We start from the raw sequence: 60,948 nt of genomic DNA, 5'->3' as shown, positions 1-60,948 counted from the left end.
GGAGCCGCTTTTGGGAACCACAGAGCAACTGATTTTGGAGAGAGCAACCTCAGCAAAGTCCCTGCAGCAGGAAAGACACATACTGGGGGAGGAAACAGGGAGAACAGCCCCTACTGGTGGGAGTGGGTTTCTGCAAATCAGTAATTCCAAGCAGGTCAGCTGGGGTGCAACACAGGTGGCTTGAGGGGAAACGGTGGTCACTCAGAGCAGAGGTGGCACAGCAGGAGGGCAAAGGGAAGGTAACTACTATTCTAACCGCGAGGTAATTTGAAGGAAATGTGGGAATGCGGAAGACTTGTTGAGACTGGGATTTGGCTGGGACACTTATGTTCATGCCCTGATTTTTGTATGAAAGGAGTTAAAAGCCACACAATATCTTTGAACATCCCACATAGCTGCACAGCATCTTAGTTTTATGTCTCATCTGTCAACACAGACATATTTTTGAGGTGTATAATTGCGATCCAGTTTTGTTGTGTTTTGAACAAGCCACAATTCCCACCCCAAAGCTGGCCAGGTGCAGGAGTGGACATGATGCTGAGCTCCTCACTGAGCAGTAGCTTCCTCCTCAGCACTTTTGAATGACTCCCATTGTAAGGAAAAAGCTTATGAATGTGATGGAGAGGTAGAAACATCTGAGGATAGCTAGCTAGCAGTGTATTCTGAACTCTGGTGAGTTATAAACTGCATTCTTTCTGCTGTTTATAAAAAAGAGCGCAAGCATATTCTCAAAATATGTGAATTAATATATTAGTCATTTGCAGGAAGCCTCCAGATTTCTGGACCTTCAGCATTAACAGATATATCTGTTGATGGAAGAGGGCAGAGGTAGTACAGGTTGTAGGCTCCAAAATGGCTGAGCTGAGCTCTCAGGCCAATGCAATAAGGTGGCTCACAGCAATGCCTTCTCAATGGCGGCTGACAGGAAAGATGGCACATCCAAAGCCCTACTTATACTGACAGGCCTGGGAGTGAGGGTATGAAGTGATGTGGGGGTTATGCATGTAAAGTCCCTGATAATTGTAGAGACACCTGAGGTCAGGCCTGAATGGAAAAAAACCATCAATAAAGGTTGTAAACAGTTTAAGAAAGACAGACATGAAAAACGGATTGAAAAAAGGGCCAAGCATCATGCCAACTCTTCAGTGGGAGCCTTTACATTCCTATGTGACATCTGTTCGTGACCTTGCTCCCTACAGATCAGACTATACAGTCATAAGAGAACACATGAGATGCCATGATGGCATAGTTGGATATAATGGAGCCACACCATGTGCAGTGAGGTGAAAGTCTTGGGAGAACAAGAGCACTGCTTTCGTTCTGAGTTTAGTTTCAGAAAGGCAGAATGAAGACAGGAGAAGAGATTAGCCATGATTGATAAGTTGATTATATGTCATCCCCTTTACTGGGTAATATGAGCAACTGGGATGTGATACTGTTCCATGGCTGGTCTCTGCAATGCAACTCACTACAGATTGACACTTAAAAAATGAGGAACAATATGTGGAATTAAAAATAAAGTTGCCGTCACCCTTCAGTGTGTTTGCAAGTGGCTCCCAAATACAGCTGGGCAAAATGTTTTTTTTTGGGGGGGGGGGGGTTGGGAGAGGCACAAAAATGCAGCTTCTTTGATACCAAACATTTTGTGATTTCATGTTGATTTTGCTGAATTGTTTTGGTCAAAAGAAACCCTTAAAAATCAGAAATGTTTCAATTTGACGTTTTCTAAACAAAAGGTTTAAATTTTTGGTTTCAAAATGTTCTTAAATAGTATTTTGAAAAATTAAAAAATGTTTAAGAAGCTCAAAATCCACACAAAACATTCTTATTATTATTATTATTTAAGTATCTGTTTGCGACACTAGGCATGTACTTGGGTGGCTAGCCCTTCCCGCCGCTTGGCCACCACAGCTACAGCTAACCACTGCTCTGATTAGTGCTGATTAGCCGAGCTAGTGTGGGTATATTGCCTGGAGCTGGAATGGAATTTGTAGCTCCAGCTCAAAGTGTAGATATACTATTTGTCATTTCCAGGATCAGGACTATTCCAAATCTCTCTCTGTTTGCTTTATTGCAGGATTTCCCAGACCACAGTTGCCAAAAGTCTTTATAATAATAATAATAATAATAATTAATAATGATTAAAGCATTTAATCTCTACCAAGCTGTATGACACAGAAATCTAAAATGTCACATAGAAGTCAGTGCCCAGCCAGAACTAGAAGTCAGCAGTTCCAACAGTGCCCTGCTCTAACTACTACAGAGCACTTCCTCTTCAAATTCCCAGTCATAATATTTATAGGAGATTTATTCACATAGCTGGTAAGACAGCAAATATTTCTATATATATCCACGTCTTATATGAATGACAATTATGCTCTGAGTCAAGTTTGCCAAACAATACTTTGCCAAAAATGCCTTGACCTAAGAAAGAGGAGGAGGCTGTTACATGTGCAGATAAGACCCTATAAAAATGCCCCTAGGATGAATCTGCCTTGTCCGTGCACAGAAAGCTTCAAGGTAAGCGTATGGGGGGATCTGGGCTTGCAGAGAGGAGAAAGTACCCCTGCATTACACACATCCCACTGCATTCCTGCTTCTGCTAGCACTCATTTCCAGGAGGGATTGTTTCTGTCATCAGGGCTTTTAAATGCACTTTTTGAGTCATCTATACATTTTCAATCTCCAGTTTATCACTGGAGTTTCATGCAGCAATAAGAAAGGAATTTCTATTTCTATTTTAGAATATTGACCAGCTTCCAGCCTGCATACTATCCATCTGGTATCACGAAAGAGGTAAGATCCTGATTTGCTAATTCCCAGGGGATGGTGAGTACCCTCTTGGGTGGGATATATATAGCTCAATAGGCAGTCATTGTATCCCCTAATATCTATGCCCATTGTGTAAATGCACTGTATATTGTGCTTGGGCTCTGTTGCCTGTGACAGGCAGGTCTCCAAAGTGGCTGGACTTGAAGCCACTGACCACTAATGCTGGGCCAGCAAGTGCCCTCTCTGAGATACCTCTCCTGAATACACACATCACAACATAATTGTACACAGTGATCTCCTACACGCCAGCTCATAGGTCCCTAATAAACCAGGACAGAGTGGCCCAACAGAGGAGACCCACCAGGGGACAGAATCTAATTACTTGTCCAGAGAATAAATCTATTCTTTTAATGAGCATTTATCCAGAATTTGCTTTTCCCCCACACCCCAAACATCACTGACAATAATTGTACCCCAGCTGAAAGAGAGACACATTTCTCTGGTAAATGCTAATCAAGTTTTCATCTCTTACTGTGCAGAGTAGCTTAGTGAGTGGCACTTAGATGCTATATGTGTGAAAATGCCTTCAGAAGAGGGTTTCAGGTAGTGTTTAAAGCAGTTGGTGGCCCTTTCACAGTGACTCCTTGACCAGTCTGACAGTGCCACTAATGCACTGGATAGTTCTTATATAATTAAGTAAGGAAACTATAAAAGGAGTAATGGCAAATAAAGGCATATTGATAATATTTGGCTAACTGGAGTGGGAGAGACAGACAGACTGAGCTTAAATTACATGAGAACCCAGTTTTTTATTAACTAATACCGGAAAATTCTTTATCAAAAGCACTGACAATGGTAGCCTCCCCTTTGCACCTCTCCTAATATCCACCCTCCTGCTCCCTTTCCCCCACTGCCCTTCCATTGTAAGCACACCACACAGTCTAAAATGTAGCCAGAAGAGAGAATGTAAGAGGGCTTTCATAATTCCTAGTATGTTTTTGGCTCTTCCTGGTCCCTCATGTAGGGATCTGCTTATGCTATTCCTACCAACAAATGCGGTGGAAAATGGACTTCATCCCAATGGAACTGCATGCCCCCTAGTTATAGCGATCTGAACAGGCAAGATGAAAAAGGGATGAGAATGAAAAGTGTGATAAAGTGAAGCCCCAAATGAGTGTCTGGGTCTAAAGTGAGTGAGAGAGCCTATCACCCAGCTCTGGGGTTTCTTTCATTCCAGGTCCTGAGTCAAAAATGTAACATATTTTCTCCCCATCAGAGCTCACTGCTGAGCTGCCCTAGATAAACTGCAGCCATGTCGTCGGATGCTGAGATGGCCGTCTATGGGGTGGCAGCGCCTTTCCTCCGAAAGACAGAGAAGGAGAGAATTGAGGACCAGAACAAGCCTTTCGATGCTAAGACATCGGTCTTTGTGGTGCATTCCAAGGAATCCTTTGTGAAAAGCGTAATCCAGAGCAGGGAAGGAGGGAAGGTCACAGTCAAGACTGACAAAGGAGAAGTGAGTAAAAACAAGGAGTAAGGAACAGCATTTTGTTCCTCCTCTGTTCTTAGCTGATAGAAATGGGTCTCTTCTTTCCTTCCAGTCTTTGACTGTTAAGGAAGATCAAGTCTTCCCCATGAACCCTCCCAAATATGATAAAATCGAGGACATGGCAATGATGACCCATCTCCATGAACCTGCCGTCCTGTATAACCTCAAAGAGCGTTATGCAGCCTGGATGATCTATGTAAGTACAGGCCGAAGTCTTTCCTGGTCTTCCAAACTAACAGCTACACTAAATCATGTGGAACCAATCACATTATCTCCCTTTCTTTCAGACCTACTCTGGTCTCTTCTGTGTCACTGTCAACCCCTACAAGTGGCTGCCAGTGTACAACCCAGAAGTTGTGAATGCCTACAGGGGCAAAAAGCGTCAAGAGGCCCCTCCCCACATCTTCTCCATCTCTGACAACGCCTATCAGTTCATGTTAACCGGTGAGTAGCTCAACTCCTGAAAAGTGATTATAGAGTGAAAATTTCATATGAGGAATCACAAGCTTGTTTCCGGGAAATATGACATGCAGCTAAAGACACCAAAAACATTGAAAACTAGCAATGTGCAAACACGAATTCGTCCAAAGACAAACTGAACCTGACCCAAACATTAGCCCAGTTCTCAGAGAACCCAAAGCAAACCTTTTTGGAAGTTCATAAGTGTGTGGTTAATGGAAAAAGTACAGAATGTCCATATCTGCTTCTGCACATTCTGGCTCTAGCTGGGCCCAAAGAAGAACTGTCAAAAATCATGACACTCTGTTCTCAGGAAGCCTGATTCTTCCTGACTTTGCATCGTGTGTGTCATTTACACTTTTGCAAAGTGGTGCATCAGAATTCTCCACTCCCCTACACTTGTGTGGTAATTCACACACACTTTGCACTCTTTTTTCACTGGTGCTATGCAGATGGTTATAAATTGAGGATCAGGTCATTATTCTGAATAACCCTTTGCTGTCCAGAGATATAAATAGCTTCATCAGATTTCTGTAAGAGGGAATTCTGTGAAAGGGAAGTGAGTATAAGTATCCTGTGATGGCTCTATTGATCTGCATGAGCTTATATTTATTATTTATTCCTGTGGACTTTTAGTTAGTTGCCTGATGCCCTGAGGCCCCTTTACAAATCCCAGCACTTATTTGTTTCACTCAGTTTTCAGTTTTCAGAGTTTTAGCCGTGTTAGTCTGTATCAGCAAAAAGAACGAGGAGTACTTTTGGCACCTTAGAGACTAACAAATTTATTTGAGCATAAGCTTTTGTTGGCTAAAACCCTCTTCATCGGATGCATGCAGTGGAAAATACAGTAGGAAGATATATATACACAGAGGACATGAAAAAATGGGTGTTGCCGTACTAACTATAACGAGAGTAATCAATTAAGGTGGGCTATTATCAGCAGGAGAAAAAAAACGTTTGTAGTGATAATCAGGATGGCCCATTTCCAACAGTTGACAAGAAGGTGTGAGTAACAGTAGGGGGAAAAATTAGCATGGGGAAATAGTTTTTACTTTGTGTAATGACCCATCCACTCCCAGTCTTTATTCAAGCCTAATTTAATGGTGCAAATTAAAAGTTTGCAAATTAATTCCAATTCTGCAGTTTCTCGTTGGAGTCTTTTTTTAAAGTTTTTTGTTGGAGTATTGCGACTTTGAGGTCTGTAATTGAGTGACGAGGGAGACTGAAGTGTTCTCCGACTAGTTTTTGAATGTTATAATTCTTGACGTCTGATTTGTGTCCATTTATTCTTTTGCGTAGAGACTGTCTGGTTTGGCCAATGTACATGGCAGAGGGGCATTGCTGGCACATGATGGCATATATCACATTGGTAGATGTGCAGGTGAATGAGCCTCTCATAGTGTGGCTGATGTGATTAGGTCCTATGATGGTGTCCCCTGAATAGATATGTGGAAAGAGTTGGCAACGGTCAACTTCAGCCCCCAACTAAAACCTCTCCAGCGCATCATCAAGGATCTACAACCTATCCTGAAGGACGATCCCTCACTCTCACAGATCTTGGGAGACAGGCCAGTCCTCACTTCCAGACAGCCTCCCAACCTGAAGCAAATTTCTCATCAGCAACCACACACCACACAACAAAAACACTAATCCAGGAACCTATCCTTGCAACAAAGCCCTTTGCCAACTCTGTATTTTCCACTGCATGCATCCGATGAAGTGGGTTTTAGCCCATGAAAGCTTATGCTCAAATAAATTTGTTAGTCTCTAAGGTGCCACAAGTACTCCTCATTCTTTCAGTTTTCAGTGAGTTCAATGTTACTTAGTAACTCTTTTAAAAGTCTCTTTGATTCTGTCTCTTTCACAGATCGGGAGAATCAGTCGATCCTCATCACGTATGTATAATTCCCTGCCCTGGTTTTTGTTGGCTTTGCACTGTAGGAAGAAACTCTTTGGTTATGTGTTCTCTGCTTCTCTGTTTGATTTGACAGCGGAGAATCCGGTGCTGGAAAGACTGTGAACACAAAGCGTGTCATCCAGTACTTTGCAACAATTGCAGTTTCTGGGGAGAAGAAGAAGGAAGAGCCAGGCAAAATGCATGTGAGTTGGTCACTAGAGACGGGATTAAATGTTCTGTTCTGAAACTGCCACGTGGTTTAAAACAACCTTAATTTGACAATAATTGTTACTTTGTAGGGGACCCTTGAAGATCAAATCATCAGTGCCAATCCCCTGCTGGAGGCCTTTGGGAATGCCAAGACCGTGAGGAACGACAACTCCTCTCGTTTTGTAAGTTTTTTTTTTTGACAAAATTGCTCCTAGTCTCAAGTGCAATGACGGGCCATATATGTTCCTATCATTAGACTGATAATATAAATCTTGGCTGAGTTTTCAAACCTGCTAAAGGGACCCCCAGGGCAGCTTTGCAAATCCCACTTCTGGAGTCTGCCTCTGAGGGTTTTAAATGAAATGACTTTTTTCCTTTAAAGGGTAAATTCATCAGAATCCACTTTGGTACCACAGGGAAACTGGCTTCAGCTGACATTGAAACATGTAAGGGACCTCCCTTTAAGGGTCACAATTCTCTGTCTCTCTTTCTTTCTCATTGTGTTTTCTTGTGGCTAATTGTACTTTACCTACCTTGCCAGATCTGCTGGAGAAATCTAGAGTCACTTTCCAGCTCAAGGCGGAAAGAAGCTACCACATATTTTATCAGATCATGTCCAACAAGAAGCCAGAATTAATTGGTAAGAAACGTTTTAACTCTTTTGGTGGAACTGGTCACTGATGAACTCAGTAACATGGTCAATTAAATTATACCCAGGTATATCCTATGCTTGTTTTCAGAGATGCTTCTGATTACCACCAACCCATATGACTTCCCCTTTGTGAGTCAAGGTGAGATCACTGTAGCCAGCATAGATGACCAGGAAGAGCTGATTGCCACAGATGTAAGTAACACACGAGAATTATTATGTGGAGTACTAACTTTACTAGAGAAGATATTTACATTACTGATTCTTTTGACAGAGCGCCATTGACATATTGGGTTTCAGTGCTGAGGAAAAAACAGCCATTTACAAGCTGACAGGGGCAGTCATGCATTATGGGAACCTGAAATTCAAGCAGAAGCAACGTGAAGAGCAGGCAGAACCAGATGGCACAGAAGGTATTAGCAAAATCTGTATCTAAACTCTCAAGCACTAACTCAGGACCAGATTTACAGATATGTTCTGGATGTTTCATGCAGCTCTGGCATTGCAAATCCAACATTAATTTTGCTTAAGCAGATAATTCAGTTGAGTTCTGACCTGCTTTGCATCACTGCAACAGCACATAACAGCCAGAGTTTGCTAGTGAATCTGTCCCTATGGCTGCTACTATATTAGACACTGATTTGCCACTCCGTCATCAGTTTTACATTAATGTAAGTCCACTAATGTCAATGGTGTTGCACTGGTGTAAAGCTAAAGTAATGCAGTGAAGAATCTTCCAAAGTCTCCTCCAACAGTGATGAAGAAACAGAGAAGCAAAGGGCCTAATTTTACATGGCCTGGCACCTAGTCCCTCACTTAGTGAGGGGGGATTTGATAGCAGCTTTCAACTACCTGAAGGGGGCTTCCAAAGAGGATGGAGCTAGGCTGTTCTCAGTGGTGGCAGATGAAAGAACAAGGAGCAATGGTCTCAAGTTGCAGTGGGAGAGGTCTAGCTTGGCTATTAGGAAACATTATTTCACTAGGAGGGTGGAGAAGCACTGGAATGGGTTACCTAGGGAGATGGTGGAGTCTCCGTCCTTAGAGGTTTTTAAGGTGCGGCTTGACAAAGCCCTGGCTGGGATGATTTAGTTGGGGATGGTCCTGCTTTAAGCAGGGGGTTGGACTAGATGACCTCCTGAGGTCTCTTCCAACCCTAATCTTCTATGATTCTATGATTCTATGATTATGCCTTGCAAAGTGTGTATAAAATGTTGCTTCCAGGATATGTGAGCAGATAGTTCTGAACTAGCAGGGTATCACATCCAATTTCCATTCACTTTGTATGAGGTGGCAGGCAGTGGAGAATGAGGCCCTTAGGCACAGACTCTGAGCTTCATTTGGGCTGAGCCTGACAGATCTCAGGAAGGGCAAGGGTGGCAGTGCACAACCTCTGCAGTCCCTGGGATTCTGCAGCTTGCTGACTAACATAAGCTGGTATGGCCAGAGAGCTGCTGTAATGTATGCTCAACTATACCAGCCCCCAAGGGCTGTTTTTTCAGCGGAGAATATCTACAATCCTGCAGCAGTCCTGCCATAATCCCTTTGTCGGGACCACTGCTGGGACGCCCCATAGCTGATGGGCTGCAAGAGGAGCACTGAAGAGCTGTTCCAGCTGCTTTACACCTTCCAAGGAAGTCCCTTATGCTGAGGATGTTTCCCAGTGCTTGAAACTGTCTGGTTTATGGCATTTTATTTCAGTAGAGGTGGTGTAAAGGCACAGCAGCTGAGGCCAGAATTGGGGCCCTAGAGTTTGAGATCCTTCCGTTAGATAAAAAGTGAGAGGTCTGTGCTCTGCCCAAGATTCTGATCTTCCTCTCTCTAGGATGTATGTCTCTGGAAGGGAATGTAGGAGTGGTTCTATAAATAGACATTATTTCAAGGTCAGTTGACCACTTTGTCAAAAACTAACTGCTCTTTACAGAGTGAAAACGCTTCACTTTCTTGAGAGGATTAGGATCTAAGGGCAAATGCAAACAGAACTAAAGAAAACAGCTGTAAGGAAACATGACCATTATAGACCTGATCATGATATATTCAATAATGGCATTACATGCTGTTATTAATAATAAAATCATTTAAGTAATTTCAGCCAATGCTGGAGGCCGTAGGAGCTGTGGGAGCTGAAGTCAACGGAATTGCACAGGTTTAGGTCAGGACAGTGTTTGGCCAGTAGCCTGTTTGCTTCTGATCATTCAGAAATCAAAATCCCTAGACAAGCTGCACAGTAAAGTGGCAAAGAAAGAACTTCAAAGCCATCTTTTCATTCTGTCTGTTCATCTGCTTCTTTCTCCTTAAAAATTGTTTTTATTTGGCCCTTATGCGGGATTTGTGAACAAATTCTTACAATCACTTGATGTACAGACCCTCTCAATCAAATGCAAAACAATTAATCAAGAAATAAAGGAAGCTCTAAACTCCATAATTACTGGAGTTAGTAATAGATGTGGTAGCTGGTAAAACAAAAACAGATCTCATTACTCTTTTCTAGTCATTATAAAAGACACCAAAGCCTATCTTTGAGCTACTAATTTATTCCTCTCCTTGTTTAGTGGCTGACAAAGCTGCCTACCTGATGAATCTGAACTCAGCTGACCTGCTCAAAGCCTTGTGTTACCCCCGAGTCAAGGTTGGGAATGAATATGTGACCAAAGGTCAAACCGTGCAGCAGGTAACAATTGGTGATCTAGAACTCCTGGTTTGAATTAACACACCCGGGTTTCTTCCTCTGCTTTGTATGGTAACTCCAGTCCCTCTCCCACTGGTTAGGTCCACAATTCGGTGGGTGCTCTGGCAAAGGCGGTCTATGAGAAGATGTTCCTGTGGATGGTTGTTCGTATCAACCAGCAGCTGGATACCAAGCAGCCCAGACAGTACTTCATTGGTGTCCTGGACATTGCTGGCTTTGAGATCTTTGATGTAAGGAGCAGGGATTTGACAGCAGGTTCCTGGAAGGGACACTCAGGGGTTCTGAGAACTTTGAGGGGGTTTTTAACATTATATATTTTGTATTTAAATAATTTCCTGGAAAAGCCTGACTTTTCTGCAGAAACAGGTGTCTCTTGATCTTCCACTAAGGCAGCATGAGCCTCTAATGAGTCCATTTTTGGATAGATTTGTGTGGTGCATGTAGAAATGACAACTGCATTGAAAGTGCCTTCAAATTGTTAACAGGTGGTGCCTAATAGAACAGAAATGATTGTGTACCTAACACAAATTATTGTAGGTGTTTATGGCACCTAGTGGGCAGCTCGCTAACTCCCAGGCAGGCTTGGGGCTGAGGGTTTGGAAATGTCTGGGTAGGCCAGAGGGCTGAGAGCTCAGAAGGAGTTGGCCAGGCTCAGACCCAAATGCCGGTCAAGGATCAGGGACAAGAGCTGAGAAATGCCTGAGTAGGCTTGGGTCCCAGAGCACAGAAATACCTGGACAAGCCTGGGCCTGACACTGCAGAAATGTCTTGGCAGAGCTGAGAATAGAACTCCCAAAACATCTGGCTGGCTCTAGGGATAAGAATTCAGAAAGTCTCCCAGGATTTGCTGCACAATAGAAGCATTGTTCTTCAAACTTTAGCTTTTTCACATATACATTGAAAGTAATCAGTTTCTTTGCATTTTTATAGTACAACAGCCTGGAGCAGCTGTGCATCAACTTCACTAATGAGAAACTGCAACAGTTTTTCAACCACCACATGTTCGTGTTGGAGCAGGAGGAGTACAAGAAGGAAGGAATCGAATGGGAGTTCATTGACTTTGGGATGGACCTGGCTGCCTGCATTGAGCTCATTGAGAAGGTATCTTTTCAATTCAAATGCCTTATATGTTCAAGAATTCTTTAATTATTGTGGGTTGCATTGAATTTTAGATGGATTTTCCATGCTCAGGGCCATAAATATCTTGACCCATAATGTTCTAATTTTTTGCTCTGAAACATTAAGAAGACCACACATAGCTTTATGACAACAGTCCTGCACCCTCTTCTTTCCAAGAGTGGAAAGATGGCATTGTTTACCTTTAGCAGGATTCTTTTCAGAATCCTGGACACAGATTTAATTTTAAAGCATACCAGAAAGCCCCACTATCACAACTCAAAGAGATAGTATCCTGGAAGTTAAGTTCTACTTTTTATCAATAGTATACATCATTCTTCTCAGGAAAAACAGAAGTAATTCTTGAAAAAGATGTAAATTTTTCTGTCTTGATGTGATTATTGTACACATAGCAGGAACTTTATGCCAATGTTATGTGATTAAAGGTCTGCGTGTTGTTGTCAATAGGACAGCTAACCTGCTGGGAACTCAATTTTCACACTGAAATAGATAATGATTATTTTGTGGTCTTTCTTCATGGATACTGTAACCATTTTTGACAAGCTAAATGTTTGTAATGCACATGAATTATTAATCATTATTATTATTTGTAGTGCAGGAGCTCCCAGGTCACTAACTGGGATCCTATTGTGTTAGGTACCGTATACCTTATATATATAAGGTGACAATCAGTCTGGGCCAATATAGATGCTCTTTCATTTCTATGGCCTCTTTGAATCATAGAATGTTAGGGTTGGAAGGGACCTCAGGAGGTCATCTAGTCTAACCCCCTGGTCAGAGCAGGACCAATCCCCAGACAGATTTTTACCCCAGTTCCCTAAATGGCCCCCTCAAGGATTGAACTCACAACTCTGGGTTTAGCAGGCCAATGCTCAAACCACTGAGCTATCCCTCCCCCTCCTCCTTTGGATGTGAACATGAGGATTTTGTTCGTGTTTCCACTTTTTTGTAGAATTCCTTTTGATTTTCAGGTTGTTAAAGAACCATATTAACCTCTTACTATTCTTCCTGTCTTTCCTTTGCATTGGGATAGTTTACAGTTGTGCCTTTACGTTGTCTCCTTGAGAAACTGCCAGCTCTCCTGAACTCCTTTATCCCTTAGATTTTCTTCCCATGGGACCTCCCCTGCCACTTCTCTGAGTCTCTTAAAGTCTGTTTTGCTGAAGTCCATTGTCCTTATTCTGCTGCTTTCACTCCTTCCTTTCCTTAGAATCATGAAATATGTCATCTCATGATCACTGTTATCCAAATGGCCTTCCACCTTCAGATTCACTACCAATTCTTCCCTGTTGGCCAGAATCAAGTCTAAAATGGCTGTCCCTGTGGTTACTTCCTCCACTTTCTAGAAGCAAAAGTTGTACGCAGCACATTCCTAGAACTTACTGGACATTTTATGTTTTGCAGTATTACTTTCCTAACAGATGGCTGGGGAGTTAAAATCTCCCATTACTACCAGATCTTGTGTTTTGGTTATTTCTGTTTTTTTGTTCTAGAAATGTCTCGTTCATCTAATCTTCCTGATTGAGTGGTCTATAGTAGACCCCATACCATGACATCATCCCTATTTTTACCCCTTTTGTTTTTACCAGACACTCTCAATTGGTCTGCCTCCCACCTACTTCTGGACCTCAGGACAAATGGATATCTTCTTGTCAGCACCTTCTCCCTTTTCCCCCTGCCTGTCCTTCCTGAACAAGCTGTACCCCTCTGTACCAATATTCCAGTCAGGAGATTTATCTCTCCAAGCCTCTGTGATTCCAATTCAGTCATAATTTAGTTATTTTATTTTTCACATCCTTTCTAGCATAAATAAAATTAATTTTCATGCGCCATTAATGTATCTAGGGTTGATTGAAAAATATCAAATGAATAATTTATTTAGCAAATGTTCATTTTTCAAACGAATCATTTGATGATTTTTAAAAACATTCTTCACTCAGTTCTATAGCTTACATGCAAAGCTGAAAATATGTCAGTATTCAGTTGGTTTAATTTTGCTTTGTCCATGGCAGTTTAATTGAATTAAAGTTCATAGATTCCAAGGCCAGAAGGGAGCATTGTGATGATCTAGTCTGACCTCCTGTATAACACAGGCCAGAGACCTGCCCCCAAATGATTCCTAGAGCATATTGTTTAGAAAAATATCCAATCTTGATTTAAAAATTATCCATGCTGGAGAATTCACCACGACCCATGGTAAATTGTTCCAATGGTTAATTACCCTCACTCTTAAAAAATTACACCTTATTTCCACTCTGAATTTGTCTAGCTTCAAATTCCAGCCATTTCATAGTGTTACACCTTTCTTTGCTAGATTGAAGAGCCCGTTCTTAAATATTTGTTTCTGATGTGGATACCTATAGACTGTAATCACATCACTCCTCACCTTCTCATTGTTAAGTAGATTGACCTCCTTGAGTCTATCACTATAAGGCAGGTTTTCTAATCCTTTAATCATTCTCATGGCTCTTCTCTGAACCCTCTCCAATTCATCAACATCCTTCTTGAATTGTGGGCACCAGAACTGGGTGCAGTATTCCAGCAGTGGTTCTAAGCAATCTCAGTGCCGTTCTGCCAAATTCAGAGGTAAAATAACCTCTACTACTACTCAAGATTCCCCTGTTTATGCATCCCAGGATCGCATTAGCTCTTTTGGCCACAGCACTGCACTGGGAGCTCATGTTCAACTGATTATCCACCATAGCCCCCAAATCTTTTTCAGAGTAGCTGCTTCCCGGGATAGAGTCCTCCATCCAGTTAGTGTGGCCCACATTCTTTGTTCCTAGATGGATACATTTACATTTAGCCATATTAAAATGCATAGTGTTTGCTTGAGCACAGCTTACCAAGTGATCCAGATCACTCCGTGTCAGTGACCTGTCATCTTCATTATATACCATTCCCTCAATTTTTGTGTCACCTGCAAACTTTATCAGTGATGACTTTATGGTTTCTTTCGGGTCATTGATAAAAATGTTAAATAGTGTTGGGCCAAGAACCAATCCCTGTGGGTTCCCATTAGAAACACACCCATTCAATGATGATTCTCCATGTACATTTAGATTTTGAGACTTATCAGGTTAGCCAGCTTTTAATCCACTTAATGTGTGCCATTTTAATTTTATATCTTTCTAGTTTTGTAATCAAAATGTCGTGAGTACAAAACCAAATGCCTTACAGAAATGTAAGTATATTACATCAACACTATTACTTGACCTCTACAGCACTAGTAATATCCTCTTTTTAACTAGACCAAGAGATGGTCACATTGTTGCATCCAAAAAATCCTCATGTAATCTCTCTCTCTCTTCTCCTATCCCCCTTCTTATCTATTGCTGTGTCTTTCAGCCAATGGGTATTTTCTCCATCCTGGAAGAGGAGTGCATGTTCCCCAAGGCGACTGATGCATCTTTCAAGAACAAGCTCTATGACCAGCATCTTGGCAAGTCCAACAACTTCCAGAAGCCCAAGCCTGCCAAAGGAAAGGCTGAGGCCCACTTCGCCCTGGTGCACTATGCTGGCACTGTGGACTACAACATCACTGGCTGGCTCGAGAAGAACAAGGATCCTCTGAATGAAACTGTCATTGGGTTGTACCAGAAATCGTCAATGAAAACACTGGCTTTGCTCTTTGCCGCGTATGGTGGAGATGCAGGTAATTTCTGTAAAATCCGTATTTTAATTGATTCACAATAAACTGATTCCTCTAGAATCCCTACCAATTCTAATCTAGCGGCACACTGTAGAGAGTGAAAAGTCATCTTCTGCCTGTGGCTTGGTCTTATTAAAAAGGAAATAAAAAATCTGATCAAGTGTAGCTCAAACCTCCTCCTTAGTATTGTCAAGATTGTGCGTTGCACACCCTAGTTCCTCTTTCTCCAAACAGTCATGCCTGCCTCCCTTACATATGGGTGTGATAGTAGGGCTGTCAAGCAATTAAAAAAATTAATCATGATTAATCGTGCAATTAATCACACTGCTAAACAATAATGGAATACCATTTATTTAAATATTTTGGATGTTTTCTACATTTTCAAATACAGTGGTTTCAATTACAACACAGAATACAAAGTGTACAGTGCTCACTTTATATTTATTTTTGAGTGCTGTAGCTATCTTTAGAAATCTGACATTAGTACCTGCTTTGTGTTTTGTCAAATCTGTAGTGAAAGTGTTCTTAAAATGATCAATATGTGCTGCGTCATCATCCAAGACTGCCATAACATGAAATATATGGCAGAATGTGGGTAAAACAGAGCAGAGGACATACAATTCTCCCCCAAGGAGTTCAGTCACAAATTTAATTAACACATTATTTTTTTAATGAGTATCATCAGCATGGAAACATGTCCTCTGGAATGGTGGCCCAATCATGAAGAGGCATATGATCATTTAGCATATCTGGCACATAAATACCTTGCAATGCCAGCTACAAAAGTGCCATGCAAATGCCTGTTCTCACTTTCTGGTGACATTGTAAATAAGAAGCAGACAGCATTATATCCTGTAAATGTAAACAAACTTGTTTGTCTTAGCGATTGGCTGAACAAGAAGTAGGACTGAGTGGACTTGTAGGCGCTGAAGTTTTACATTGTTTTATTTCTGAGTGAAGTTATCTAACAAAAAAATCTACATTTGTAAGTTGCACTTTCATGACAAAGAAATTGCACAACAGTACTTGTATGAGGTGAATTGAAAAACACTATTTCTTTTGCTTATCATTTTTACAGTGCAAATATTTTTAATCAAAAATAATATGCACTGATTTCAATTACAACACAGAATACAATATATGTGAAAATGTAGAAAAACATCCAAAATATTTAATAAATGTCAGTTGGTATTCTATTGTTTAACACTGCGATTAAAGCTGCAATTAATCGTGATTAATTTTTTAAATTGCGATGAATTTTTTGAGTTAATTGCGTGAGTTAACTGCGATTAATCAACAGCCCTAATAATGAGCTGTCTGCTGTAGCAGAAACCATTAGCCTTTTCTCTGCATGACCAATGGTTATTAACAGGGTTGGCTGTTACAGGCAAACACCACCAGCCTGTGAGTGTAACCGTTCAAACCCCAAAGTGCATCCTTTTAATTTTGTCTTTTTTGTGTGTGATTCAGAGGGTGGTGGCAAGAAGGGAGGCAAGAAGAAGGGTTCTTCTTTCCAGACCGTCTCTGCTCTTTTCAGGGTACAGTACATTGTTCCTTATTGCGTTCTCTGTGATGGTGGGTTGGAAATTCCCTTTACATTTAAAAAGTCTATTTTCCCAGTGGTCTCGGTTGTGAACTTTTTAAGTCAAAAAGCCTCTTTCAGTTGCTCTTAAAGGGCCTGATCCAAAGCCCATTGAAATCAGTGGAAAGACACCCAGCTTTGGATGATGTCTAAAGTACTTGGGCCAGATTCTGTTCTCATTTACACAGGATTAAACCAATTTTGCCCCCTACTGTGGCCACTATGTACTAGTATTAGTGGGTCTGTCTGCCCGCCTTACGCTGGCTGCCTGCCGAGCATGGGGGAATGTGCAGAAGGAGTAGGGCCAGCACAGTGGGTCCAAGACCACCTGCTTTCCAGCAACTGGCACAGGGGATATGGCGGAGGGAGCGGCATGGTCCAGCTAATGTCTGGAAGCCAGAACAGGCTGGTGGTGTTCTGGGCAGTAGGCACATCTTAGAACTGCCCAGGGATTGCTTAGAACTGTGTCTCAGGGCAACCTTTATAGCTAACAATGCAGCCTCCCTCCTGATTTGTGCCAAGTGCAGCAGCGTCAGATCTGAGGAGGTCTCTCATAGTAACTCCATTTCTATTCCGTGGCAGAGTTCCTCTGAATATACCTAGGTGTAACGGAAAGCAGAGTCTGTCCTTTTGTCTCCTCTCCCAGGATGAAGATGTCAGAAACAATTATGTCAAACCAAATTAGTCTTAAGAGACCCTCCCCCCCCCAGAGATGCTGTTATAGGATTTAATATTCCCCTTCCTGATTCCTTCGCTTTCAGTGGAAATTGTTACAGGGTCATGTGCAGCCTTCCACTCAGCTCTGGATTTCAGGGATGTTAATGGCCCATACTGCCTACATTTCAAACACCTGAAAAAACGGAAGTGTGTCCTTTGTTAGCCTCTTCTGCCACTGCATCTGCTCCCTTCCTCTCTCATCCCCTCTGCATTTTCCAATATAATCAACAGAAAGAAATATCTTGTTCAGAAGGATGGCCTGATGTTGCAGATAATCATCTTTCTTTGAAAATGTCCTCCTTTGGCTTCCATAACAGCCCTTGTGGCCATTTCCCATTAGTTTCTGGTCCTGTCTTGTTAGCCTTTTCCAGCTTGCTCAAGTAGAGCTACTTTCAGAGTTTTATATCTCACTTTAATGATCGTGTTCAAGATCCAAAGAAAGAGGGCACCTTAGGTTAGAATGAACCCAGCTGGGAAGTTTTGCAAGCTAGTTTGTCTACATGGTTATAGGTTTACTGCATCTATCAGTGCAGATACAGATGCAACTTTGGTTAACGTAAACCTTTGCTTATGGTCTCACAGGAGAATTTAAACAAGCTGATGAGCAATCTGAGAAGCACTCATCCTCACTTTGTGCGATGCCTCATTCCCAATGAAACGAAGACACCCGGTAAGAAGCGCCAGTGTACAGAGCTCTTAGTGAGATGCAGCCATTCCCTCTGGGCTACACAAGGAGGTACTAATTCATGCTGTGATTTGTTAAGGTGCCATGGAACATGATCTCGTACTGCACCAGCTAAGGTGTAACGGCGTGCTGGAAGGGATCCGAATTTGCAGGAAAGGATTCCCCAGCAGAGTCATTTACGCAGACTTTAAACAGAGGTCAGACTCTCCCAGTCCCTGTTCCATTCTCTCTCTGTGGAGTAGCTTGCATTTTCTAACTACTTTAACTATCGTAGTCACTGCAGCACCCAGCACATGCTATGTGTATAGAAGAAATTTAGGACCAAACTGGTGTAGTCCAAAAAGCAGCAAAAATGCCACACTTTTCCTGTGTGGGGGGAGGGGAATGGGCTGGGTGGGCAGTGGAGTGGCCATGCTAGGTGACTATGTAGCCCTTTAAATACCATAAAGCTGAATTTCATGATGGGTCCGTCTGTGGGAACTCAGAATAGGGGCTTCATGGGAGGACAAAGGCAGTGACAGAGACATGGCCAATGTGGCCAAGAATTCTATGGCCCACTGAGTCACAGCTGTTGATAGTGTAGGTGCAGTGGGACATGGCTACTGCTAATTCTCATGGGCTGTATTAGCAGCCAGATTGCACTGATGCACTGTTTCCTGTCTCAGGTTTGGTTTCTCTCCACATACATGCTTGCATAGTTCCCCGCACACAAGGTTCTTTACTTGGGGATGACACTGTTACCCTTGGAGATGGTGAAACATATCAGACTGACATCCCTGGAGACCAATCTCCTCTATGCATTGAGACTAGTTAATATAAATACACTGCAAGCAGTCATAGTGCAAGCTTTTTCACTTTAGCCTGAAAATGTGTTTCCTTCTGACCTGGAATGTCATCTCAAAGCATGAGAAGGAAATTCATTCTTCACAGCTCCATTCATTCCTTGATTCTACTGTGGAGAATCCTAACAATGGGGCCCGTTAGTGCCACATGTGATTATGGTTTCAACAATGTAAGTATCTTCATAGTCCATTTTCTCCCACAGATACAGGATTTTAAATGCAAGCGCCGTTCCAGAAGGACAATTTATGGACAGCAAGAAGGCTTCTGAGAAACTACTTGGGTCCATTGATATTGATCAGACCCAGTATAAATTTGGTCACACCAAGGTACAAACACTTTTTGATTCAAACACCATCTATTTGTATAATGTACAGAATGAAAGTGATTGTCTGTAACATTCTCTTCCTCAAGGTGTTCTTCAAAGCAGGACTTCTGGGTCTTCTAGAGGAGATGAGAGATGATAAACTGGCACAGCTTATCACCCGCACACAAGCCATGTGTCGTGGCTTCCTGATGAGAGTGGAGTTCCAGAAAATGATGCAAAGAAGGTAGAAATGTACAGTACTGCATTTGGTCTGTTGGGTTTATGTCACCCCACAGAGGTGAACAGAATTGGAGGGGTGGATTCAGTCTGACTTAGATCTCATTAATCCACTATATCAATGTGTGAGCACTTGGGAGTAGAGCTGGGTGAAAATTTTCAGACAAATAGTTCATTTGCTGAAAAATGCAGTTTCAGGTTGACCTAAACTAGTCACAAAATTGCTGATAGTTTAGTCCCAAAAACTGGGGCTAGAGTCACAAGGAAACTTAAATGCTATATATAAATAAGCAGAGGAGAAGGCAGAGACATAGCACCACATCCACCTTCCCCTCTGGTCTGGGGAATCTAGCCCTTCTTTTCCTTTGCTTTTATTAAATGAAAGTTTAAAAAGTCTGAACTCAAAACAAAAGGTTTTATTCAATCTTAAATGAAATTTTCCGCCTTTTTCAATTCACTGAAAATTCAGAAAAACGTTAGTTTTGGTTCAATCCAAACTGAATTTTTTTAAATTTTATTTTTCGGAACTGCCAGTGAACCAACAAATCAATTATTTGCACAGCTCCATCTGGGAGTGTAAATCAGTATAACTGGTATACCAAGGAGCAAGAAGAAGGTGTAATAAAGTGTGCGTTAGACTAGGGGTGGCCAACTTTAACTTACACCTTCCAATTGGGTACTTTTGTGCTAAATTCTCTTTGGCTCCTCAGCATGTGAGTTACACCAGTTCAGAGTCCCTTAGACTCCAAAACACTCATCAGAGGGAGTGGGTCAGTTACAGATGTGTTGTGTAAAGAGGGAGCGAAAGTTCATCCCGGTTTGTGAGCGTGAGTCAACAGAGAACAGACATTAATTCAACATGCACATTGAGGAGACCGACAGTGGAGTTTTACTTCCCCTAGACTTTCTAAGACTCAAGCAGGTCCAGAGTCTGTAACCCTTAGAGTAGTATTTTTTCATGTGAGTGGCCCCATTTGAACTCAAATGAGGCTACTTGGCTGAATAAATGCTACTCACAATTAGTAGAATTGCAGTATCTGGCCTTTCGACTCACCTCTGATTTGGCCCATAACATTGACCTTATATTCTGATGACATTATAGAGAGTCCATCTTCTGTATCCAATACAACGTTCGCTCGTTCATGAATGTCAAGCACTGGCCCTGGATGAAGCTGTACTTCAAGATCAAGCCCTTGCTGAAGAGTGCTGAATCTGAGAAGGAGATGGCCAACATGAAGGAAGAGTTTGAGAAAACGAAAGAGGAGCTTGCTAAGTCTGAGGCAAAAAGGAAAGAACTGGAGGAAAAAATGGTGACCCTGCTGCAAGAGAAAAATGACCTGCAGCTCCAAGTACAGTCTGTGAGTATCACCAGTGCATTCTACTGTGCAATTGCACAGTAGAAAGGTCCAAGCTGAAAGTTCCAAATGCAATTTTCCCATGAAGCATCCCATTAACAGCACTGGGATCAGTGTTCGGCCAAGATAAAATATTCCCCGTGTTTAAAATATTAAGTATCAAAAAAGAAGTATATGCATATAAATAAATAAATAACAATACTCCCCAGCCACGTATGACAGGTCATGCCCTAAAACAAGGTGAGAGCAAGCAAATTCGGCGAAGCAAAGTTATGCTCTTTAAATACTCCTGCTTCATCCATGGCACCTTAGGCTACATCTACAGTACAAACTATGGCTGGTGGCCTGTAGGGTACATGTGGCTACCCACGGCAGTGAAAAGCAGGCTACGGCCACATAGCAGTGTGCAGCTACATGTGTTGTGTAAGGCTCTGGCAGAGAGTAGACAGCAGGAAAAGGTTTCAGCTGCCTCTCCCCTGCCAGAGCCTTTCCCTGCTGGTGGAGTCTTTCCATGTGGGGAAAGCAGAGGACAGCAGAGTAGGCAGGGAGGCCCGGCTTGGGCAAGTAGAGAGCAGTGTATGTGCGTGAGTACATACCCATACCCTTCAGGCATGTCTGTACTCTACTTGCCTAAGCCTGGCCTCACCATCTACACTGCTATTTGTTACCCATGCCAGGGGCTACCTGGATGTGTGCACTACACAGAACCAAAAGAAGTGTCAGTGGAGACATACACTTACTGTGACAATCCCAATGTATTCACATGCCATGATGAATTCACACATCTGCTATACTATTTATATTTATTGTGCCACTGATGTTACCAGTTGGGGGCCCTACACAGACCATGATATGGAGCCTTCTGTGGCTCCACCCCTACAGCCGCACCCCATAATGTGGTCTCCCCACACAAACACACTTAGAGTGGCAGCGGCAGGGAGGCAGGGTCTCTATTGCCCACCAGAGCAGCAGGTCTTCGAGCTCACACCCCATAGAGAGGAATGGGGCAATTCTGCCCTCTCAGACTTTTGTTTTAGGCTGTCTGCAAACTCATGCAGTTGACACTGCATCAGATAAACTTGGGTCACATTTTCAACCTGTTCTTCATAACCATGAGGGCTAGAAACTTACTCTATTTTCCTAACTGTGTGCTGAGATTTTCCTGTAATCACATGACAGAGTAGAGGCCCTATACATGAGTTTATAGTGTTTATGCCTTAATCTGTCTCAGTTACCACCCTGTGAAAACAATGAACTGTAGAAAAAGTTTTGAAACATAAGCCACAGGATGGGCATAAAACGTTAAGGAAAGTAGATGAGTGCATGCTCAGTAGATGATTTTTGCATTGGCTGTAACCCTTTTATTTTCCAGGCAAGTTCTTTGAAGGATTAGTCCTTAGTTTTAACATTATGTAGATGTAAAAGCTAGACCCTGCAAATGGATCTGCCCCCAGGAAGCTTCATTGACTTCAGTGGAGCTCTGCGTGGGTGCAGAGTCCACCCATGTGGACTCCTATAAAGTCATGGGTTTCATGAGAGTAGATCCATTTGCAGGATCTAGCCTCAAATTTGATCTTCAAAGTAAAGCCACACTTGAGGCACTAAAAATATTTGCCAAATATGTCAACTGGTAAGATATGCTTCATTTATGGTGAGATATTTGAAAAATATTCATTTTTCATTTCTAAATTGTGTTGAAGACATAGAACTTTTAGGCCAAATGGTTGTTTTTTTTTAAAGAATATTATGAGTCATTGATAGTATGAGTTAAAAATAGAAGTGTCATCCCAACAGATGTGATAAAAATCATAATGATACAAACACCGGTAAAAAAGAAAAAGAAAAAACCTTTTAGAAAAGATCCTAATAATGGATTCACTGTAGGAATCTGATGGCTTGGCTGATGCTGAGGAAAGATGTGACCAGCTGATCAAAACCAAAATTCAACTTGAAGCTAAAATTAAGGAGGTGACTGAAAGAGCAGAGGATGAGGAGGAGATGAATGCTGAGCTGACAGCCAAAAAGAGGAAACTGGAGGACGAGTGTTCAGANAAGCGCGTAATGCAGAAGAGAAGGCCAAGAAGGCAATCACTGATGTGAGTTGAAGGCACTTTTCTTTGGAGAATATGGCTGTGTTTGCACCTGAAATGGCTGGTTTTCTGGACCGGTTTCCTTTCTTCACTCACTAGGCAGCCATGATGGCGGAGGAGCTGAAGAAGGAGCAGGACACCAGCGCCCACCTTGAGAGGATGAAGAAGAACCTGGACCAGACGGTGAAGGATCTGCAGCTCCGTCTGGATGAGGCAGAGCAGCTGGCACTGAAGGGTGGCAAGAAGCATATCCAAAAATTGGAGGCCAGAGTGTGTATTCCCCATATTTGTGCATTTAGGAGCATTTCCTATGTCCTGTCACAGTGAAACTCAATGATCCATTTCTCATTTCAGGTGCGTGAGCTGGAAGGTGAGGTTGACAATGAGCAGAAACGCAGCGCTGATGCTATCAAGGGTATGCGCAAGTATGAGAGAAGAGTAAAGGAACTGTCCTATCAGGTAAGGAGGGAGGCTCTTTGTGCTGTCACATCCTTCTCCTGGGAGCATGAATTATTTGCATGTGATCCTGCAGGGCAGAATTTTTATTGCCATTTTCAAACAGTAAGACAGTGAACAGTAATACTATGGAAAAACAAAGAGTTCACCAGGAAATCATTTAAAAGACTATTAAAATATCCATGTTATAATCTTTATTATCCTACTTACCAAAATGTTTTATATGGAACATTGCTTTCACTTTATAATATGAAGGAAATAGACAAATAATTAGGAAATGAATTGACTCTCTTCCATTACGAACTCTTTTTAGACTGAGGAAGATCGCAAGAATGTTTTCAGGCTCCAGGATCTGGTAGACAAACTACAACTGAAAGTGAAAGCTTACAAGAGACAAGCTGAGGAGGCTGTAAGTATCATTCTGAGGCAGGTGAATATTCATCCTCTTATGGGATAGAAATTCTGCTACTTTGAGGAGAATGATATTAAGTTGTTTTCCACTAATTGTCTGTCTGTATGTCTGCCTATCTAAGCCCCTGGAATTTGTTTGATGTCTTGTGGTTGTTTTTTGCATAACAGCTCCAGTACACAGAGAATTAGTTTATATTGGCCATTGTAACATCCCTTGTGGACACCTGGACGGGTTCAGAGCAACATCGTTGGGAGAGGACTTCCCACAACTCAGTGCCAACCCAGAACAATGGATCTGGGAGGCTGCAGTAAACACAATTTCATTCAGATATAAATAATACCTTTCAGTTTCAATTTCGCCAGAGCCAGAAAATGCTGTCACCTTATCAAAGAACGTTTCTTCCCCTGGGGCAATGGCTGAGGTACTTCGGTCTTGGAACAAATCAGGACTTGTGTACATCATAGCAGAACTTGCACATCCTTTGGCCTGTACCTGTTCGGTTTACCATTCTTGTACATTCTGTAGCATGGTGTTATCAGTCTGGTGGAATATTTACACTCCTCTTGTTTTTTAGGGGTGCTTGTACATTTCTTGAAAAGAATTTGTCACAGAAAGTTATGAGCAACTGAGAAAGGGGTTAGAATGGAAGCTATCTGAACTACAGTATACACTACCCACTCAAATTTTAAGTACATACAGTAAATACCATTAAAGTCTTTTTAATATAAAACTCCCTCTTATCTTGTCCCAGAATGTAAATCACCTGTCCAGTAGCTCTTCTAATTATTTAAATCCCCACTATCTATCAGAATACTTTTGATTTCCCTGCAACAATACACAAAAAATAAGGAGCCACTCCGTGTGTGTATGTGTGTGTATGTGTGTGTGTGTGTGTGTGTTTCACACAGATAGATTTGCACTAGGGAACTAAAACTTTTTTAATTTTTTTGTGACAGGCTTATAGTGCTTTTGATATAACACAACTGATCTGTTCCTTTCATTCAGTTCTGTCTTCCTCTTCCTTGTAAGATGCATCTCACTAGAAAGTACCAATTGCCCTTTTCTTGCAAAAGCATGAGCACACATTCTAATTGTATGAAAGGTAATTTTTGGGGAATCTAATACAAAATCTAGCAAATAGGAGATTTTTAGACTGCTCATCTAAAGTGTTCCCCTTAAAATGCTTATGAGCTAGAATGGTGTGGCATCTGTCATTTGGATTTCTTCACTGTCCCATCCACCGTAGGATAAACTTTTAGTAACAATCATATGTTTACTGTCATTTTGCAAATGCAAAAGACTCCAGCATTATCAGTGAACATACACAGCTAAAGATACATAACTCTTAAATGTTTGCAAAAGTATTTCAATTAGTTTTAAATAAATTTTCTAAATTAGAAAATGATGAGGTAAGAAGTGGTCAGTGGGTGACAGAGTTTGGGCCTTCCCCTCGGCAAACAGTTGCATCCAATCAAGTCCCAAATGTGGGAGAAGGGGAACTGTTAGCCTTTTGGTTTTCACAACACTTTCTCCATCCTCAGGAGGAACTATCCAATGTCAACCTCACCAAGTTCCGCAAGATCCAGCATGAGCTGGAAGAGGCTGAGGAGCGGGCTGACATTGCGGAGTCCCAGGTCAATAAGCTCCGGGTGAAGAGCCGCGAGGTTCATAAGAAAATTGAAGGAGAAGAGTGAGGATGTCTCCATGCTGCAAAGTGACTGAGAAATGCACAAAATGTGAAAATCTCTGTCACTTCGCTTTGTAATTATTGTTTATTCTGTCCTCAGTGTCTAGGAAATAAAGATTGTAGAGCGCTTTGCATACAAAGAACCAAAAGTGGCTTTTGTGTTGTACTTGTTAGCTCTAGAGTCTTATTAAGGTTTGTGCACTTATATTTTTCTAACTAAACATACACAAAATATTTGTAAACTGTCATCCCTACATTTTTAAAGAATTTGAGCCACCATTAAGATAATCCAATTTGACCTCATGCAAATACACCTCTACTACCCGATATAACGCTGTCCTCGGGAACCAAAATATCTTACTGCGTTATAGGTGAAACCGCGCTATATTGAACTTGCTTTGATCCGCTGGAGCGCACAGCCCCACCCCCCCGGAGCGCTGCTTTACTGCGTAATATCTGAATTTGTGTTATATCGGGTCGTGTTATATTGGGGTAGAAGTGTACAAGGCCACAGAATTCACCCAGGAATTCCTGGAGTAGAGGAAATTATTCTTCTGTATGATGTAAGTGAATGCTGTCAACCCATCCAGTCTTGATTCAAAGCCACCAAGCAATGAGGAAGTTACCAAAACTCTTGGTAATCTGTTCCACTGGTTAATTACTCACACTGTTAACAAGTTGTATCTTATTTCCAATTTGAATTTTTCTAAATTCAACTTCCTGGGAGTTGTGTTACATGAAATTGACCCCACAAATCAGATCTGCTCCCTGTGTAATGTGGCAAATGGCCGGTGCTATTATGATGGGTTCCATGCTTTCCCTTCCTGTGATGAGTCAGGGCGCTGCCTGTTGCCCCTATTCTTGGGCATTGAGGGATCCGCTAGTGCCCTGGTAGGAGAGAGAAGGGGAGCTGGGAAGGGACCCAGGCCTGTCCTCTACTCCAGGTCCCAGCCGCTTCAGCTTCATGGGCTTCCTGCCCTCTCCCCCCTTGGGCAGGGTTTCTCTCAGTCCTGTGTGCCTGGGGAGTCCCTCTGCTTTGCTTGAGCAGGGTTTCCCTTCCCTTGGTACTCTGATCCTCTGATTAACAAGAGTACTCCTCGAAACTACAGTCATCTCTCCTTCCCCCTCCCTGTCTGACTGAAGCAGGGGGTTTTATTAGGTCTCTGGCAGGGCCTTAATTGTCTCCAGGTGCTCTAATTAACCTGTAGTAGCCTCTCCTTGGTCCACAGGGAATAAGGCTCTGATCATCCTGTGGCTTATGTATCTCCCATCTATCACTCTCCTGCTTCCCTCTGGCCCTGCTGTATCACATATTTTCCCTCCCGCCCCCACCCCCCCACTCAATGCTACAGGGTTGGGCTACATGGGATGAGAGGCAATACTGTCGTGACAGGCCATCAGCATTGCCGTGTTGGTTTTCGGCCATATGCTGTACCTGGAAATGGAAGGGTTGCAGGGATAGGAACCATCTAGTGACTCTCACATTCTTCTCCTTGTTTCTGTGCATCCACTGGAGTGGAGCATGGTCTGTCACAAGGGTGAACTGCCACCTCAGTAAATAGTATCGGAGAGTCTCTGTGCCCATTTTAACCGCCAGACATTCCTTTTCAACGGCACTGTACCATTGCTCCCTGGGGAGCAGTTTCCAGCACAGGTACAGGATTGGGTGCTCCTCCTCCCCCACATCTGCAAAAGGATGGCCCCTAGCCCTACCTCCGAGGCATTTGTATGTAGGATGAATTTCTTTTTGAAGACTGGGGCTATGAGCACTGGATGACTGCAAAGGGCCATCCATAAATCTGTAAATGCATCTCCGTCTTCTGCCACATTGGTCCACTTTACTATATTTGGGCCCCGAGCTTTTATCAGGTCCGTCAACAGCCATGTCCTCATGGCGAAGTGAGGGATGAATCTATGATAGTACCCCAGTATCGGTAGGAATGCTCTGACTTGATTTTTGTGGACCAGTCGGGGCCAAACCTGTATTGCCTCTGCCTTTTACCATTGAGGTTTCACCAACCCCCTTCCTACTACATACCCGAGGTATCTGTCCACGGCAAGCCTGACCACACACTTGGGAGGGCTGGCGGTGAGACCGGCCTGTCTAAGGGTGTCTAGCACCTCTTCTACTTTTCTAGGTGCATCTCCTATTCAAAGCTATGGATGACTACGTCATCTAAATAGGCAGCAGCATACTTGGCATGGGATCATAGTAATTTGTCCATTAGATGTTGGAATGTTGTATGGGCCCCATGGAGTCCAAAAGGGAGGATGGTGTATTGGAAGAGGCTGGCTGGTGTAGAGAAAGTGGTCTTCTCCTTGGTGTCCTTGGCCAGGGGGGATTTGCCAATAGCCTTTGGTCAAGTCCAGAGTGGTCAATCGGGCCTTGCCTAACTGATCAACTAGCTCACCGATGTGTGGTATTGGGTAGACATCAAAATGGGATATTTTGTTCAACTTCTGTAAATCGTTAAAAAAACTCAGGGTGCCATCAGGCTTGGGGAGTAAGATGCTAGGGCTGGACCACTGGCTGTAGTATTCTTCAGTAACCTCAAGTTCCAGCATCCTCCTCACCTCCACTCTAATTTCTTCCCTTTTGGTCTCTGGTACTCGGTATGGTTTTATCATTATCGTTGCTCCTGGGTAGGTGATGATATGGTGTTGGACCATCGTCATACGGCCTGGCTGCATGGAGAACATGTCTTGGTTCTGCTGGATCATATCAATGACCTCTGTTCATTGTTCTGGGGTTAGTTCAGGGGATATCCTCACTTGCCCTTGTGAGCCATCTATCTGTCTCCCAGACGCACCAGGGTTTCAGTAAGTTAACGTAGTACCAGTACCAGCACCCATTCTTCTGCTTTCTCTCTGCTTTTGCCCGACGGTTGTAATAGGTCCACTAGGCCTCTTGTGCTTTCTCCAAATGCTCTCATATTACGGGGGTCACTCGGTCTATTCGCTCTCTCATCTGTGCCATGTGCTCAATGACATTCTTCCCTGGGTTAGGCTGTTCTTCCCAATCCTCCTTGGTGATATCTAATATGCCACGTGGGTGGTATCTATATAGTAGCTCGAAGGGGGAGACCCAGGAAGTTTTTGGGAAGTGTAGGGGACAATTGCCTGGTGCAAGTGCTGGAGGAACCAATTAGGGGCAGAGCTCCTCTTGATCTGCTGCTCACAAACAGGGAAGAATTAGTAGGGGAAGCAAAAGTGGATGGGAACCTGGGAGGCAGTGACCATGAGATAGTTGAGTTCAGGATCCTGACACAAGGAAGAAAGGAGAGCAGCAAAATATGGACCCTGGACTTCAGAAAAGCAGACTTTGACTCCCTCAGGGAACTGATGGGCAGGGTCCCCTGGGAGAATAACATGAGGGGGAAAGGAGTCCAGGAGAGCTGGCTGTATTTTAAAGAATCCTTATTGAGGTTGCAGGAACAAACCATCCCGATGTGTAGAAAGAATAGTAAATATGGCAGGCAACCAGCTTGGCTTAACAGTGAAATCCTTGTTGATCTTAAATGCAAAAAGAAGCTTATAAGAAGTGGAAGATTGGACAAATGACCAGGGCGGAGTATAAAAATATTGCTCAGGCATGCAGGAGTGAAATCAGGAAGGCCAAATCACACTTGGCGTTGCAGCTAGCAAGAGATGTTAAGAGTAACAAGAAGGGTTTCTTCAGGTATGTTAGCAACAAGAAGTCAGTCAAGGAAAGTGTGGGCCCCTTACTGAATGAGGGAGCAATCTAGTGACAGAGGATGTGGAAAGAGCTAATGTACTCAATGCTTTTTTTGTCTCTGTCTTCACAAACAAGGTCAGCTCCCAGATTGCTGCACTGGGTGGCACAGTATGGGGAGGAGGTGATCAGCCCTCTGTGAAGAAAGAAGTGGTTCGGGACTATTTAGAAAAACTGGACGAGCACAAGTCCATGGGTCCGGATGCGCTGCATCCGAGGGTGCTAAAGGAGTTGGTGGATGTGATTGCAGAGCCATTGGCCATTATCTTTGAAAACTCATGGCGATCAGGTGAGGTCCCGGATGACTGGAAAAAGGATAATGTAGTCCCCATCTTTAAAAAAGGGAAGGAGGAGGATCCGGGGAACTACAGGCTAGTCAGCCTCACCTCAGTCCCTGGAAAAATCAATGGAGCAGGTCCTCAAGGAATCAATTCTGAAGCACTTAGAGGAGAGGAAAGTGATCAGGAACAATAAGCATGGATTTACCAAGGGCAAGTCATGCCTGATTAACCTAATTGCCTTCTATGATGAGATAACTGGCTCTGTGGATGAGGGGAAAGCAGTGGATGTGTTATTCCTTGACTTTAGCAAAGCTTTTGTGATACAGTCTCCCACAGTATTCTTGCCAGCAAGTTAAAGAAGAATGGGCTGGATGAATGGACTATAAGGTGGATAGAAAGCTAGCTAGATCATCGGGGTCAATGGGTAGTGATCAATGGCTCCATGTCTAGTTGGCAGCCGGTTTCAAGCGGAGTACCCCAAGGGTCAGTCCTGGGGCCAGTTTTGTTCAATATCTTCATTAATGATCTGGAGGATGGCGTGGACTGCATCCTCAGCAAGTTTGCAGATGACACTAAACTGGGAGGAGAGATAGAGATTCTGGAGGGTAGGGATAGGATACAGAGGGACCTAGAGAAATTAGAGGATTGGGCCAAAATAAATCTGATGAGGTTCAACAAGGACAAGTGCAGAGTCCTGCACTTAGGACGGAAGAATCCCATGCACTGCTACAGACTAGGGACTGAGTGGCTAGGCAGCAGTTCTGCAGAAAAGGACCTAGGGGTTACAGTGGACGAGAAGCTGGATATGAGTCAACAGTGTGACCTCAAGTATCAGAGGAGTAGCCGTGTTAGTCTGAATCTGTAAAAAGCAACAGAGGGTCCTGTGGCACCTTTGAGACTAACAGAAGTACTGGGAGCATAAGCTTTCGTGAGTAAGAACCTCACTTCTTCAGATGCAAGTAATGGAAATCTCCAGAGGCAGGTATATATCAGTGTGGAAATAACGAGGTTAGTTCAATCAGGGAGGGTGAGGTGCTCTGCTAGCAGTTGAGGTGTGAACACCAAGGGAGGAGAAACTGTTTCTGTAGTTGGATAGCCATTCACAGTCTTTGTTTAATCCTGATCTGATGGTGTCAAATTTGCAAATGAACTGGAGCTCAGCAGTTTCTCTTTGGAGTCTGGTCCTGAAGTTTTTTTGCTGTAAGATGGCTACCTTAACATCTGCTATTGTGTGACCAGGGAGGTTGAAGTGTTCTCCTACAGGTTTTTGTATATTGCCATTCCTGATATCTGACTTGTGTCCATTTATCCTCTTGCGTAGTGACTGTCCAGTTTGGCCAATGTACATAGCAGAGGGGCATTGCTGGCATATGATGGCATATATAACATTGGTGGACGTGCAGGTGAATGAGCCGGTGATGTTGTAGCTGATCTGGTTAGGTCCAGTGATGGTGTTGCTGGTATAGATATGTGGGCAGAGTTGGCATCGAGGTTTGTTGCATGGGTTGGTTCCTGAGTTAGAGTTGTTATGGTACGGTGCGTGGTTGCTGGTGAGAATATGCTTAAGGTTGGCAGGTTGTCTGTGGGCGAGGACTGGCCTGCCTCCCAAGGACTGTGAAAGTGAGGGATCATTGTCCAGGATGGGTTGTAGATCACTGATGATGCGTTGGAGAGGTTTAAGCTGAGGACTGTAGGTGATGGTCAGTGGAGTTCTGTTGGTTTCTCTTCTGGGCCTGTCTTGTAGCAGGAGGCTTCTGGGTACACGTCTGGCTCTGTTGATTTGTTTCTTTATTTCCTTGTGTGGGTATCGTAGTTTTGAGAATGCTTGGTGAAGATCTTGTAGGTGTTGGTCTCTGTCTGAGGGGTTGGAGCAGATGCGATTGTACCTCAGTGCTTGGCTGTAGACGATGGATCGTGTGGTGTGACCGGGGTGGAAGCTGGAGGCATGAAGGTAGGCGTAGCGGTCGGTGGGTTTTCGGTATAGGGTGGTGTTAATGTGGCCATCGCTTATTTGTACGGTGGTGTCCAGGAAGTGGACCTCCCGTGTAGATTGGTCCAGGCTGAGGTTGATGGTGGGGTGGAAGCTGTTGAAAGCATGGTGGAATTCTTCCAGGGCCTCCTTCCCATGGGTCCAGATGATGAAGATGTCATCAATATAGCGTAGGTAGAGAAGGGGCATGAGTGGACGAGAGCTGAGGAAGCGTTGTTCCAGGTCAGCCATAAAAATGTTGGCATATTGTGGGGCCATGCGGGTGCCCATAGCGGTGCCACTGGTCTGGAGGTATATATTGTCACCAAATTTGAAATAATTGTGCGTGAGGATAAAGTCACAGAGCTCAGCAATAAGTTGTGCTGTGTCATCATCAGGGATACTGTTCCTGACAGCTTGTATTCCATCTGTATGTGGGATGTTTGTGTAGAGAGCCTCTACATCCATGGTGGCTAGGATGGTGTTTTCTGGGAGGTCACCAATGCATTGTAGTTTTCTCAGGAAATCTGTGGTATCACGAAGATAGCTGGGAGTGCTGGTCGCGTAGGGTCTGAGTAGGGAGTCCACATATCCAGACAGTCCTTCAGTGAGAGTGCCAATCCCCGAGATGATGGGGCGTCCAGGATTTCCAGGTTTGTGGATCTTAGGTAGTAGATAGAATAACCCCGGTCGGGGCTCTAAGGGTATGTTGATTTGTTCCTGTGTTAGTGTAGGGAGTGTCCTGAGTAGATGGTGCAGTTTCTTAGTGTATTCCTCAGTGGGATCTGAGGAAAGCGGCCTGTAGAATTTGGTATTGGAGAGTTGTCTGGCAGCCTCCTTCTGGTAGTCAGACCTGTTCATGATGACAACAGCACCTCCTTTATCAGCCTCTTTGATGATAATGTCAGGGTGGTTTCTGAGACTGTGGATGGCATTGCGTTCTGCACTACTTAGGTTATGAGGCAAGCGATGTTGTTTTTCCACAATTTCTGCCTGTGCATGTCGGCGGAAGCATTCTATGTATAGGTCCAGACTGTCATTTCGACCCTCAGGAGGAGTCCATGTGGAGTTCTTCTTCCTGTGTTGTTGGTGGGAGGGTATCTGTGTATCAATGCGCTGTTCAGTGTTATCATGAAAGTATTCTTTGAGTCGGAGGCGGCGAAAGTAGGCTTCCAGATTGCCACAGAACTGTATCATGTTCGTGGGGGTGCTGGGGCAAAAGGAGAGTCCCCGAGATAGGACAGACTCTTCTGCTGGGTTGAGTGTGTAGCTGGATAAATTGACGATATTGCTGGGTGAGTTAGGGGTACCCCTGTTGTGGCCCCATGTGGCAGGAAGGATTTTAGACAGCTTACGGTCCTTTTTCCTTTGTAGAGAGGTGAAGTGTGTAATGTAGATCTCCTGTCTTATTTTAGTAAAGTCCATTTGTGTGGAGGGTTGGTTATTTATGAAAGTCTCCAGGTTGGAGAGCTCTTTCTTGATGTTTTTCTGTTTGCTGTATAGGATGCTGATCAGGTGGTTCCTCAGTTTCTTTGATAATGTATGGCATAATATCTCATTGTGGTCTGTGCAGTATGTAGATAGCAGTGTGACCTCGTTGCCAAGAAGGCTAACGGCATTTTGCGCTGTATAAGTAGGGCATTGCCAGCAGATCGAGGGACGTGATCATTCCCCTCTATTCGGCAGTGGTGAAGCCTCATCTGGAGTACTGTGTCCAGTTTTGGGCCCCACACTACAAGAAGGATGTGGAAAAATTGGAAAGAGTCCAGCGGAGGGCAACAAAAATGATTAGGGGGCTGGGGCACAGGACTTATGAGGAAAGGCTGAGGGAACTGGGATTGTTTAGTCTGCAGAAGAGAAGAATGAGGGGGTATTTGATAGCTGCTTTCAACTACCTGAAAGGGAGTTCCAAAGAGCATGGATCTAGACTGTTCTCAGAGGTACCAGATGACAGAACAAGGAGTAATGGTCTCAAATTGCAGTGGGGGAGTTTTAGGTTTGATATTAGAAAAAACATTTTCACTAGGAGGGTGGTGAAGCACTGGAATGGGTTACCTATGGAGGTGGTGGAATCTCCTTCCTTAGAGGTGTTTAAGCTCCGGTTTGACAAAGCCCTGGCTGGGATGATTTAGTTGGGGATTGGTCCTGCTTTGAGCAGGGGATTGGACTAGATGACCTCCTGAGGTCCCTTCCAACTCTGATATTCTATGATTCTATGAATCCAGAAGACACCTGGGAAACCTCCTGTATCGCAAACATCAGGTACGGTAGAAGGGTATCCCAGTCTTTTCTGTCCCGAGCCACTACTTTCTGGATCATGCTTTTGAGGGTATGATTAAATCGCTCTACCAGACCATCTGTTTGAGGATGGTAGACTGAGGTTTGCAAGGACTGGATGTGGAGTAGGGTACATATGTCCCTCATCAATTTCGATATGAAGGGAATCCCTTGGTCATTCAGGATCTCCTTAGGGATGCCCACTTTAGTGAAAACCTGGACCAGTTCTTTTGCTATTGCTTTGGACATGGGGCTTCTTAGGGGGATGGCTTCTGGGTACTGTGTGGTGTGGATGATAAGTATGCTTCGGTGGCTCTAGGATGATCTTTCTAGAGGACCCACTAGGTCCATGGCTATCCTTTTGAAAGGGACTTCAATAATAGGCAAGGGCCCCAATGGGGCCCATAAGTGAGGCCAGGGGCTGTGCATCTGACATTCTGGGCAGGAGGTGCAATAGCACTAGACTTCCACCCATACTCCTAGCCAGTTAAACCTCCTTAGGACTCTATCCAGGGTCATATCTACTCCTAGGTGTCCTCCAAATAAATGGCTGTGAGCTAGCTCTAACACTGCCCTTGTGTGCTTCCGTGGTACTAAGAGCTGCTCTACTTCTCCCCCCACCCCATATTTGGGCTACGTGGTACAGATTGTGTTTGACCATGTAGTATGGCTCTGGGCCTTTGGTTTTCCCCTCTGCGGACATGCCGTTTACCTCCACTACCTCCTCCCTCATGTTTGCATATAGTAGGTCATAGGCTTGGTCCTGCCCAAAATTCTCACATGCCAGACCAATCTGGCCTAATTTTATGGGATCAGTTTCAACTCTGCCCCCTGAGTTGCTCCTGTTGATGCTGGGGACTGCCTGCAGGTCCTCACTGGTCCGAGCTGTCTCCTGGCCTCCTGAATAGGTTTGCCTGCCAACCAGGGTGGCTTTCTGGTTCCCCACCAAAATCCTGGTTCCTAACCTTTTATTTAACCTCCTTTCCCACCTAGATTTCTGGGGCTTCCTGGACGGTGAAAATAATTCTTGGGCAAGTCTGGTGAAAGTTGGGGCGGGGCTATGTGTGGGTGCCTCAATCTCAGTCTGGGGGTTGCTGCCCTCCCCTGGCCCTATTGGGGGGAGTAGGTTCTCAAACCCTGCAAAGTCCCGATTAAGACCGGGTAGGGGAGTCCGGAGACCACCCCTGTGGTCACCTTGGTAATATTCCCCTGGATCTCAACCCTCACTGGGATCGTGGGGTAGAAATTTATGGTGCCATGGACACACATTACTCCTGTGGTTTTGGCCCACGTCAGCTGTTCTTGCCCCACTAATTTCCCCGAGACCAGTGTGACAGCACTCCCAGAATCCACCAAAGCTATGGTCTCGATGCCATTAATTTTTACCAATCTCATGTACCCATGTGGGGTCGTTGCAACCCCCACCAGGCTGATTAGGATACATTCCTCCCCGTGATACCCCAGATTGCAGTGCATGGGCTCCTTCCTGTAGGGGCACTGGGCTGCTATGTGCCCCAATTCCCCACACTCGTAACACTGATACCTTACCCTGGTTGTCACCTTCTGCATTGGGCTATTCGGCCCACTCCCTCAACCCCCTTCTCCCAAGCCCCCTGGTCCCTTTAGGGCCTCGGGCTGTTCCTCAGTGCCCCTCCTTCCAGTTATGGCTCTCCTGGCATTCTCGACAGTCCAGGGCCTCAGGGTTGGGACTGGCTTCCTGGTCTGTCATGCCTCATCTCCTGGGGTCTGGAACAGTTCAGGGGCTGCCAGCTGTCTCTCTACCAGGTGGAAGGGTCATTCTGGCCAACCCAGGCTCAGAGGCCCGAGCACCAGGAGCTCCATCATTTTCTCAGAGCTGAGGGCTTCGGGCCACAGCCACTTCCGGGTCAAGTGGATTGGGTCAAACAGTTGTGACCATGGTGCCTTGTCCTCACTATACAGCCACTCATGGAACCTCTGGGCTCGCAATGCTGTCGTTGCTCTGGATTTGGCCAGGATCTCTGCTTGCAGCTGGGGTTAGTCTGCCACAGCCGCCACGGCCATATTGTAGGCCTCCCCACACAGGAACGGCGCTAGGATGCCAGACCACTGATCTCAGGGCCAGGCCTCCCATAGGGCTCCCCTCTTGAAGGCCAAGAGGTACGCCTCCGCATCATCCTCCTGCATCATTTTCTGCAGGCAGTTGCTGGTCGGTACAGTCCATATCCCATCACAGCCATGGCTCAGCACCGTAAGGGCCTTCATCTGGTTCACCATTTCCTGCAGCATGGTCCTGGGCGGCCTGGCTCATCAGCAGGTAATTGGTCTCCTCCTGCAGCTGTACTGCCTCCTGTTGGGCGGCTGCCTGGAATTTGTATTGAATTCACTGAGTTGTTTCAGTCAAAAATATTTTTTCCAATTAAACATTTCAATCTTTTAAGTCAAAATAACTTTTTGTTTTGAATTTTATTATTTAAAAAGATTAGAAAACCTTGAAAGTAAAAAAGAAAGATTTGGCTGACTTGAACCTAATGTTTTTTTATTTTTATTATTATTTTTTTTTGGTTTGGCCACCAAATCAAAAAGCAACTCTAAAGACAGATGATCATGGTTATTTTTCAGGTTTGTGCTGGGAGATGACAAAGTGACAGGTTTATTGTAGTGAGCATCATTTCCCGATAACTTCTGATGTACAGACTGACTACCTTTTGCCGTGTTTAGCAACCAGCTGTCAGACTCTTTTCCTGCCCATACTGCTCTTACAGTGGAAACTATTCTTGTGTTCAAGATAGTGATGGCAGCTGTGAAATAAGTATGCAAATATATTTTTAGAAAGGAATGTATCAAAGTGTATTATGAAGTCAATCTGCCCTTCATAGGAGTGTCAAAAACAGAGAACCAGTGCAGAGAACCAGCAAGAATGAACAAAGGTCTCTTGCTTGAAATTTATGTTGTTCACGTATTGGTTAATTTTCTCTCCAACTTTGAATAATTTAAAATACTATTTTCAGAAAGAGAAAAGATCATCATTTTAAGTCAAACACACAGATTCTTTTCTCATGTCATAAAATTTTGAGCACCACATTTTCAAAGCTAAATACAACTGTCTCTGAAAAATACAACAGTGCCTACTATGTTCAGAAAATGAACATACATTGTGCACTCAAATATAGTTACAACATTGTAGGTAATTGGGACAAACTGATGGGTTGGATTTTAGTGATGTGTAATTTGTAAAATCATCATATAAATAATACCGACTGAAATGTGTAATTCTGGGCACACCCCTTCTCTGTAAGGTGAATGAAACATCACTGCATAAGATGGCTTCCTGGAGACAAGTATCTTATAGAACTTTTTTCCTGTACTATATTATTACTGGCTTATAGCAATAAATCTGACTGATATTGGTTATTTGGTCTCTTGAATATATTTTATAACAAACCAAAGTGTTGACAAGCAATTTACTATACAATTTATGAACAGCAATCAATTTGTAAGCACCTACAGGATAAAAGGGTAATAAAGAGTAGTCAAGATAAATTTGTAAAGAACAAATCATGCCAAAGAAACTTAATTTCTTTCATTGATGGGATCACTGACCTAGTGGCTGGGGCAAAGCAGTAGACATGATATATTTTGATTTTTGTGAGGCTTTTGACATAGTCCCACATGACATTCTGATAAGAAAACTAGGGGAAACTAGGGAAATGTGGTCTAGATTAAATTACTATGAAGTGGGTGCACAGCTGCTTGAAAGACCATACTCAAAAAGTACTTATCAATGATTCGCTGTCAAACTGGGAGGACGTATCTAATGGAGTCCCATAGTGGTCCGTCCTGGGGGCATGGGATCATAGAATTATAGAAGATTAGGGTTGGAAGAGACCTCAGGAGGTCATCTAGTCCAACCCATGCTCAAAGCAGGACCAACCCCAACTAAATCATCCCAGCCAGGGCTTTGTCAAGCCAGGCCTTGAAAACCTCTAAGGATGGAGATTCCACCACCTCCCTAGGTAACCCATTCCAGTGCTTCACTACCCTCCTAGTGAAATAGTTTTTCCTAATATTCAACCTAGACCTCCCCCACTGCAACTTGAGACCATTGCTCCTTGTTCTGTCATCTGCCACCACTGAGAACAGCCTAGCTCCATCCTCTTTGGAACCCTGCTTCAGGTAGTTGAAGGCTGCTATCAAATCCCCCCCTCACTCTTCTCTTCTGCAGACTAAATAAGCGGTACTATTCAATATTTTCATTAATGATTTGGATAATGGAATGGAGAGTTTGCTTATAAAATTTGCAGATGACACCAATGGGGAGGATTGCAGGCACTTTGGCAACCAAGATTAGAATTCAAATCAACCTTGACAAATTGGAGAATTGGTATGAATTCAGCAAAATTAAATTCCAAAGACAAGTTGTAAAGTACTTCAGTTGGGAGGGAAAAATCAAATGCACAACTACAAAATGGGGAATAACTGGCTAGGTGGAAGTACTGCTGAAAAGAATCTGGGGGTTATAGTGGATCACAAATTAAATGAGTCAACAACATGATTCTGTTGCAAAAAAGGCTAATATCATTCTGGGGTATATTAACAGAATGCTTTATATAAGACACAGAAGGAAATTGTCCTGCTCTACTTGGCACTGGTGAGGCCTTAGTTGGAATACCATGCCCAGTTCTGGGTGTCACAAGAGGTGGATAAACTGGGGAGACTCCAGAGGAGCAACAAAAGTAATAAAAAGTTTAGGAAACCTGACCTATGAGGAAATGTTAAAAAAACTGGGCATGTTTAGTTTTGAGAAAAAAAGACTGAGGGGGGGAACCTGATAATAGGCTTCAAATATGTTAAGGGCTGTTATAAAGAGGACAGTGATCAGTTGTTCTCCATGTCCACTGAAGGTTGGAGAAGAAGTAATGGACTTAATCGACATCAGGATTAGACATTAGGAAAAGCTTTCTAACTGTAAGGCTAGATAAGTACTAGAAGAGGTTACCAAGGGAAGTTGTGGTATCCCAATCAGTGGAGGTTTTGAAGAGCAGGTTGGACAAACACCTGTCAGGGATGGCTTTAGAACAGTGGTTCTTAACTTGGGGTGCACGTACCCCCTGGGGGTGCGAGATGCCCTTTCTGGGGGTGCAAGACATGCCAGATTTTTAGACGGTAAATCATTGAAAACACAAATTAAGCACAGGCACATAAGTACAACTACTTTTTTTCATCAAACCTATGTATTTATTAACATTATACATTTTTAACAATTACTGTAATATACAAACAAAAATATATCTACATTTAAGGGGTGTGAGAACATATTTTGATTTTTGATAAGGGGTGCGAGAACATATTTTGAGAACCAAAGGGGTGCAGGCTGCAGTAAAGGTCAAGAACCACTGCTTTAGACAAAAGACTCAAGTTAATGGTCTGTTGATGTAGCGGCCAGTCAATCCAGTTATCCAGAGGGAAGGAAACAACATGGGAGCCTCAGCAGTTGCAGTGCTGGATTGGGGTTGAAAATGCTGACCAAGGTAAAGAGTGAGGCCCTAATTCATTGCTTCTCCTCACTACATGTAGTCATTTAGGTCTTGTCTAGACTGGGACAAAAGGTGCTTTTTCCCCCACTCAGGTTAGGTCAGTTGAGCTAGTTTAACTAGCAGCTAAAAAACTAATGGGTCATTCTTGACATCTGATAGTACAAATGGTTCCTGGATTATTCCCTTACCTCTCTGGCTGTGCCCATATGTTCTGATGGACACGTCTCATTTTCAATGTCTCCTGTTTCTCCAAAGGGTGACTGCTTTCCGCAGCACAGAAGAAGCAAAAACTACATCTTTGTCTGGGTTCCTCTTCTCTTACCAAACTTCTCTCTGGCAGACTGCTGCAGGATGAGTTGCATCCAGGGGAGATAAACATTCTTCTCTGTCTTCCTTACTCTGGGCCAGGATTTCATGACCCCATGGCTGCAGAGGGCGAGCAGCGTTATAAATACATATATCATTATAGCAGTTAAGAACAGAGGTTAAAATGTCTTAAGGCCTGATCTAAACCCCATTGAAACCTCTGGGAGTCTTTACATTGATTACAGTCAGCTTTGTATTAGGCCCTAAATTGTCTATTCTCAGAGTCAGAGGCTAATCTGCCATTCCCTCTGCTCCTCACCTGTCTCTCTCAAATATCTGGACTCAAATTTTCACAAGTTGCTGCTGATTTTGGGTGCTCAACAACAGATACTTGGGGCTGATTTTCATTAATGCTGAGCACCCACAACTCTATACAAAGCCCCAGACAGGAGCTGCAGGTGTTCAGCCCTTCTGGAAATTGGGCCTCGCTAGCCACACTTGGTCCTGCCTTGGCACAGGGGGCTGGATTATCTCTTGAGGGCCCTTCCTGCCCGACAGTTCTAGGATTCTAAGGCTTCAATAGGCAGGACTTTGCCAAGTGGTACAGTGAGGACTATTGCAGCTTTGAAGCTACAGTCAGGTCATATTGCTGGCCTGTGGCCTGCGGGGAGGAGTTCTTCCTCCTGAGCCCATCCTACAGAACCCCCAGCACACAGCTCCTTTATGCACAGTGCACTGGTTTGCCCCAGACACCATGATGTTTTTTATAAAGCGCCCACACTGAGGCACTCAGGCCCATGCACAAGCAGTGCTATATACGATACAAATAATACAGATAAATTATTTAAAAGGACAAAAATGTTGTATTGTTTAAAATGGGAGGGGGAGGGGAAGAGATTCCTACACAGAGGCCATGGCAATGAACGTGGAAAACACCTCTGAAAAAATGTGGTTTTCCAATGATGTTACAAACTGGGCAGGGGGGATGCAAGTGGAGGAGGACATGTGGTGGAGGGCAGTGCTATCCCCAGTGCCATCACAGTAATCGCACGAGCACTTGCAATGGTGCAATGATGACACACCTTTCAGGTGTGGGCAGGGGAATGCAGATACTCACCAGGACAAAGCTCTAAGAGGAGGTCTTGGACAGTGCCAGAACCTACTTTAAGAATAAAAAAGGTCAATTTAAAGTCCAGCAGCCATCTCATCACATGCATGCAGTGTAAAGAATACCGGGTAGCTGTAATGTGATCAAAGCGGCTCTGTGCTACGAGCAGGTGTGCTGCTGTACTCTGCACCATCTTCAAGCAACTGTGGAGTCCTGCTGACAGCCCTGTAAACAGGGAAGTGAATGATCAGCTCTTTTGCCCATAAGGGCAATGGCTTTGTAGGACAAACAAGTGCACAAAGTTTGCAGCTGACACTTTTTTGTACCTTGTCAGTGTCCATTGAATTGGTGTGGCTGGAAATAACGCCAAGATGTTAGCCTGACACATTCCTTCTGAATAGTCCCTCAGCAAGTGGGGTCATTCCAGGAAGCAAAATCCTCCTCATGCCAACTATCTCTATCCAGCAGCAAAAGTCCTCGGTCAGGGCAGCTGTGATGAACCACAGCTACATTGACCAGTACCTAGAATGCTGGTATTCAAAATAAAGAAAAGGAACAACAATGTAGGTAACTGGGACAAACTGATGGGGTGGATTTTAGTGATGTGTAAAGAGGTGCGTAACTTGTAAAATCATCATATAAATAATCCCAACTGAAATGTTTATCTCTGGGTGCACCCCTTCCCTGTAAGGTGAATGAAACATCACTGCATAAGATGGCTTCCTGGAGACTGGCATCATATAGAACCTTTTTCCTGTACTATATTATTACTGGCTTATAGCAATAAATCTGACTGATATTGGTTATTTGGTCTCTTGAATATATTCTATAACAAACCAACGTCTGGCCAAGCAATTGACTATGCAATTTATGAACAGCAAGCAATTGGTAAGCACCCTTTTTCTGATAAATAGGTTGAATGCCTTAAATCGCTTGTCATAAGGCTTATTCTCCAGAGTTGGAGGGTTTTTTGCAGCTCTTCTTTTAACCCTCTCCAGTTTTTTAACATCCTTGTTCAAGTGTGGATACCAGAATTAGACACAGTATCCAGCAAGTCTCCCCTGCATTGCATACAGGATAATATCACCTCCCTACTCTTAGTCAATATTACTTTTATAGAGCTAAGAAGCACATTAAGTCTTTTTGTCACAGCATTGCACCGGGCGTTCATGACCCCTACATTCTTTTCAAAGTCTCTGCTTCCCAGGATGCAGGTTCCCAGCCTTTCAGTGTGACCTACTCTATTTGTTCCTAGATCCATAACCTTGCGTAGGCTGCCTTAAAATTAATGTTGTTTAACTGCCTAGCTTTCAAAGTGATCCAGATTGTTCTGCATCAGAGGTTTGTTCTCATAATTATTTAGGGCCCCAATGATCTTTGTGTCTTCAACAGACTTTATTAGCAGTGATTTGAGTTAATCCTGTTGGACCAAAAAACTGATTTCATGTTTTTTCATCTATGGTTCATGCCAGGATGTTTCAAAGGGGGATCACTTTGGGAAACCAGGTGGCATAATCTAAAACCACCAGGATATATTTGAACTTCATGATGCTCTTTGTGAAGGGCCCCACGAGGTCCATGGTGAACTTCTTGAATGAGGTGCTAATCACTGACAACAGGATGAAGGGAGCCTTTGGCACTCCACACAGGGACACGAGCTGGCATTCGGAACAGAAGTCGCAGAATCTTTCACCTCCTGGTGCACCCTGAGCCAGAAGAACCAGGCCAGGACTCATGCTAATGTTTTCTCATGACCCAGGTGGCCAGCTGCTGGAATGTCATGGGTGAGTCGCAAGACCACGCATTGGTGGTATTGGGGTACCACAAGCTGAGCCCAGAAGGGTTGTGGTTGATCCAGTAAAGGCAGTCACTGGTCAATTCAAAGTGGGGGATTCAGCGTCATTTGATGGGGCTCGGTCATGGTCCCATTGATGCGAGCCAGCTGCTCATAGACCTGACTGAGTGTGGGATCCTCCCTTTGGCCCTGACTGAAGTCTGCCCCCAAATTCAAGGCCTCTTCACGAACAGGCTGCCGGGGTGACCTCTTCATCGGCAAGGGCGGTAGAGTTCGCAGTCAGGATCTCGGTTTTCTTGGCCATTCGAGTCGGGGTCCTCAGGCACCTCATCCGTTTTTTCAAAGGCCTCTCCCTCAAAGGCTACTTCAGGATGTTGGGACCCAACATTGGCAGCAAACCTCCTCTAGTCACGGCCCAAGATGACAGGGAATGCTGGTCTCGGCACCAGGCCTACCGTCATGTCCTGTGTCTCTCCTTTCACCGTTATGGTGACACACGCTTTGAGTAGAGCTCACATCCCCATGGATGCATTGTAGCCAGATGACTCCCAGAGATGGGTCTGGGGGCTTGACGTAGTCCTGATGGATGAGAGTCTGTCTGCATCTGGAGTCAATAAGGCCGGAGACTTGGATTCTGTCCACATTGAGGGGAATCATCACCTTACCCAAGGGCTGCTTACAGGTCCTAGACTTCCTGGTCCATTCCTGGCCGAAGCTGCAGTACATCATGGGACAGTCATGTCGAAGGTGCCCAAAGCACACACAGATAAAACTATTTCTGGCCGCCTGAGCCTGTCTTTGGAGTTGGGCAAGTGCATTGGCTCACCCAAGGTCTGAGACTTCCCCACCATGTCTAGGTCTCCAGGTATTCCCCAAGATGCACAGGGTGGATGCCTCAGGGTCCTCCGTCTCTTCAGGCAGTAGGACACTGGTCTGCTCAGGTCCTGCAAAAGGCTCGGATTCCTAGAAGCAAGATCCACTGAACTTCATACTTCCTGTCCTACCCTGGAACTTCCGGCGAGGGGGGAGAGTTTGGCTCTGCCCATCAGGGGGAGGGTAATGGTCTCTCACTCTCAAGTCCAGAGGGAGGCCACTCTGCCTCACTGCAACTACAAATATAACTAATGCAGTCGGCATGGTTTCATGGAAGGCACGTCTTGTCAAACTAACCTTTTTTTGACAGGATTACAGGTCTGGTAGATAAAGGTAACTGTGTTGGTATAGTATATTTGGATTTCTGCAAGGCATTTGTCTTAGTACCACATGACATTTTGATTAAAAAGGTTGCATTATATGAAACTAACAGGGCACACATAAAATTGATAAAAAATAACCTGGCTCATTGACAGATCTCAGAATGTAGTTGCTAATGGGGAGACATCAATAAGTCTGGCTGTTTCTAGCATGGTTTCCCAGGTATTATTTCTTGGTTGAACACTATTTAATATTTTTATCAACAATCTAGATGATGATATAGAACCTTTGCTGGTAAAGTTTGCAGATGACACAAAGATTGGTGGGACAGCAAATAATGAGGACAGGTTACTGCTACAGAGGGATTAGTCACCTGGTTAAGTGGTCACAATCCAACAAAATGTGTTTTAATATAGCCAAATAATAATACATTTGGAAACCAAGAACACAGGTTATACCTACAGGATGAGAGACTCTGTCTTGGAAAACAAAGCCTCAGAGAAGGGCTCATTGTAGATAATTGCCTCTACATGAACTCTCAGTGCAATGCTGTGGCAAAAAGGGCTAATGAGATTCTTGGATATACAAAAAGAAGAACAGGAGTACTTGTGGCACCTTAGAGACTAACAAATTTATTAGAGCATAAGCTTTCGTGGACTACAGCCCACTTCTTCGGATGCATATAGAATGGAACATATATTGAGGAGATATATATACACACATACAGAGAGCATAAACAGGTGGGAGTTGTCTTACCAACTCTGAGAGGCCAATTAATTAAGAGAAAAAAAACTTTTGAAGTGATAATCAAGCTAGCCCAGTACAGACAGTTTGATAATAAGTGTGAGAGTACCTACAAGGGGAGATAGAGTCAATGTTTGTAATGGCTCAGCCATTCCCAGTCCTTATTCAAACCGGAGTTGATTGTGTCTAGTTTGCATATCAATTCTAGCTCAGCAGTCTCTCTTTGGAGTCTGTTTTTGAAGTTTTTCTGTTGTAATATAGCCACCCGCAGGTCTGTCACTGAATGACCAGACAGGTTAAAGTGTTCTCCCACTGGTTTTTGAGTATTTTGATTCCTGATGTCAGATTTGTGTCCATTAATTCTTTTGCGTAGAGACTGTCCGGTTTGGCCAATGTACATGGCAGAGGGGCATTGCTGGCACATGATGGCATATATCACATTGGTAGATGTGCAGGTGAACGAGCCCCTGATGGTATGGCTGATGTGATTAGGTCCTATGATGATGTCACTTGAATAGATATGTGGACAGAGTTGGCATCGGGGTTTGTTACAAGGATAGGTTCCTGGGTTAGTGGTTTTGTTCAGTGATGTGTGGTTGCTGGTGAGTATTTGCTTTAGGTTGGGGGGTTGTCTGTAAGCAAGGACAGGTCTGTCTCCCAAGATCTGTGAGAGTAAAGGATCATCTTTCAGGATAGGTTGTAGATCTCTGATGATGCGCTGGAGAGGTTTTAGTTGGGGGCTGAAGGTGACAGCTAGTGGTGTTCTGTTATTTTCTTTGTTGGGCCTGTCTTGTAGGAGGTGACTTCTGGGTACTCGTCTGGCTCTGTCAATCTGTTTTTTCACTTCAGCAGGTGGGTATTGTAATTTTAAGAATGCTTGATAGAGATCTTGTAGGTGCTTGTCTCTATCCGAGGGATTGGAGCAAATGTGGTTATATCTTAGAGCTTGGCTGTAGACAATGGATCGTGTGGTGTGTCCTGGATGGAAGCTGGAGGCATGTAGGTAAGTGTAGCGGTCAGTAGGTTTCCGGTATAGGGTGGTATTGATGTGACCATCGCTTATTAGCACAGTAGTGTCCAGGAAATGGACCGCTTGTGTGGATTGATCTAGGCTGAGGTTGATGGTGGGATGGAAATTATTGAAATCATGGTGAAATTCCTCAAGGGCTTCTTTTCCATGGGTCCAGATGATGAAGATGTCATCAATGTAGCGCAAGTAGAGTAGGGGCGTTAGGGGACGAGAGCTAAGGAAGCATTGTTCTAAGTCAGCCATAAAAATGTTGACATATTGTGGGGCCATGCGGGTACCCATAGCAGTGCCGCTGACTTGAAGGTATATATTGTCCCCAAATGTGAAATAGTTGTGGGTGAGGACAAAATCACAAAGTTCAGCCACCAGGTTAGCTGTGACATTATCAGGGATACTGTTCCGGATAGCTTGTAGTCCATCTTTGTGTGGAATATTGGTGTAGAGGGCTTCTACGTCCATAGTGGCCAGGATGGTGTTTTCTGGAAGATCACCGATGGATTGTAGTTTCCTCAGGAAGTCAGTGGTGTCTCGAAGATAGCTGGGAGTGCTGGTAGCATAGGGTCTTAGGACAGAGTCTACATAACCAGACAAGCCTGATGTTAGGGTGCCAATGCCTGAGATGATGGGGCGTCCAGGATATCCAGGTTTATGGATCTTGGGTAGCAAATAGAATACCCCCGGTCGGGGTTCTAGGCATGTGTCTGTACGGATTTGTTCCTGTGCTTTGTCAGGGAGTTTTTTTAGCAGATGGTGTAGTTTCTTTTTGCGGATACAGACTAACACGGCTGTTACTCTGAAACTTGGATATACAAAAACAGAATATCAAGTAGAAGTAGGTGTGACGCTTTGGGGTTCAATCCAGAGCAGTAAAGAGCCACGTCACCGCCTGCCCTGCAACTCTGGGTACCTTCAATGCTATACTGCTGCAGCTCATAGCCCTGACACCAACAGCCAGCAGACAAGCATTCAGTCACAGCAAGGCTTCTAAAGCCCAGTTACTCTTTGCAGAATGACGCCAGCACCCTCCCAGTCCTGAATTTTCCCCAAATTGTCCAGCCCTCTCACTGAACACTTATTGAAGTTATTAAATTCATTGCTCCTATAAAGAGACATTACACTGCAGCTCATTAATTTAACTGGGGTTTGACAAACACTCTTATTTCAGTCATAGCACCGATTCGGTTTATAGTAAAGTAAAACAAGTTTATTACACAAAAAATCATAGATTTTAGTGACACCAAGTCTAAGGAATAAAGAAAGATAGAAAGGGTGACAAGCAAACAAAAGTAAAAATATGCTTCTAAGCCTAAAACTTAAGTTCAGCAAGTTACAATCTTTGACAAAGCAGATTTATCACCTATAGTCAGCTCCCAGAGACTGCAACCACCTTGGCTGAAGGATCCAACATTCTGTGAATTCAAAAGCTCTGAACCCTTTATTCCCCCAATGATGGATACCAAAAAGGCTTTCTGTTTCTGTTTATATTTCCCATAGTTCACTGACCCTGCTCCAAGCGGAAGGATGGCTTCCTGCTGGTCTTCTCTTCCTGTTGACTTCCCTCCCCTCTGCTGATTTGTATGTAAATAGGGCTTCCATTGTTTTGATTCCACACTGCTTAATTTACATTGGAGACACATAGATAGCTGCCTTCCCTCCTGTCTGAGAGAAAAACAGTCACAGACTTTAAAGCATAATATCAATGAATATCCATAATTCTTATATAAAGTTAATACAGACATTTCACAATGACATTAATCACTTGTGTGTCACAGGCTTTCATAAAAGACCTTACTCAATATACTTTCAAAACACAGTTATATTGTTTACAATCAGTTGATTCAATTGCTTATCATTTGAGGTTCAGACCCCCTGTCTTTATAGCCCAGTAAACCTTTTACATGTATTCTCAGATAAAGTTCCTTTACTCAGGCTGGGAAGAGATGTCTTGCACTCTTCTCCCCTGCTTGTTAGCTTGATAGCTTTGTTTACCTTGTATGTAAATGTTTTTTTCATTGTCTTTGCCTGATGGCCAGGCTGGTCAGACAAGTACATCCATAAGCCTTTGTCGAGAGCAGACTGGGCTTAGGCATTGCTTGCCAAACACATTTTAAGGACATAATTACAGCACATGTCCAGAACTTTTTGTGCACAGCCCATACATACATCATGCAAGGATTTTTGGAACCAGTGTGTTACTAGTTTATAGCTGGTACCTTACAGGCCACTTTCTGGGTCTATATTATGACACCAGTGTGTGAGGTCTAGTGAGTCTGTCAGGCCTGACACGAGATGCTGACACAGAGCAATGAACCACCAGTGGGCCTCTGTGTAACAGAAGGGCAGTGATTATTGCTTGCGTACGCTGCATTGGTAGGATCACAACTAGAATACTGTGTCTAGTTCTGGTGTCCATACTTCAAGAAGGATGTGGAAATTCTGGAGAGAGTTCAAAGGAGCGGCCACTAAAATGATCCAGATGCTGGAAAACGAAGAAGCCTTATGCTGTGAGGCTTAAGGAGCTCAACGTCTTCAGCTTATTGGAGAGAAGTCTGAGAGGTGATATGATCACTGTGTCTAGGCACTGACACATCATGGAACAGAGATCTGAGAGCAGGGGGCTTTTCAACCTTATTGACACTGGCAAAACAAGATCTAATGCTGGAAGTTGAAGTTTGACAAATTCAACTGTGAAATGAGATGCAATTTCCAAGCAGTGAGGGTAATTAAACATTGGAACTGCTTAGCAGGGGACATGGTTGACCCACTATTGTTTTCAGTGTACAAGATGAGACAAGATATCTTTCTGAGCGATGTACTTTAATCCAGTTTCTGGGAGAAATTCTATGGTCTGTGTGTGTGTGTGTGTGTAAGTAGACTGGGTGGTCCCTTCTGGCTTTGGAGCTTGTGTTTCAATGAGTCACCATATTCATCCTCTTCCTTTATGGGCTGTGGGGAGAATGGGATTGCCTGCATTATCCTCAACATGCTCAGAACACTTGCAGCTCTGCTTTAAGATAATGACAATAATCAAATCTCAGGCTTCAGTCAGTTGCCTGAAGGGGTCAGGAAGGAATCTTCTCTCCTTCCCCCGCCCCACCCAAGGCATAATTGACCTGATGTATTCTAGTTACTTTTGTCTTTCCCTAAAGTATCAGGACTAGCCACAGCTGGAGATGGGATGCTGAACAAGGTGGGCCAATGCTTTGAGGTGGTAGACAATCCTTTTTTTTTTTTTTGCTCACATGCTCAGGATCTAACTGGTTGGCAGATTAGGGGTCAGGAAGGAATTTTCTCCCAGATCAGATTGGCAGGGACCTTGGGGGTTTTCACTTTCTCTGCAGCATGGTTTGTCTGCTGGACCCTATGGACATAACTCACCATATTAATTCCCTGCTACTCTAGGGGCCTAGGCCACTGGTATGGCCTTTGGTGCTGCTGGCACCCTCGGCTCTCTTGGTCTACATCTGTGGCACACAATTTAGCCTCCCAAAGGCTGAAATGTTTTGGTTTAACTAAAATTTTTGGAATTAATACAGGGGTAACTGGATGAAATGTAATGGCCTGTGATACATAGGAGGTCAGACTAAATGATCTAATGGTCCCTTCTGGCCTTAAACTCTATGAAACTATCAGACATACACACACACACGCACACTCCATACAAACACACACACACTCCATACAAACACACACACACACTCCATACAGATACACACACACACACACACTTACTGGTTTACATTATAAAGGGAGCATTTTTCTTTTTCTTGCGTCATTACTAGAAGGTCCTCACCACATAACATTGTAGGAATAGGAAAATATCTTCTCAATATATTTTCAGGTTAGGATTAAGACACAGAGCTAGGGATTCCAACTGAATCTCAGCTTTCTGTTTTTTTAAGAGAAAATTCTAGCCCTCGTGTTTGCAAACAAAAGTTTGAGAATATGACCTGAGTGTAACCGATGCAATGACAACTTCCTGCATCTTCAGAGAGCCTGAAACAATAGCTCTGTAAGGGGAAAACAGCCCCCTTCATGCTCTGGGGTGCCACAGGAGGGAGGGGAAAGTGCAGCAGGCCTGGCCCACTCACTCAACCAAGCAGATACATCATGGTAGCTGGGGCAAATACTAGAGCTCCCTGCCTCTCCAGGGGCAGAGGGGACCCCTTGTTTCCTCCCTTGCTGCTCCTAAGAGGAAGTGGGCCCTGATACCACTCCTGAATGAAGGAGGGGACCCCATGCTGAGAATTCTGCCTCTGCAGAAGGGGAGGGGCTCCCTTCCTCTATCATTCCAAGTTGGGGGCAGGCACCAGGGCATAGTGGGACGTGTAAAGGGGCCCTAACATGGGAGTGAATGAGTCAAAGTGTGTCACCTTGGCAGACAGGTGAAAAGGGGGAATAGTGTAAATGAGAATCACACCTCACATGCTGTATTTTCCTATTTCTCTATCATTGTCAATGGTAGACAGATAGTGTGATTTGCACTAGACAGCTACAATCTGTGAAGCCTACATTTTGAAGAGAAATCTCTAACTGGTTGAAGTAATCTCCCAAGGTCGGGTGCAGACAATTCCCTTATTTGGGATTATCAGGGACTTTTCCCAGCTTCCTCCATCCCCCAGGCCGGCCGCAGCCTTTCAGAGGGCAATGCGTGTGACTAAGCAAAAAAATTTCAGAGCAGCTGACTCCATGCAACCTTCAGCCAATCAGGTCTCTCAGTAATTAACAGAGAGTGACAGATCAGAGCTTCAACACATTTACAACTAAAGAGTAAATTATTATTCACCAAAAATAGAGCGGTAGAGTGCTGTGTTGGCAGATGACCGTGTATAAAGAGGCTAGGGCTAAGGCTCCCTTATTCTTTGTCAGCTCAGCATCTCAAGGTAAGTCTCAGATGCCTGCCCACACTCCTGGACTTCGATGTTGCTCAGCTGAAGAGCATGAGGGATCAGGGAAGAGCAAAATCTGTCACACTCCCCATTTCTGACACTCTGGATACACTCACATTTTGTGTAAGAGAGAATTGTCCCACGCTACGCACATGTGGCTGTGGTGACAGGAGCAGAAGGAGGCCCCTCAGCACACTTCACCACCTTTTAGCCTGCCACGGGCACAAAAAAGCTAACAGTGCAAGTGTTGATGCAGGACAATATATTTAATGCATCTGACCTTTCCCAGCATCTCAGTTCGCTGGTTCAGCGTTCTAATGTCAATAGTTTACAGTAAAATAGGGGGATACATGCGATTCTCTGTGGGGCTTGGGTCCAAATTGGTAGTCCAGAGGAACTCCTATGTAGTTTAATGGTTACGAGCAATTATACATGAAATGGGAAACATGCTCCCTTTTCTACAATCCTATTATTCAGCTGTGTAGTACAGTAATACTCAGAGTAGATGGTAAAAGACACTAAGCTACTAGATAACCAAGACAATGAACTCTCTTGGATTTAACTTTCTTTTTCTTTCCTTTCCTTTCAACTCCATAAGGAGATACTGAACACAGTTTGCCTCCTTGGGTTACTGAAGGTAAGAGTCATTTTAAATGCAGTGTGTACCTGTGCCGATATCCCTGAGCAATGTGTGTAGTTTACACACAAGATGAAATGCTGTCTGGTGTGCAGTACTGGCCGATCTCTCCAGCTAGCACATGCTGACCTTGTGCTTTGAAGCTCCTGGGCAAGCTGGGAATTTGTTCATGAATTACCAATGGGATTAGTTTTACCATAGTCCTGCCAGCCTAGCAATTCCCACCTTGTAGCAGAGCAGGCAGACCTTAGAAAGGAAGAAGTAAGATGTTGTGCTAATTAGCTCTGGTCCATATTGCCCAAAGAGACAGATGGCAGCCCTGACGCCAACATTGTAAGGAATACACAGACTGGGATTTTGTTAGCAGTAAGTACCTCGGCATACTACAGTCAGGTGCTAGCATCTTCCTGCAAGAGTCTAATCAAACTGACCATTGCTAAATATCTTATGGATCGGTAAAGGCTTGTCTACATGGTCTGCTAGTGCACGGCAGGCGGGGCATATGCACCTGCTTTGCACTAACTGGCCTGTGGACCCTGCTACCATGTGTTAAAAGTTCCTTAGTGCACTTTGATCTACTCTGCTTTGAAACAGCAGCAGATCAAAGTGCACTAGGATCTTTCAGGGTGTGGTAGCAGGGTCCACATGGACAGTCAGTAACCAGCAGGCTATCACACTGTAGATTCTCACCCTGGCTTGGCATGCACTGTATCCCTTACAGGACAGACTCTTGGATCAGTTACAAGGGCAAACACTTAAGGTCTGACGAAAAATGCAAGGGCAATGTGGTAATGGGGAGCTAGATGGATGATCTAGTAGTATAAACTTGCTATAAATCAAGTACCCTGAAATTGTGTGTCCTCTTTTCATTGGCAAGAACGTGTTCCATGGTGTTTAATATAAGGAATGATTCAGTTCTGGGCAGAAGGGGTGAAGAGAACTGTCAGGAGAATTCAGTATGCATTGGATGAATACAAAACGGGAGTTATAAAACTAAATGACAAAGCCCATTGTCAGAAATGAAACAAAACCCAAAAATGATCTGTGAGAGCCCAGCACGACCAGCACACTGTGTTTTGCTAAGTAAAAGAAAGAGGTTTGTTATATGAAGTAAACAAAACCAGCCGACTGTATTCTGCAGCTTTGTAATTGTTTGCAGCCTGTTGATCAGCAAAGACCGTTGACTGTTGTAAGAGGAGCCTGTTAAAGTCTTTCTCCCCCCCCCCCCCCCCCAATTCTGCTTCTGAATGGCGCTGATTGTGTTTGCTAGAGGTCTTGGCCTCCATGCAGTGTGTAGAAGCGTGTGACTTGCCTTCCCAATACAATGCAGTTCTATTCCACGCAGGTTCCACTCTGCTTTTAGAAAATAATCACATCTGTCCCTCAGTAAAATGCTCTGAGGAGAATGGAAAGGCCCTTCTGGAAATGGAGCACATTCTTGGCAGTCCAAATGGTTAATTTACCTCCACATTCACCTGTGATCAGACTGGTCATTTGCATGAAAACTCTAGGCTGTTCTTGTGTCTGTGTTTTCCCCAGGTCATTCCCTCAGGTGGGGGGAGTGGAGGTTGCCATGACCCCTCTCCAGCAGAACAAGCTGGGGTCCCTCAATGGTGCCACTGGACCCTGAACAGGGAGCTCTGCTTTGAAAGGAGCTTACAGCACAGTGCGGGAGGTTCTACCCAGAAGTGAATACCTGGCTGCATTAGCTTTGGGGGATTTCCTCTAGAAGAAAAATGCATGTCCGCCTCCTCCCCATACAACAGGTCTCTGGGGCCAGTGGGGCCAGTGTTATGGCAGTGGCCAATCCCTCCACCTTCCCCATAGAGCTAATGGAGCCAGCGCAGCCCTAGGCCATTCCTTTCTTAATGCTCATGGAAATGCTGGTGCTTTAGCAAACAGGATGGAGCTCACCAGCATTGGCAGGGGCTGCCCACACATGTCTGTCAGGAATCCAATGGGCCATTGAAATTAGAGCGGCGATTGCCCAGACACTCAGGCTTGTGTCCTACAATCTGCCCATGCACTTTCATGCTTCCGTGTCTTTCTTTAAAGCGTATTCAACAATTTAATAGATCTCAGCAGTCACACAATTTCCCAATATTCAGCCTCCAGTTTCTGTGCTCCATGTTACCCCATCGGTCCCAGGAATTTCCGTGTTAAATGATTTCTCTCCCTCTTTGGTGTTCCTACCCTTTGGATCCTTCCCTTTGGACACTCATAGTTACATGTCCCATTTAGTTGCCTATCCAGGCTCTATACACTCGAGCAGGGATTTTTAAAGCAGTTTATAGGCTTTGGGAGCTGAGTTCCCATTACTATTAATGAGAGTTGGGTCTCCAAATCCCCCATCTTATCCTGTTGAATAGCAGCAGTTTAGATGAGATTTTCCTCTAGTGTAGGAGTTTGCATTTGTCCAGACTAAATCTTATTGTTTCTGTGGTTTTCTGCCTCTATTTCTACTACCCCAGGATCCCTTTTTTTTTTTTCATAGAATATCAGGGTTGGAAGGGACCTCAGGAGGTCATCTAGTCCAACCCCCTGCTCAAAGCAGGACCAATCCCCAATTAAATCATCCAACAAATTTTTGCCCCATATCCCTAAATGGCCCCCTCAAGGATTGAACTCACAACCCTAGGTTTAGCAGGCCAATGCTCAAACCACTGAGCTATCCCTCCCCCCAAATGGGGAGGAGGGATATGTGTCAGTCTTGTGCTCACACTGGGCTTGTCGAATCCCAGCGTCATAGATTTAGTCCATGTGGTGCTTGCCATCTCCTGTAGATCATTAACACAGATGCAAAATAAAACTGGGCTTAACCCCCATCTCTGTGGTACAGCTCCTAGGCAAATTCCTTTCTAACAGTGTGGCTATTTAACATTACCCTTCCATTAATTGCAGTGGTCCATATGCCAGTTTCACCCCATGTGACATATTCGCAGTAATGTTGTAAGTGACATTTTGTGAAATGCTCCATCAAATGCTTTATTCCTATCCAGATAACATTACTTTATTAACTCCACTAACTTTGTTACTCTGTTTTAAAAAGCAGCCTAGTTTGGTTGGTATGATCCATAGTTTTTTGCTTAATATTCTGTTATAACTCCAGCTGTGTAATCATATGTAAGCTAGACGGGACCTCGAGAGGTCCTCTAGTCCATCCCCCCTGTGCTGATGGTAAACCTAGACCATCCCTGTTTGTCTAACCTATTCTTAAAACCCTCCAGTTGGGGATTCCACAACCTCCCTTGGTAACCTATTCCAGACTGTAACTATCCTTATAGTTAGGACGTTTTTCCTAATATCCAACCTAAAGCTCCCTTGCTGCAGATTAAGCACCTTACTTCGTGTCCTACCTTTAGTAAACAAGGAGAACAGTTGATCATCACCATCTTTATACCAATCTTTAATATATACACCTTCAGTCTTCTTTTCTCAAATCTAAACATGCCCGTTTTTTTTCACCTTTCCCCATAGGTCAGGTTTTCTAAACCATTTATCATGTTGTTGCTCTCTTCTGAACTCTCTCCAACCTGCCCACATCTTTCCTAAAGTGTGGAGCCCAAAACTGGACACAGTACTCCAGCTAAGCAGCTGAGGCTTCACCTATGCCAGCTAGAGCGGTACAATTGCCTCCCATGTCTTGCATGCTATACCCCTGAATTCTATTAGCTTTATTCACAACAGCATCACATTGTTGCCTATCATTCAATCAATGATCCACTGTGACCTCCAGGTCCTTTTTAGCAGTACTACTGTCTAGCCAGTTATTTCCCATTTTGTAGTTGTGAGTTTGACTTCCTTCCTACATATACTTTTTGGCACTTGTCTTTACTGAATTACATCTTGTTGATTTCAGACCAATTCTCCAATGTTCAAGGCTGATTTGAATTCTAATCCTGTTCTCCAAAATGCTTGGTGTCATCCACAAATTTCATAAGCATACTCTCCACTCCATTATCCAAATCATTAATGAAAATATTGACTAGTACTGGATCCTATGGGACTCCACTAGCTATTCATTACAGAATATTTAGTGCTTGGCACAGGTTCTACACAGCACCGTAGTGCTCTGTACATTCACACCCTGACTTGCTGTGCAATAAGTCTCTATGGAGACAAGCCTGCAGACTACAGAATGATGGATTTCAGGATCACGTTTTTTGTTTAAGATAGATTCAGTTTTGCTTTTCTCCCCATTTCTCTGATACCTTTAATTCTCCGAGCCCTTTCTAAAGCAATCATCGGTGGTTCAATTTTTTTGTTCACTAATTCCCCAAAAGTCCTAGAATGTCCGTCATCCAGGCCTACTGACTTTATGTAGATGTTGTTTCTAGGTATTCCCTTATCTGCTTTTGACACCAGACTGAACTTAGGCCTGTAGTGGCCCCAGTGCTGTCAATAAGTCCTGGTAATGGTTTACACAGCCCAGTCCCTAAATGTGGAAAAAAGAGAGTGTGCGTTCAGAAGCCCTGGCACTGAAATTGTCCATTGCCAGACAGTGCTGAATTTCAAACACATCCTTGGTTCCCCAGCCAAACTTCAGCCATGAGTTCAGATGCGGAGATGTCAATCTTTGGAGATGCTGCTCCCTATCTGCGGAAGCCTGAGAAGGAGAGGATTGAGGCCCAGAATCGCCCATTTGATGCTAAAGGAGCCTGCTTTGTAATCGATGATAAAGAAATGTATGTGAAAGGAATCATCCAGAGCAGGGAGAGTGACAAAGTCACGGTCAAAACATATGATGACAGAGTAAGTAGGAAATTAAACCATCTGCTTCAAGTCATTTTCATGCAGCTCAGAAAGTTTCCTTGCATAGCTTTCTTCACCTGTTCTCTTCTGGTTTTGCCAGACTGTGACTGCCAAGGATGACCAAGTCTTCCCCATGAATCCTCCCAAATATGATAAAGTCGAGGACATGGTGATGATGACCCACCTCCATGAGCCTGCTGTCTTGTATAACCTCAAAGAGCGTTACGCAGCCTGGATGATCTATGTAAATGGATTTTTAAAACTTGTTTTCTGCATAAAGATATTTAATTCTCATGGGCATATGAGAACTAACAGTCCTCCCATTCTTCTTTGTACAGACCTACTCAGGCCTCTTCTGTGTCACTGTCAACCCCTACAAGTGGCTGCCAGTGTACAACCCTGAGGTAGTGGCTGGCTACAGGGGCAAAAAGCGTCAAGAGGCCCCACCCCACATCTTCTCCATCTCTGACAATGCCTATCAGTTCATGTTAACTGGTGAGTCATTTACCTGGAGGGAAAACCCTAGTATTTTGCAGCTATGTGCAGGGCTGGCTGCCCAGTTAACAGAGCTCAGCATTTAAGCACAAATATTTAAATATTCATTGGACCAAAGCGAGAGACCACAGCCTGGTGATGAAGGTACTCAGCTCTGAATCAGGCAGCAAGATGATTTGACTCCTTATTTCCTGCCTTTCTGGGGAGTGAATTAATCACCAGGCTGTAGAGCCATTCTCTTTCCTTCTGGCCCAATAAACATTTAAGAATGTATTCAAAGTTGAACAGCTGCAACAGGCAAGATTAAGAGGCCCCAGCCCCCGTACAGCCTGCTGGTTAGGCTGCTCACTTGGGAGGCAGAAGCTGTGCACTTAAGTCTCTGTTCCAGAGTGGGGGTTCAGACCTGGGTCTCCCACATTCTAGGCAACTGCTCTAACTACTGGGCTAAAGGTTATAAAGTGGGATAGATTCGTGGTTTGAAAACCTTTTTCCAAGCTGAAATTATCGGGTCAAGTTTGTGACTAGATTTGGGTCCACCAAAACTGCATTTTTTGGCAAATTATTTGTCCAAATTTTCCCCCCAGCTCTAGTTTCTAGGCCCAGATTTTTCAGTAGCTCACTGAGTCAGGTTGGAAAAGTCACTTCCCTTCTCTCACCTTTGTTTCTCCATCTATCAAATGGGGAGACAAATAATGGCTTCCCTCATGAGGGGTTAGAACATGGGTGGGCAAACTACAGCCCAGGGGCCACATCCAGCCCTTCAGACCTTTTAATCCAGCCCTTGAGCTCCTACTGGGGAGCGGGGTCAGGGGCTTACCTCGCTCCGCACGTGCTGTGGCTCCTGGAAGCAGCGGCATGTCCCCCCTCCGGCTCCTATGTGTAGGGGCAGCCAGAGGACTCCACACACTGCCCCTGCCCCAAATGCTGGCTTTGCAGCTCCCATTGGCCCTGGTTCCCGAACTGCAGGGGTGGCATCTGCGGATGGGGCAGTGTGCAGAGCTGCCTGGCTGCACCTCCATGTAGGAGCTGGAGGGGGGACATGCCACTACTTCCAGGAGCTGCTTGAGATAAGCACCCCTGACCTCCTCCCACGCCCCATCCCCCTGCTCCAGCCCTGATCCCCCTCCTGCCCTCCGAACCCCTTGGTCCCAGCCTGGAGCACCCTCCTGCACCCCAAGCTCCTCATCCCCACTGCAGAGCCCACATCCCCAGCTGGATCCCTCACCCCCTCCCGCACCCCAACCCCTAATTCTGTGAGCATTCACGGCCTGCCATACAATTTCCATACGCAGATGTGGTCCTCAGGCCAAAAAGTTTGCCCACCCCTGGGTTAGAATCTTATCTGTGTTTGGCTGCTGCCTGGGGACTCCTAGAGGCAATGGGCTTGAGACCACACCAAGTATCATTATGTTAGCCATCCCCTCTGCCAGAAAGTTTAGCTTTTCTATGAGTTGTCAAGATCTCAGGCTAGGAAGGATATTTTCTGCCTAGAGCAAGAAAGTCTGACTTCCTAAGAAAGAACTGAAGTCTGCGTCATATCCTGACGGTTCAGGCTTTGGCACTGCTCTACATATCTATGTGAGACATAATCAGGGCCTAAGGGGTTAATGTTCAGTGCAGCAGAGAAGGGGGCCATCAAGGAACTGGTTACAGTTCCCCAATTCTCTGAGCTGCCCTAGCTCCAGGGCAGGTTAGAACACCTTGGGTACTACTCTAATGGCACCAGTTGGCAGCCGTCTCTAAGGGCCTGCCCTGCAACTGAGCACAGAGATGCGCCATATTCCAGATGGGAGCTAGGGACAGAGCAGGGCAGGGAATTTGACTCTAAGCCAATAAATATTTAAACTATTGATAGAAAACCCAGAGTCTTGTAAAAAACTAGCTCCAGCCCAATCAGCTCTGCAACTGGCCCCTTTTGCACATCCAAGCTCCAGTCAAGTGTGGTGTTTCCTCAGCTTCGACCACAGCTTTGGAAATGGAACATTAAAATCACTCCCCCAGGCAGAGTGTCCTGGTTTTGGTGGAGTCTCCGGGGGGTGGAGGTGGAACAGAGTTTGGCTTTAGGATGCAATGTGCACTACGGCCCATTTGATAGCTCTTTGTACCATTTTATTTTCAGACCGTGATAACCAGTCAATCCTGATCACGTGAGTATATTCCAGTACCTGTGAGTAAGATGACAGGATGCGAAGAATAGATTTAATTTTTTTTACAAGTGAATACTTTCCGCCCCCCCCCCCCAACAGTGGAGAATCTGGTGCTGGGAAGACTGTGAACACCAAGCGCGTCATCCAGTACTTTGCAACAATTGCAGTTGCTGGGGAGAAGAAGAAAGATCAGCAGCCTAGCAAAATGCAGGTAGATCTGTAGCATCCCCTTCCAGTGCTTTGTCTCAGCATGTGCCTGTCCAGGGAAAACAGAAGAGTTGGGGCTTGGGGGCTCTCTAGTGGCTGCATTTAGCTCTGAATGCGCTGAGGTTAGTGGTCACTGTTATTTCACCTGGCAATGAGTTCCAGTCATGGTCTGGTGCCTGTGAAGGCTCTGTCTCCCAAGGGCATCAGGCATCCTCTCTTGGTGGATGATATCTATAGCCCAGCAAAACGTAGCTGCTCTGGGAGCTTGTGGTTGTGCAGGGAATGGAGTTGCTCTGAGAGCTTGCGGTTGTGAAGGGAGGGTTGTGGGGTAGCTGGCAGTGGTGCCAATTCATATATGTTTTGGGGGGGGAGAGGAAAGCAAATTCCAGTTCCTGCCCCCTGCTCCTGGCAGGGATCCTGTTTCAGTCCCCGCTCATCCACCTCCTTGCAGGGACCCCAAGTCTCCCTTGGCTGGGGAGTCTCCCCTCTTACCCACATAGTGCATGAGCCAGGGCTGCCAGGAGTCGAGGTCTCAGCAGACTCCCCATGCTCTGCCCAACAGGAACAGACTCCACACGTGTCAGGTCACAACACCATTTGGCTCAGTCCCACTCTGCTGTGACGCAGGGGTGGCTGGGTCAAATTTCCACACAGCGATGCTCTGGACTGTACCAACAGCAGCTGTACTGGTTTAGTATGGGACCCTTGTGTAAAAGTGGTCAGGCCATGGCCCACCCAGCTCTGCGGCCTACAGAACTCTGAGCAGGGCAGGAACATTTACCCCCCAACTGTCCCTGATTGGCACCACTGGTATCTGGGACCATTCCATGCCGGGCTTCAGAGTCAGGACAGTGACCACAAACTGGATTCTGTTCAGTGAGGAGCCAGTGAGAAAGCAGAGTATCAGGCTGGCAAGTTCCCAGTGACTTTTGCTGCTCTTTCCAAACCAGCTGGAGCTTTCTTGTGGGCACAAGGCTTCATTAGGAAATACAGAGAACTGCATTAACCAGGCCCAGATGGCACCAAGGCATGGATTGCCATGGTCAGAGAGAAAGGGGCACAGACCAAAGGGTTTTGGCTCCAGGAGTATTTGAGTGTCCAAAGGCAGGGCAGAGTCCAAGGAGACTCTTAGCAATCTGAGGCCGATGCCTTGGGTTGTCAGGCTGTTATGGGGGTAGCAAGTTCTTCACAAGCACTTCCCACTTCCCACCAAGATCATTGCAGGCCTGCCTGAGCTCAGCTTTCACAGCTGCTCTCCAGGTAGGTGCTGATCTAAACTCCAGCTGCGGGCTGTGCAGCATGCAGTGAATGTAAAGGAGAAGTAAGAGCCTCTCAGATGCACAACAACCTGATCTGCCCTCTGCTGAGTTTATTCAGGTCTGAAATCTTCCTAGGACTAGAATACTGGTTCCTTCTCAATGATACCAGGGCACCTGGTGGCATAACAGCATCTGACATGTAGCGTGCGAATGGGCATTTCTGTTCAGCCTGTCTGCCGCTCTCTACTGATCACTATTTCTTTACCTTGATCATATTCTATACCTTGTTTATCTCCCGTCTCCAGGGTCAGTCCATTCTTTGCCATGTACTGCTGTGCTGCCCCAGGAGTCGCCCAGGAAGCAGCCTATGACTCTGCCTGGTGAAGAATGTACTGCATGGGGCAGGGATCCAGAGGAGGCTACTCTCCTCCCCCATGCTTCCACCTGCAGTCTGGGTAGCTGGCACCACGGAGCCTGGCACCCTATGCCCTGGGGGAGTCATGGCTGCCATCTGGTCCTCAATTTCCTTAACAGGCTAAGAGCATCTTGTGAGGGGCTTTGTCAAAGGCCTTGCTCAGCTGATACCAGAGTAGCATTTCCTGCTCTGTAATTCCCAGGGGCACCCCGATGCCTCTAATTCTAGCAACAACATTTGCTATCCTTCAACACTCTAGAAAAGGAGCTGATGTTAATGAGATTCCAAATGATTCACTAGCAGCTCAGGTGCTTTATCGTTAAGCTTCTGGTGACCTGGTGCTCTTTAATGTATCAGTTTGTTCCAACATGTCTTCTTTTGAAACCTCCACCCCTGAGCGAACCTCACCCTTATTACCAAAAGGAGCAGGTATGTCCGTGTATCTTTGTGGTGAAGGCTGATGCAAAGCAATTATTTAGCCTCTCGGCAATATCTCTGTTCTCCTTAATTGCTCTCAGGTGGACTAGTGGACCCAAAGCTTCTCACACCAGCTTCCTGCTTCTGATAAAGAATAGCAATGCTTGAAGTCTGATTTTATATCTTTGGTATTTGCTCCTCAAATTCCATCTGAACCTCCTAATTTCCTTCCTACCAGTGCCTCACTTAGGGCAGCATTTCCATTGTCAGAAGGACTCTCTTCAAGTCAAACGCCATCTTTCAACCACAGCTGGGTCATAACTTGCCTTCCTAGTCCCTTTTCAACTTGGGGCGTGGAGGTACATGCCTGCTGGGACTCTCTTGAGTAGCCTCTGGGC

General features: G+C 44.5%; 2 protein-coding genes across 2 annotated transcripts in view; both read left to right on the top strand.

Annotated features, from left to right (window-relative positions):
* The first annotated feature begins 2,483 nt into the window (after positions 1 to 2,483).
* Positions 2,484 to 25,521, top strand: LOC117887361 (myosin heavy chain, skeletal muscle, adult-like). Its single transcript, XM_034789901.1, is given in 28 exon segments — positions 2,484 to 2,520; positions 2,745 to 2,796; positions 4,049 to 4,288; positions 4,374 to 4,517; positions 4,609 to 4,765; positions 6,648 to 6,675; positions 6,772 to 6,880; positions 6,977 to 7,069; positions 7,270 to 7,333; positions 7,429 to 7,527; positions 7,628 to 7,731; positions 7,811 to 7,949; positions 10,086 to 10,204; positions 10,303 to 10,452; positions 11,153 to 11,323; positions 14,708 to 15,014; positions 16,482 to 16,549; positions 17,893 to 17,980; positions 18,075 to 18,192; positions 19,041 to 19,164; positions 19,250 to 19,386; positions 20,482 to 20,737; positions 22,619 to 22,780; positions 22,783 to 22,830; positions 22,924 to 23,094; positions 23,179 to 23,283; positions 23,594 to 23,689; positions 25,234 to 25,521. Coding segments are annotated over 26 exon segments (3,414 nt in total). The 5' UTR covers positions 2,484 to 2,520; positions 2,745 to 2,796; positions 4,049 to 4,084; the 3' UTR covers positions 25,387 to 25,521.
* Positions 25,522 to 55,406: 29,885 nt separating this feature from the next.
* LOC117887360 (myosin-13) overlaps positions 55,407 to 60,948 on the top strand; it is a 68,655-nt gene continuing 63,113 nt past the window's right edge. The window contains exons 1-5 of the mRNA XM_034789900.1: positions 55,407 to 55,610; positions 55,711 to 55,854; positions 55,949 to 56,105; positions 58,225 to 58,252; positions 58,352 to 58,463. Of these exons, the coding sequence (XP_034645791.1) occupies positions 55,407 to 55,610; positions 55,711 to 55,854; positions 55,949 to 56,105; positions 58,225 to 58,252; positions 58,352 to 58,463 (645 nt within the window). The remainder of the gene's footprint in view (positions 55,611 to 55,710; positions 55,855 to 55,948; positions 56,106 to 58,224; positions 58,253 to 58,351; positions 58,464 to 60,948) is intronic.

The sequence above is a fragment of the Trachemys scripta genome, chromosome 14, assembly GCF_013100865.1.
Source record: "Trachemys scripta elegans isolate TJP31775 chromosome 14, CAS_Tse_1.0, whole genome shotgun sequence".
NCBI classification, from domain to species: domain Eukaryota; kingdom Metazoa; phylum Chordata; order Testudines; family Emydidae; genus Trachemys; species Trachemys scripta.
This window is presented reverse-complemented; position numbering and strand designations above follow the sequence as displayed.